This window comes from Aedes albopictus, chromosome 1 (assembly GCF_035046485.1).
Source record: "Aedes albopictus strain Foshan chromosome 1, AalbF5, whole genome shotgun sequence".
Classification (NCBI taxonomy): domain Eukaryota; kingdom Metazoa; phylum Arthropoda; class Insecta; order Diptera; family Culicidae; genus Aedes; species Aedes albopictus.
Genome location: NC_085136.1, coordinates 124,270,263 through 124,342,351, shown reverse-complemented (window position 1 = coordinate 124,342,351; position 72,089 = coordinate 124,270,263). Strand labels below are relative to the sequence as shown.

The following is a 72,089-nucleotide window of genomic DNA, read 5'->3' as shown; positions in this document are numbered from 1 at the left end:
TATTGAAGTGTACCTTACTTGGGCACAGTGAACCCTAGCCGGCCCCCGGCCGCGGATGTTGGTTGAAATTATACCCCCACATTCTTTTCTTTCAGTTTACTCGAAGTCAAAACAAATTGAGTGCAAAACAAGTCCGGCGCCGTATGCCGCCAATACGGTGTCTCAATTTCAGAACATTCCAGCTAAGGTTCACCTGAGTTCAGAACCTTACCCGGCCAATTCGGCGCCTTGATTTCGAAACTAAAATAAACAATCTTTGTTCCAGCGCGATCAATATGATGTCGCGGTTCTATATCATTCTTTCGGGTTTATTACCCATCGTTGTCCCAAGCGTAATTGAAATTGCATCACACCGACCGGACCTAACGCGGTGCAACACGATCGCACCCGGCCACCACCGGACGATGATGGGTTATAAAAACTAGATCAGTAACGAATGGTGCGATTTTCGTTGCTTCCAATATGCCGCACGTGAGGTAGGTAGACCCTACGATGAAAATTGAATCTAAAATCCCCCGGGCAGCTGTTGGAAATGTGGGGTGAAAATGCATTTTTGTTTCAGTTGAGTTGACTTTGAATATCGGAAGGCGTGGGAATATTTAGGTCTTTGCATGCCCTCCCACTTAGCGGAGTTTGAACGTGTATAAAATCACGTTCAAATGTAAGTATGTGGGTAAAATGTATCCCCCGAAAAAAAAACTCAGCATTTAAATGATGATGCTAACGATGATTGTTAATATATAAACTGAAACTGCTATACTATTCTCCATTTTTCCTGTAAAGTGTCTCAAAATGTTTTCCAATACAGTTAGCTGATCTAAATCTCCCAAATAAACATTAAATTTTGTATTAACCCTCTTACATTCTTCCTCAAGAGATTGACTTCATTGGTACTCGCTGCTGCTCCTCTTGATTCGTCGTAGGTGTTGTCTGCCTTTGATATGTGGCTCTTCTTGTTCAATGCCCAGATCAATTGGTTAGTATCAGGTCTCAGATGAGTGGTATCGTTGCTTCTCTGTTGTACTGGTTTGTCTTGAAGATGATGTAGTTGATTCAGTTGATGTCGTCTCCTGTGGGAACGTGACCATGAAGCTTTGGTATCCGGATATTACCTCGGTTGAATCGTATTTCCCTGCTGGTAATTCCCGCGCTGTCGTTTGCATACAGAAGAACTAGTTTTACTGTTGCTTTCTGTTGTTTCTCGAAAAAGTGTCATAAGTTGCCTTCCGAACTGGATTGTTTATCATTGTCGTTTACGGTGTTGTGGTTGATTACTTATCGCCCGCCTTCTGAATTTTGTTGGTATTGGATCAATCTCAATAGTGATGCGAATATTGTTGTCTTTGACCTGGTGCAAATTGTGGAACTGTTGCACACTCTTTAAAGAGTTTGTAATTAGTTGACTTAAATTCTAAAGCTTTCGATGATGTCGAAATGTTGCATTCCTGATTATGGTTACTGTTAATTGTTCTTGTATGAAGCACAGAGTAAGTGCTTTTTCAATGGTTAATGTAATGCGGTTGGTGAACATTACATTATGTCGGTTAATTTGGGAAACTTTGAAGACGTCCTTCTCTCATCATATGTCTGTATGAATTGTTGTTGTTGTTGTTGTTTTTGTTGTTGTTGTTTTGTTGTTGTTGTCGTTGTTGTTGTAGTTTTTCCCGAAGCTCTGCATTGTGTTGGTTCATATTAGCAGATTCGCAGATGTACAATAATATTTGTCTCGATGTGCCACCCGAGTTGACCTTGAATCGTCTCCGGTGAAAAATTATGTGCGCTGAATTCTCTCCTCCGCCATACCAGCACCTTTGACCTTCAACTTTCCATCCGATCTGTTATTCCTCGTCATCGTACCAATTGGCTGTGGTACGTTTTCATAGAGGTACCGTTGAACTGCTCCTCTGATTGCTCTCGCCAGGTGTTGCCTTCTCGTCTTGTCCTCCCGCGTCATCTCTCGAGGAAGTTGTATTTAAATTCTATCGAAACCATCGATTTATAAAATATTGATCTACCATGGCAAACTGAACTTTTAGTCTTCATGTTATTATTATTTGTGTTTCTTGTATGTGCAAAATATAACCTTTACAATAGTATTTATAAAAAACTGCACCATTACATTAATCATGCTCTGTTACCGTTACTTTCCTTAATAGTCATAAACTGTTATTTTTTTTTTTTACTCAAAAACCCGTAAAATATTAAAATGTGAGTTGTAGCAATGGAAAGCTTCTGTAGGGTCACTATAAACATCTGTATTACCAATTCCAAAAAATCTCACTACAGAATTCTCTCCAGTGTGTTTTTTTTTTTTTTTTCATTTCCTGTTTGCTCCGTTTCCTTTCGCAGGCTCGGCTTGATCGCCTCATTGCTACGACTTCTCCCCCTTACCGAATAAGGTTTTTGGATGGATACCTGTAACGAGACTTAGATCTTGTGTTTAATTCATGATTTGATAAAATATAAATATATTTATGTTTATTTCTAGTTTTTGCTTCTTGACGCAACCTAATGATTCCGAATCTATAAATATTACTTCATTTTTCATTCACATATTATTATTTTTCTTTTTTTTCAAATTAGTTATTCATTCACCATTCACACTCAACATTCACAAGCATCCTGGGGGGCCCTCCCTTGTCCTCATCATTCAATTTTCATCCGATCTCGTATATACTTTCAAAATTGTTATGTGACATGACCATATTATATAGGAGCGTCCTCCGTAGTTTCATTAGGGTCTAAATTGTTTCTAAATTGTTTTTTTTTTGTTTAATCCGTTTTGCTTTATCGTTTCAGAGAATAATCGTTCGTTTGTTGTCATTGATTCTTTTTATTATTAATACTCTCAATCAACAATTTATGTCTTTTGTTTGTTTGCTCAAACCTCATTTATTATGTATTCCATATGTATTAACGTTAAATAGAGCTGCTTCTTTATTCAAGAATCTCTCAAGTTATTATTTTTCTTCTTATACATTCCCCGCTATTGTTACCCGATATACCCCAATGATATTTCCCCTTTCAAGATTACTTTTTATTTCCCATCATATTATTCCCAATATATCAATTCTTCATTCCCAATTTCTATATACCCTTTTCAATTAATCATTTTGCTTAGTTATGTTTACTCCTCCCAAATTACCCCTTTTCAGCTCTTCGGTACATTCAAATCGTTCTTGCATTCAAACTCATGCCGAATTGATGGACGCATTTTTGTTATAATTCAGCTGTACAAAATTTCCCGAAAACTTATTTTCATTATCCTGATTCATTCATCATTATCATTTCTTTATGTCTCTTCATATTCTCATAAAATTTATTTATTTATTTATTGCTATTATCATTATTTTTTTATTTCATTTTTTTATCAATTCCTTTTGAGTTGTTACGATATAATTTCAATTAAGGTAATTCGTATGCTCTCCAATCGTTAACCGTTTTGTTGTGAACCTTACTACAGTTATATGTGATAATTGTTTATTTAATATAATAATTCAATTAATATTCCTAGCTATCCTACGCAAGCCTCTATCCTAACATATTATTCCTATGGTATTTTTTTTAACAACATATTTAGTAACTAATATTTACAAAAAATCATTCGTAATAAGGAAATAATTGGTTTTTCAATATTTACATCAATTTATACATTGACGACTACGCATAGCTTATCAATCATTATACTTTTTTAACCTATTATTGTGGACTTTTTCAAATTTGTTCCCATTTTTAATGATTGTGGTTTGTTCGCTGGGTAGGTCAACTACTGCGTATGGGCCTCTCCATTTACTTTGAAGTTTTTGACCTGTTCCTGTTGGGATTGCTTGTACTAAAACCAACTCGCCCCACATAGGTTGCCATTCTTCGGTTTTCTTATCATAAATAATTTTACGTTTCTCTTTCGAAATAATCAAATTTCTTTTGGCGTTTTCATGCAAATTTTTAAGAATTTGTTTCATTTCGCAAAAATAGTCATTATATGTTAGATCTGAATCTGTTGGAGTGTATATAGAGGTAGGAATCCTTGCCTTTCTTCCATGTAAAAGTTCGAACGGACTGTAGCTTGTTGAGCTATTATTTGTAGTATTGTATTCAAAGGTAAAATAATCAAGATGTTGGTCCCATTGTTGCGGGTTTTCTCCGACAAATTGTCGCAAATATGTTTTCAATTCTCTGTTTGATCGTTCTACTAGATTTGCTTGTGGGTGATAAGCACTTGTATTGATTTTTTTGATTTTCAAAATTTTGCATGCGTGTTTAAAAAATTTGCTCATGAAATTTGCTCCTTGGTCTGTCACCAGTTCCAACGGAGTACCGAATTTACAAATGAATTTTTCGACAAAAGTTTTGGATACAGTCTCCGCTTCTTGATTGTCCATTGGAGCTACTACCAAAAATCTTGTAAGGTCGTCCTGCATGACCAGCGCGTATTTGTTGCCCCATTCGGATTCTGGGAGAACAACAATGTCCATATATAATTTTTCAAATGGCTCGGATGACGTTGTAGTTACTTTTAACGGAATTCTGTTGGATTTACAAATTTTATTTTTCTGGCATGAATCACATTTTTTTACGTAATTCTCGATGTCTCTTCTCATGTTTTTCCAATTAAAAATAAGACCAATGCGTTTCCGCATTCGCCTTGCTCCAACATGTCCGCCTAAAGGAGCATCATGGAACTCTCGAAGAATTGTTTCGATATCTTCATTACGTACTTCAGTGCGTTCCGAATCTGCGTTATAAAGGCTTAACGTAATTTGATTTTTCAAAGCTAAAAATTGAATCATCTCAAGTACTTCAAATTGTTTAATCTTTCTGAACGAAATCAAATGAATATTTTTGGACGCTGTTATCGGCGCTTTATTTTGATTGAAGCAGTTGCTAAGTTTGTAAAAGAATGTTTTGGTATTAATCATTGAATTACTTTTGCCTTCCACAATAATTCCGAATAAATTACTATCTGGAATAGAAACAACTCCATCTTCGCAAAAATCTTTCAGTCCATGGGGTAAATCAATAATTTTTGAAATTTCATTAAATGCTGATCTGCTATTCAAAATTACAATCTTACAATCAGCATCTGCACTTTTCAAATTCCTAGAAATTTTCAATCGATTTACATCAGTTGGATTATTCTTGGACATCTCTAAAAATTCATCATATGCGCTTGCCGCAAATGTGTCATTAGTATGTGTGTTATTGCATAAATCGAAAACGTCGGCCATAATGGATTCCTCAACTTCAGCCTCGTCCGATATCGCACTCGTACTTGCTGGAGGTATATTTGACACCTTGTTTATGCCTCGTAGGTCGGAACCCGTGCAATTATTATTTACGCTATCATTCATATAGGTCATCTTTTGCGTTTTTGTTTTGGTTCCCTCGCTTTCATGGTCCCGGTCAGCGATCGCGCCCCCGTTATTGTCGCCAGAAACGGTGTAGTTTTTCATCAGCTGTTTGTTCGCTTGATCGCGGTCGCGGTGTTTTTGGTTGGATACGTTTTCTTGTTCTGCTCTTTTCGTTTGCTGTCGGGTGACCACAGCAATTAATTTCGACCTTGCGGTTTTAATTTCATCGGCTGGATTACTCTGCTCTTCTGATTTATTGTCTGGATTTAGCCTAGAGAGAAAATCCGCTACAACGTTATCCTTTCCTTTTTTGTATCGAATATCGCATTCCAATCCTTGCAATTTCAAACGCAAACGTGTGAGGACTGATGAAGTTTCTTTTAGATGCCATATTGAGATCAATGGTCTATGATCTGTGTAAACAATAAACCTCTGATTGTAGATATAATGACGGAAATAATTCACTGCCCATACTATGGCCAGTAATTCTTTCTCAATTGTATGATATTTTCGTTCTGCTCCAATAAGTCCCCTACTAGCGTAAGCTATGGGTCTGTCAATTGATTTTTCATTCGATAAAACTGCTCCAATAGCGTATTCACTGGCATCTGTCGTTAAAACAAATGTGTCCTTGTAATTTGGTCTCACTAGCAAAGAGTCAGACGTTAAAAAGTTTTTCAATTCTTCAAATGCTTTCTGGCACTCTGGGGTCCAGTTAAATTTTACATTTTTCTTCAATAGATCATTCAGAGGTTTTCGTTTTTCTGCAATTCCTGGTATAAACTTACCATAAAAGTTTACTGTTCCTAGGAATGATCGCACTCCTTTTACAGTTTTTGGTATTGCCATTTCTCGTATAGCCTTAATATTACCATCAAGCGGACGAATACCATTTTTATCAACTGTATGTCCTAAAAATTTCAATTCGGTTTTCAAAATTTGGCATTTTGTTGGTTCAATTTTTAAATTATGTTTACGAAGAGCTTTCAAAACTTTAATCAGATTCTCGTTATGCTCTTGAATTGTTCTAGTCTAGTCTAGTCTAGTCTAGTCTACACATACACAGCCATTCATTGAAAGAATCCTGGAAAATGATAGAATCGACTACTTCTACCATTTTTCTTGTCATTATCAATACTTGCAAGGCATCAGAGATGTATTACAAGTATTGAAGCGGCCAGGCCTACTGTGCAGCGTTATTGAATACAATTGAACAGAACTATGGAACGGCGACATCTCGTCAGCCGCTCCGTATCGTATGTGTAATAAATGTGAAGCAAAAACGTTGGGAGTGACGTTGCTAAGAAAGTTAATGTCACTCCGTTGGGGCTCCTCTTCTTCCTGGGATGGGACAAAGGTATTTATGGTATTAACCCCTTATGTCCTGGCTCGAAAGCCTAGGTTTAAGCGCCATTGCTCGCTCTCTGAAACGAGAAGAAAATATAACGACCCCTTCCTCGACTGGATTAAATACCCTGTATTATTAATCGACAAACTACTAAGAACCATAACTGCGAGTCTATTATGGAATCAGTAAATGTTTCCACAATTCTATCTGAAATTTAGACCAAGGGGTAGTCACTCTACACACTTCATTTGTGCCAACGTTTTTCGATGTGTGCCTTGGTGTGCCCTAGTGTGCCGAGGTGCTGAAGCGCCGAGGCCCCAAAATGTATTATGGTGACTGCTATAACAAAGCGACGCCGCACTGGCATTATTTTCGTAGCAACCATAGAATTTATAGTACTTTATTGTTTTTGTTTTTCAACGAGAATGTCAACGAAAATATTTTCTGGATATAATTCCAAGTGGATTCTGGAATGATTCCGAGATGGGCTGTTAAGCGGTTTTGTGCTTGGTTTTGGGGAACATTTCAGTGAAATAAGGGGAAAAATCTGGAGGAAATTATATTATGTCTGATGGAGGAATATCGTTAAATTTGATGACGGAGGTATGCTGGAAAAACATTGTAGTTTTCTGGAGGATTCTCGGAAGAATCTTAGAGAAGCTTTAGAAGGGGCTTTTGATAAAACTTACAGAAAAAAACAAATTAGGGTATTTTGAATAAATTGTGAATGAAATTAGAAATGGGTACATATGAGTTCCCAGGGAAAAAAGAAAGAATTAAGAATGGACAGGTTCTTAAGAGTTCGCAGCAAAATTCTGATAATAATTATCGGTGTTGAAGATTCTAAGCTTGATTCTAAGGTCACCGGCAATTTTTGATAAATACTTATTGAGACATTCTTGGTTGGGCTCATGAAAAAAATGTATTTATTGCTTCTTGCAAAAAAAAAACATATCCACGTTATAACAGGTTCACATACTTTCCATTAAATATCACAGCAGCTATTTAGCACCATTCTGAAACAAAAAGGATTTGTTAAATTGGTATTTTGTTCGAGCAGTTTACAAAAGCTCTACTGAAGGTATTGTTTCGGTTTCAACATTCCGTTGAACTGACAGTGAGCAAAAAAATCCACGATTGCTACGAACGAAAAATCGTCATTTTATAGCATCCTTGTTATGTGAATCTGTGCCAACCGGTTCCACTGGTGTACCGAGTGTGCCCAAGGCACACTGTGTAGAGTGACTACCCCTTGAATTTAGACAGTATTTTGTTATAAATATTTGGTAGAAATTATCATATAGAGACTGCTCCACCTAAATGGTATGGTATGGTAGGTGCGTTGATCGATTAGAAAATTCATCTTTTACTGTACAATAATCTATTTTACGAATCGATTTTATGAATGAAAATTCTTCAGTAGGTGTCGTATCAACATGCAGGGTACAATATCAACATAACACCAAACCTTGCGCTGCCAATTTTTGTTTCGTTGACTAGCGTGTTGCGCATAAGTTCCGATTGATCGTGCGCAGGCGGCACCGCATTATATATACAGAAAAAAATGCAACATCTACACCATCTACTGTTATTATATTACCGATTAATTTGCGATTGCGATAAATTTAACGGATCAAATCAGAACGAACTCACCAAATTAGCTTGATTGATGTGATGTCTCCCTTGGCATACGAAGCAATCGAGAAGTCCAGCACATTCCGCTCGTTCGATTCCTCCAGCACAGCACGCTTACGTTTGGTGGCGGCATGCTGCGGTGTATTACGCAGTGCTTCCGATCGGGCCACACTGGTGCTACTCGAAGACATCTGGAAGATGGTAGTCGGGCTTCCGGGAGTGATGTTCTGACGGACTTCCTCGGACGACAGCAGCTTGTGCAGCAGAATCTTGATGACAATCAGATCCTACTTTTCCTGGAGCTGCTGGGAGATCTGGTTGCGGAGGCGCTCGATTTCGTCCAGGCTTGGTGCTGCCTTTCGGCATTCAAGGTTTTGTCACTGCCCATTTCCAATATTCCAGACAAACAGCGGAAAAGCAGCTCACTCCGATACGTTTTCTAAATAGCCGCTCCTTTTTCAATCAGTGATTTTCACTTCTCCTCAACACTCAAGAGGTAGCCTTATCTGCCTTGATGATGATGGCATCCAGATCAATTGCACTTCATTCAAATAATTGTTCGGCACATTCAATTCTCGTTATGCTCTTGAATTGTTCTTCCAAAAACAATGATATCATCCAAATAAACGATTGCTTTAACATCTTCAATTTCAAATAAAACTGTGTTCATCAGTCTTTGAAAAGTCGAGGGACTGTTTCTAAGCCCCATAGGCATTCTCGTGAATTCAAAATGACCTTTGGGTGTAGAAAATGCAGTTTTTGCAGCATCTCTTGGGTCTATAGGAACTTGATAAAATCCGGATTTCAGATCAATTGTTGAAAAGTATTTGCTATCGCCTAGGCTATCCAATATTTCATTTATTTGTGGAATCGGATATACAAATGGTTTAGTTATCAAATTCAATGCCCTAAAATCTACCACAATTCTATGCTTTTTGTTTCCTTCTTCGTCTAAATCTTTCTTTGGTATGCATAAAACAGGTGCATTCCAAGGACTTTTACTGGGCCTAATAATCCCTTGCCGACGCATTTCTTCAATTTCCTCATTAATTTGTTTCTTTGTTGATTCAGGGAACCTATACTGCCTTTTATTTATTGGCACATTAGTCGTTGTTTCAATTTCATGTACTGCTGCATCTGTTACTGTCAGGTGATCCCCTTTCAAATAAAATACATCACAATATCTTGCCATTATATTTTCCATTGCGTCGTAATTAGCGCTTTTCAAATGCTTCAAATCAATTGTATCTAGCAATTTTTCGATACGATTTTTACCTTGTATTTGTTTATAATTCAAATTATCTATCAAACTTAGATCTTGGTTTGAATCTAAATCCTCCGGCGTATATTGATTCCCGGCCTCTACATTCTTATTGTAACATCCATTATTATAATATTCTTCATCAAAATGTTGATTTATGTATTTCTCGTCTTCATAATACTTCTCATAAAGGCACATATTGCATGAATAATCTTTTTTCGGTACGATTGGCTGTGTAACTATTTCATCATGTATGACTTCATCAATATCAAAATTTACTTGACAGCTTTTGTCATTGTTATCATATTGTATACAATTACTATTATCTTGTAGATCAGTCTGACAAGATTTATCTGATACCATTACGTACTTTGTTGTTGTAATATTGTTAATATTATATTCTACACTATCTGGCTTGCGTAGGGCTATGTAATCAAAGTTCTGGCTAATATATAATGTATGCTGTTTCAAAAATTCTGCTCCTATGATACCATGTACATTTAAGTGGTGAACTAAATAAAATTTTATCTTATACTTAGACTTCCCAATTATTAAACTAACTTCAGTAGATCCGAGCGTTCTTGTTTGACTTCCATTGAATCCCGAAATCAAAAACTTTTCAGATTCAGAATAATCTATGTCTGTTGCTCCGATTCTAGGGGCTGCATCCCATCTTAATATGTTTAGTTGTGAGCCTGTGTCTATCATGTAATTGATTTTTGTGTATGGTCTTTCTACAGTGGGTATATTTAACATAAATTGATTATTGCCCGTCCAATGTATAAATACTTTTTCTTGTGCTGGAATGCATTTATCAAATTGAACCATTTGTTTTTGTGGTATGTTATAACTCTTATTTATGTTCATGGGCATCATTTTCTTATTACTTGCAGCATATAAGCGCCTTTCTAAACTATTTTCTGATTGACGGAGTGATCGGACGCAATTAACGAACCTCCGGTTATTTAGTTTTTTCGCTCATCATAGCAAATGTTATTGTTTTGAATTCCCATGTTGCGTTCATCAAAATTTCTGTTGGTCCAATAAGGCATTTGGTAATCACCACGATAAATTTCTTGTTGTCCTAGATATCTATAATTGTTAAAATCTTTTTCATAACCTATTTCGCTCTGGTTGAATCTACTTTTATCGTAATGGAAGTTGTGATCAATACATTGTGGATTACTGAATTTCTGTTTTTCATTTTGTTGCCTGTAAAATTCTGCAGTGTGGGAATCCCTCAATCTCTGCTCGATGCGTTCTTGTTGTTCCACATCGATGCATTCTTCTTGTAGGTAATCTAGCAAATCTTCCAATGAGTCTTCTTTTTTCGTTTTTGCAAAAATTTTCAAATTTATATCTTCCAATCCCGCTAGAAAATGTATTCTTAAATGTCTTTGAGCGTATGACTCAATTGTAGGATCTTTAATATAATCTTTTTCGAATTCATCAATATTCCTCTTAAGTTGAAGAACGCGATCTTTGTAGTTTTTAAAACTTTCACACTTGCCTTGTTCAAGGGTCTCTATTTTATTAAACAGTTCTTCCAAATGTAAACTAATTCCGAATTCTTTTTGGAGATTATCTTTCACTTTATCCCAAGTATTTGCAAGAATGTTTTTAAATTTTAACGCTGCTGGGCCTTTAAGTTTAGACAGTGCAATTTGAATGAGTACGGTTTCTGCATTTTTCCTTTCACTAGCATCAGTTATCCGTTTTATGGGTTTCAAAAAACAATTTATTTGATATATGAAAGCATCTAATTCACATGCACTACCATGAAATTCTGGAATACACTGTATAGCAAAATTTATTGGAAATTCAAATCTAGCGTTGTTCGCTTCACTATTGTTGCCTATTTCATCCATTGTATTCGTGGTCATTTTTATGTTGATATTTTTACTGATTTTTTTTTTCAAATTAACACGACCTATTTGTCGCCGGTCTGCTGCATAGTTACAAAATTATTATTTTTTTTTCAACTTTTAATTGATTCCATTCCATTGTAATGCTAGTTCACAGCTGAAAATCATGTTAAGTGTAAAATTATGCTCTAAGTTTGAAAGCATAAAGAAAGAAAAATACAGTAGAGCTGAAAATATTTTCGATATCCCGTACAAAGCTGGCGATTTTGAATCAACATTGCTACAACTGATAAAGATTTTTGTTTTTTTGAAAGAAAAATACAAATCTTGTTTTATTTATTGAATATTTTGCTACAATTTAAGGAGATTGTTCCCAACACTCATCAATATCTAATCGAGAAAAAAAAAATAATCAGATATTCAAAACATATTACATTCAGCTTCCTATTATTGCAAAAAAGATATTTAAATTTGGTGAATTGTAACTTGAGATTTTGAATCTAAGTAAATTAAAAAAAAACTTGGTTGCGACTGTCTCGTATAATAAAAAAAAACTGCACTTCTTAGTTTTCTTATTTTAAATACGGTCTCAAAATCAGCACGTAATTATGCATCATAATTTTAATCGTTAACAGAAGTCCGCGGCTTTCCTTTGATTTTCTTAACTAGTGTTATTTGTTCGTATTTTTCATCCACTTGTTCTTCTTGAAATCATTATTCTTGTTATATTTTTCCATTATTTATTGAAAATCACTATAATTTCCTTTTTTTTTAAATTTTTTTAATAACTTCTTTATTTTTCCCACAACAGTATTTCAATTAAAATGTTTTTGTTCATATCGTAAATTTTTTTTTATCATTTCAAACCAACTCACAAAAAATTTAAACCATCTCAAACCACTTAATCATTTAAAAGGTTAATACTCACGATACCATCAAATAATGCAGGCTGAATAATGTCCATTGGTCCAGACACTCGGTTCCATACACAGGTTGTTGCGTTGCTATTTCCAATTCGGTGCTACGTTGTATTCCACTATCACTTGCGCTGCCACGAATTTCATCTTTTCCATCCAGTCTGTAACATTGTTTTCTTGTCAATTGTTCAAAACTGTTCAATGTTTATGGTTTTCACTGATTCTGACACTGATTTCTTCTTCCAATCAGAAAATTGGCGTCCCGCTGTTCTAATTGCCGAACAGTTTTTCGCTGTCACCATATGAAGCGCCCTGTACCGTCCAGGGGCTGCATTAAACACTGCACGGAATGTGATATCTTTCATTTCATTACAGTCCGACACAGTTTTAATAAACTATATTGAAGTATCACAAACCATCACTTATCTTATATTACAACGGTTCACTTTTTCTTATATCATCTTAACATTATCTGTATTTCTTCACCGAACTACTAGAGACACTTCCAGCTTCTTCTTGACCCGACTACTACGTCCTACCTACAGCTTTTATTTGGACAGTATCTAGAGGTGTCCCACATGGGAGCTCAAGACTTATCCGATGTGCTGCCTGCGTTAACGTTGTCACCGAACTCTCGACAACTGACTGTTCTCTACGAACTGTCTTCACTGACTCCCCGACTGAAGCCAAAGCCTCCGTATTTATAGCCTAAATTTCCTAGCAATACCCGAACCAGCTTGGGCGTGTCTAAAATTCCTACGATCATTCTCGTCTTGCCGAAGATGGCATGATAATTCCTAACAATGCCCGAACCAACTTGGGCGTATCCAAAACCCTACCAAATGAAAATACTAATAAGTCCAAAACCTAGACCTCTACCTATCCTACTTGTCATCATCGTAATTAAAATCCTTCTCTTCTTGAAAACATCACGACTCTTCTATCTTGGGCGTATCCCAAGCCCTACCAAGAATATTAATACCAACGAAAAACTTAAATCTCCTAACCACGCCTGACTTGGGCGTGTTCGCACAAAACCTACTGAGAATCTTTACACCAAGGCCTACATCTTCTAGCCCCGCCTCACTTGAGCGTATACAAGGCTTGGGTGTGTGAAAGAATTGAACCAACCATCGACGTCATTATCATTCTCCCCATCATCATCATCGTCACCATCATCATCCTCATCGTCTTTGGAATTTGGCACCAAATTCTCCAAAACAAAGCACCCGCTTTGTTATTGAAGTGTACCTTACTTGGGCACAGTGAACCCTAGCCGGCCCCCGGCCGCGGATGTTGGTTGAAATTATACCCCCACATTCTTTTCTTTCAGTTTACTCGAAGTCAAAACAAATTGAGTGCAAAACAAGTCCGGCGCCGTATGCCGCCAATACGGTGTCTCAATTTCAGAACATTCCAGCTAAGGTTCACCTGAGTTCAGAACCTTACCCGGCCAATTCGGCGCCTTGATTTCGAAACTAAAATAAACAATCTTTGTTCCAGCGCGATCAATATGATGTCGCGGTTCTATATCATTCTTTCGGGTTTATTACCCATCGTTGTCCCAAGCGTAATTGAAATTGCATCACACCGACCGGACCTAACGCGGTGCAACACGATCGCACCCGGCCACCACCGGACGATGATGGGTTATAAAAACTAGATCAGTAACGAATGGTGCGATTTTCGTTGCTTCCAATATGCCGCACGTGAGGTAGGTAGACCCTACGATGAAAATTGAATCTAAAATCCCCCGGGCAGCTGTTGGAAATGTGGGGTGAAAATGCATTTTTGTTTCAGTTGAGTTGACTTTGAATATCGGAAGGCGTGGGAATATTTAGGTCTTTGCAGTAGTTCCGTTACAAGTCGGTCATTTGCAAGGCAGGTTCTGAACTGAATTTCGCTAAAACTTTCAGCTTCAATCTTGGCGAGCAGTAACTGAGCATCCAAGGAGCAACTCCGATGCTTCATGGAATAGTTTCGCTTGTCCAAAATGTTCCCAACCGAAGTCATAATCAGCAGCAGAAAATTGTTGTACATCGGACTTAGATCTTCGTCACTCAAAAATCCATGCCAGACCAAGTTTCTCAAGTTGACGCCATTTGGACTGCCCAGCAGAAGACGCAGAAGATATATCACAGTTTCACCTTGCTCTGCCGCTAGGGCGTCGGTCATTAGTAGATCTCGGAGCAGATGTGGTGGTGTAGAACCAGTTCTGGTGAGGAATAGGTTTCCCAGTGAATACTCGAGGACGGATGAAAGTATCAGTGTGGCGGTTGAATTTGATGCTTGCTGTGACAAGGCTATCATATCTGATCGATTTGTCCACGCTAGCTTCTCAGGTTGGTATTGAACGGTTGGGCATTGCTTCAGGAAGGTACGGAACTTGGGTGTCAGGCGGCTGCAGTGTTCGTAGGTCAAAGGCTTGTCGTGGGAAACTGAAAGATACATTGTTTGTTATTCATTAGTTTGAAATAATAGTTAGTAAAAGCAGAAGCAGTCACAACATATGCAACTCATGTATGTACATTAGCGGTAAACTCTCAAAATTATGAAAAACTCACATAAGTCAGTTACTCTTTCTCCGATAATTGTTAAATCAATTTTATTCTAGATCACCACATTTTTCTGCGAGAGTGTTACGTCTGTCTATGCTTCTTGATATAAACCATAAGATTTTTTTTTACAATTTCTACAGAAAATTTCCCTGGCAAACATTTATTGGATGCATAATTTTAATTTTTATATGATGATTCGAGTGAATTCGTGAAATTATAAAACAAAATCGTTTGTTGCATATTGAGAATGATGCATTTTTATGATGATATTCACAAGTATTTTGTGGTGCTATTTTGTTTCTTTTGAATAATTCAGGCTGCAACTCAGCAGAAAATTCTTGTAGAATTTCTGTGCAAAATCTCCTGAAAGCTTGCCGATAATTTGTTAACATTTGCACTACAACAAAGACATAAGGTCAGCCAAACGAAAACCATGGATTCAAATGTGTGAAAGTGTAGAGAATACACTCGTAGTGGCCGGAATCCATTTTTTTTTCAAAACACCACCTCAGTGGTCTGGATAATTTCCAAAAGACAGGCGGTTCGCTCACTGTAGAGCCTAGCGATACATTGAGCAAGATTCACTTTCCTGATTCAATTTCTGAGTCGAGCATCGATGACCAAGACTCTAGATTTGCTAAATCAGATCCACAAGAGATCTAATCATGGGTTTCAGGATCTCAAAAAAAAGCAATAAAGGTTGCAAATGAAGCTTTCACTTGGGACAGGGTAGAGAGGGCTTTGAGATCTTTCGAGCCATTGAAGTCCCCTGGCATGGATAGAGTATTCCCAGACTTGATTCAAAAAGAGAAGAAAATATTGGTTCGACCCTTGGTTGAGATTTTCGGGGCGAGTTTGATTTTGGGGCACATAGGGTCTAGAACCATTTGAACAAGTGTACCTATTTTGGGCACTTTCCGCTATCCAGCTTTTTACGCTGTATTGAGGGGTGATTCATTTTTGACGGTTCTTTCCAACAGCCCTTGCAGCACCAAAGCTGCCGATAATTTCAGTTCACTCCTTCAGATTTAAAAAAAATAAACCTGATTTTACCATTGTTACCATTTTTTTTTTGTTTTTATTTTTGTGTATTTTAACTAGTTGCTAATTCTACACTAGACCATTGTTACCAGCACAACACATAGAATGCATCTTTCGTAAAAAATGGTTGCAAGATGGAAGTAATTCCTTGGAGATTCCCCCACAGACAAACAGACGTAACACCTTGAACGATTTTCATGGAAATCCATCGCCCAGTTCACACTACCATCATCTAGTGGAAAAGTTGCACGAATCACTGTGTTGTGCAATGTCGTCAACAGAAGGCGCTAGTGTGATACGTCAAACGCATAGAAAAACTCAGGGTGGCCACCGAACCGGGAAAAACGGGAAAACCGGGAAAAAGACGGGGATTCGCGACGACCGGGAAAAAAGCGGGAAAAAGCCGGGAATTTGAGATGATTACCGGGAAAACTGTTGTTAAAAGTAACTTAATGAGCCTATTCGAATGTCTACACCTCATCTGCAAAATCAAAGCCAAACCCAAATACTCCTGGGATAATTCTACGAAATTCCAAGGAATTCGCCTGTGCAATCACTGGAATTTCCTTAAAACAGAACTTGGTAATCTCCAAAAAGTTTCTTCTAGAATTCCTCTAGCCTCTAGGTTTTTGTACCGCTAGATTACCTCTTGGAATTCGATGTTTTTTTTTCCGAGGAAAGAGTTTCTTACATCTGAGATTTTTTCAAAAGTTTCTTTTTGGATTCTTTCCGAAATTCCATCAGGAATCTTAATAGATTAGAAAATCATAACCAAGATTCATCAAGCTCCAATCTTAAAAATTTCCTACGGGAATTCTTCTCAGATTATTTTTTTAAATCCCTCCCAAAAATCTTTCCTTTTCTTTCTGGAGCTCCCTCTGGGGTTTCCCTAGAATTTTTCTCTGGAATTCCTCCTAAAGCTTTTTTTTTTAATCAATCGGGAGTTATTTCTGGTTTTTTTACAGAGTTTTTTTCTGATATTTTTTCAGGAAATCATTCTGTGACTCATCCATCTCCACGAGTTCTTTGCAGGATTCCTGCAGGAGATCTTTTTTAGAACTTGTAGGCAGCAGGAGTTCCTTCTGAAACTTTGATTTTGAAAACTTCCTAGAGATTTTGCTGAATTTTATTTTTATTTTATATTTGCTTTTGGGATTTCTCCTGTGATTCTCATTGCGTTTCCTTCAAGAGTTTTTCTTGGGTACCCTCCAGAAGTTTGTTCTAGGAAATCTCCAGGAGTTGCGTATGAAAGTCCTCCAGGAGTTGCCTTTGGGCATCCTCCAGAAGTTCCTCCTGCAAATCATCCAGGAGTTCCTTCTGGGAGCCCTCCTGGGATTTCTTACAAAAACTTTACGGTAGCTATTTCTGGAAATACTCCAGAATCCTGAACATCAAACTACTGCAGGAGTTTTTTTTTTCGAGGAATCTTCCATTGGTCCAATGGGAAAGCTTCTAGACATATTGGAGCTTCTTTTGGGAATCCTTCAGGAGTTCTAGGAGAAATCCCTAGACCTAGATCGAATTCATGATCCCAGACCAAAATTCAATTCCCTAATTGCCAATAGACTAAAATTCTAAATTTCCTAAAGTAACCACTTCCAGAATAAATCCATTAACCCTCGAGCGGTTGCGCTGTTGTTTTTTGTACAACACGTTGAAAAAATCTCGCTTTTTGTGTTCAGTGTTAGCGTGGTGCTGTAACGTGAGCAGGGCACCAAGTCGGCCATTGTGGCAGCCATATTTGTATTCTCTGATGTTTCTCCTTAAGAAATCTGGAGAAATCCACTAAAGATATACAAGGTGGAATCCCTAACAGGAGTTACTGAAGAAATCCAAGATAATATTTTTAGTAATCTAAAGATAAAATCTTGGACAAAACTCTGTAAGAATCTCCAGATGAAAGTTCTTGGGGGAATACTCTGTTGGACATCCAGAAGGAATCCCCGGAAACAACACCAATGAAGGTGTGTTAGGGCACCTACGCTAATGAATTAAACAAAAGGTTCGGTTATCCTTCATGTCCTGGATAATCGAGTCCGACCTTTTTTTTTCCTTCTAAACCATAGGGGGATAATCTGCTCAACAGACACCCTAACAGAAGGTTGAGGTAGTGTAGGTCTGACAGGCCGTCTTCTACAACAAAAGTAAAATCCAGGACTACTCTCTCCTCGTACCCACTAAACCATTCCTATGGTCGCCAAACCCTACGTCTCTCCGGAACCACCAAGAAGGTATTGCTTGAGTCCGACCTTTGATGATTTTATATGCATATCTTACCCAAGATGTTTATAAGGAAGGTGTTAGCGTATAAGCAGTAAGTGGATGCGGGGAGTGCGGCACACTGCGGGGGGATGGAGGTGACAGCCGGCCAGTTTGTTTATGCTGCAGAACGCTACAGATACGTTGCTGCGCCGCATCGGCAACAACATTCTCAAAACGGATAACCAATGTTGACATATTTCCATGGCACTCATAAAATGAGTAATATTCCCCCAGGTTTAAAATTTTAGCAAATTTTATGAATACAATGTCGATTTATTAACCAAAAGAGATTGCTTTGCCGAAAATATTGCAAAATATTAGCTTGAGTGGGTGCACGAGCTAATTTGCAATCCGTGTAAGTAGGAAACACTCGATGAGTGTCATGGAGTTTGTCCGATTTTAGTGCTGAGATAGTTAAGCGCGAATGGTTTCTGTGAGGTTGCTACGTTGCTAGGGCTGAAAGTTTTTGTTTGTCTTCTCTTTTCTGAAAAAAAAAAAATAAATACAAACTTGCCAGCTGTCGTTAGGTTTTCCAATATGGCGGCTGGTGTAATCTGACATATTGGATTACCTTCCTTTTACTTACCTTGATCTTACCTATTCTCGGATACTTTTTCAAAACGACGTATAATACACGCAAATCCTATGTTGATACGTCGTTTTGAATAAGTATCCGAGTATTATAGATTTATCATAGTAAGCTACCTCTTTTACACTTGTTTATTTTTTTCTAAAGTACAAGAAAATAAGTAAAATGATGTGTGAGGGAAAGCCTGAATTATGGACTTTTTGGAGCTGAACGAAAATATTTAAGTAATTGTGTAGCATACGTCTTTTATGTCATCATTGGTGGTTACTTCTGTTTTTCCATAGATGCATTGCGTCAAGAATAATGTTTAACTTTAAATATCTAGTACATATAGTATTCATAGGATTGCAAGTGCATTTTTACATGTTAATTATTATCCATATGAAACGAAAATTGGGCGTTTCTTACTAAAAAAATGTGCACTTTAAAAACCTGGAAAAGTTTAGTAATGGTACCGGGAAAACCGGGAAAAAGACGGGAATTTCAAAACAGAAATTTAGTGGCCACCCTGAAAAACGATGCGAGCGCCTCTGGTTGTGAAAGCCACAACTATGAAAATTTAAAATGATCGTTAAAAGCGTGGTCGATGGAAATTTCGCAAGTGTTACGTCTGTTTGTCTATGATTCCCATAAGGGATTTGTTGGCGTAGGATTCTCTGATGGAAGTAGCGGAGAAATCCCTGAAAAAACTGCTGGAGGTTTCGACTTCTCTTCGTGGAGATTTCTTCGGCAGCTCTAGGAGTTATTTTTTAGAATTTCTCCAGATGCTGAAATGCAGGAGGATTTCTTAATTCATGGGAAGCGGGAAAAATTGACAGAGGATTCTCGGAAGGACAAATTTTAGAATCCCAGGAAACTGCTGGAGATTTCTATGAAGAAAATGTTGAATTTGCACAGTGAAAATTTTAGATTCCTTCAGGAGTTCGCTCTGGATATTCCTCCAGTAATTTCCACCGAAGATTTCCGAAGAATTCCAACCGTAGATTCCTCCAGTAATTTCCTCCGGGGACTCCTCTAGAAATTCTTACCGGAGATTTCTTCAAGAACTCCCACCAGTAATTGCCTCCGGAGATTCTTACTGAAATTCTCGCCGGGGATTCCTCCAGAAAGTCCCACCGGAATCTCCCGGTAGGATTTCCTGGTGCAATCATCGGTGGGAATTCATGGAGGCATCTCTCCTAAAGTAATCCTATACGGAAACCTACACGACTCAGAACCCGGTGATGAAGTGAAGCGTATCCGTAGCTTAAGACGGAAACTGAAAAAAGTCCAGGTTTCGGCAAAGAACCTGGTCAAATGGGAATCGAAGGTGGTCCTGATTCGCAGAGTGACCCTGGCGGACATAATCCCCTTAAAAATCGAAAAACTACATAGGGCGATGGAGGGTACTATCAGCAGGCTTGTTCTCTTCGTCATGAGGTTTCTTCTCGTTATTTTTGCTCCAAATTTGGCTTTACATGTAACCTTCCAAATTCCGCTTAGAAAACTTTTTATCGTACCAACTCCATGAGATATAAGCATTTCAAGACATTGTTTTTAAGTCAAAATTGCCCATAACATTTGAATGACAAGACCTAGCAACATGCAATATTCAGAACAAATATGCGCTATTACTTGCTCTTCAAATGCTCCAAAACTCACATCTTCGTAAAAAATCAAATGAAAAAGTTATTGTTATAAAAAACGTTTTTGGAGGGATCACTCTAAGTGAGTTTCAACTTAGAGATCTTTCGTTCAAATTAAGAGCTAGATAAAAGGTGAAGAACTCGATAGCATATGACTTAATATCAAAAAGTTCCATTCCAGATTTGAGTTAAGACGAGGACCACGCTAATCAAACTTTATTTGGAAAAGATGCAGCAATCCAATGCAAACAACTTCTCTGAGGACACCAAACGCCTGAAATTAACGATAACCAGAATTTTTGTTTTCCTGGTAAAACGTGAATTCGAACTATTGTGCATTCTACATCAAAAAGAAGTTCTAAAAATAAACTTCCATTTCAAAAATCACAAAAAGAATGTCTACAAAAAACTAGTTTTTCACCAATACTTATTTTGTGTATTGATTAATATTTATTTACAGTACTTATTTTTAGTGTGTATGCAACACTTCCCAAGCTGTTAGTACACAGCGTCAAATATTTGTCCAAAAAGAAATCAATACTGAAACATCTTGTTTGAGTCGATCGAATTTTCATTAGTGCCAAACAGATGTTGTCTCTTGAGTGCTTTCCTTGTCCAATGTTTTACCATGTGTACTTCAGGCCTTACGAATGCTTATATTGTCACAAAACAAATGTATTAAATATCATCAAGATTTCATCATATATTGCACTTACCCAAATCATTTGCAAAGAACTTCTCTACGATATCCCAATCGACAGTACCGTCCGGCCGGGTAAAATTGTTACCACCATGGGTTTCGTTACAGCTTCCCACTATTAGCATGCACGCGATTTCATCACTATAAAACCTTTCCTCCGATTTGCCGGTATGCATCATAATAACACTATGCAACAAACACTTCGATCGAACGCTTTGAAACTTTGAAATAAAAAAAAAGTCACCTCGCCGTCCATTGAGTTGCATCCTGGGCAATGATGATGACACGATGAAAGAAATAAGGTCACGGATCCATTAGTAAAATCCTACGCTCTCAAAATCATCATATTCGAAAACAAGCAATTATGGCTCGTTTGATTGTGTTCTTTTTGTTATCATACATGCTGCTCAATTCTAACATAATTACTAAATGAAGAAATAAACTAAACAGCGCTTCAATCCTTCGCTTTCAGTAAGAAGAATCTACTGAACAGATGGAACAGTCTCTCTAAATAACTAATTTTAGTATGGCGCTAGATTTTGTGTTATGCAATACAATACAGATTTTGAAGTACTTAGTGCTCACATTTAATTAGTCATATAAGCGCAGTTTCGAGTTCGAAAGGAATCGCTCAAGAAACTTCTTGAGTGATTCCTGACAGAAACTTTCTTCGGTGACTGCCATTTGAACTGTCATTTCTTCGCAACTGCGTACTGCGATCAAAGAAAAACCGGTTTCTTGAGCGATTCAGGCAAGGAATTTCCCATGCATCAAGATAGGCTGAGAAATTCCTTCTGATCTGCAAACAGCGCTATACTGAGCTACTCCCAATTAGTATGCCTTGACTTAGATAAGACTTTGACATTGGACTAAACACAGATCACTCCTGAATAAACGCCTCAACTGAAACAACGTATTTCACTACAAAAATCAGGAGTGGGATAAGCCTACGACATGTTCATTCGAAGCCATTTGCGTTTGGAAGAAGTCCAAGATAATCTCGGAAGTCGGAAGGTCTTCCTTCTCAAGACGTCAGAGCTTAGGATCGAACCAAATGAACAATCAATCAAGAAATGTCAGTGTGAATGGTTTCTCCATTCAGTATCACGAATTTTGAACGACTTTGCACGGTTTTCTGTTGACATACATTCGAAATTCTTGAATATTCTAAATTTATAGGGGATATTGGACGAAATGAGACATCATATCTGAATGTGTTGGACAAGACATGATCAATTTGAGGTTTCTCCATACAGTAGCACTACTTTTGAACGACTGTGCATAGTTTTTTTTTTTGTTCAAATTCATCCGAAATTCCCAAATATTCTCATTTTATAGGGGATATTGGGCAAAATGAGACACTTATTATGATCAAAAGTGGAAAACATTTACTAAACTAAGTTGCCTGACATTGCTACATATTTTTTTTGAAATTTTCAGGGTTTCCCCTTACCTTTTTTGGATTTTGGTTTGATATGTTCAAGTATTTTTGACATATTTAGAGGGAAATGACCAAAATGAGACACTTGCCGATGTTTTTCAGGAAAGGAGTTGGCACCATTCGATTCCTCGGAGTTTTTTGCTTAGGAATGGGAACTTGTCGTTTACTTAGCGGCCGGAACTGAATTGCGTCCGTTTTTTCGCTCGGATTTGTACACTGTGCACTGGTGGAAACGGAGATACTGTAATCGCTGATCAGAGATGCGATAATGAAGTAGAAGTTGGTTTCCACCTTTCTGTCGTTATTTTTGGGATTACTACACGGTAAAAAATCTGCACTCTGATATGAACTGATTGGCACTTGAATTCGCACTACTGTCTAATCAGTTTGTTATCAATTCAATAACATTCGAAAAAGAACATTCCATGCCTCTTCAATTTAAATGGAAATTCACTTCAATTCGTTGTTGACAATGTTTTGATTTCAAAACTAGAATTTAAAAAAACTCAGATTCGATACCAGGACCTTGAGATTCATGATCATCAGTTTTCCCACTACACTACATCTCATCTGTTAGAGAGGTGCGTTTCGAAGCGAAACACTTTCTACCACCTTATCATCTATATTTACTTTCATGTCCAAAACAGTCATTACCAAACCAATAGCTTTTCACTTTGAATCGTACTGCTTTATACAGTAGTGAAAATCGAAGTGATTTTCAGTTAATTTCTCCGGTGGGTTTGTTTTGGTTCTAAAATCAACACTGACAGCATTGTGATTTCAAAGGAAAAACATTGCTGATCATGTTGATTGGGATGTTAAAGAGTTAATGGATTTTTCCCTTACATCGAGCGTGCAGAATTTTTACCGTGCAGAAGAAAAGTATGAAGTACTTAGGGTCTGTTCCAATTGGAGAATTAAAAATAATTTTCACTTAAACTTGACAGTTCGATACTTATTTCCTTAGGAGAATTGTCAAGTTTAAGTGGCGAACTATCAAATTTAAGTAAAAATTCATTTTAATTCGTCAATTGGAACAGACCCTTAGTGTTTACACTTAAGTCATATACTAAGCTACTCCCTACTGACGTTGGACTAAACACAGATTATCCCTGAATAAACGCTTAAGCGCTGTTTGCAGATCAGAAGGAATTTCTCAGCCTATCTTGATGCATGGGAAATTCCTTGCCTGAATTGCTCAAGAAACCAGTTTTTCATCGATCTCAGTACGCAGTAGCGAAGAAATGGCAGTTCAAATGGCAGTCACCGAAGAAAGTTTCTGCCAGGAGTCACTCAAGAAGTTTCTTGAGCGATTCCTTTAGAACTCAAAACTGCGCTTTAAACTAAAATATTTCACTAAAGCATCTCGCAACGGATTCGTGCTGCGAGCCGAAATGCCATAAGGATAAGGGCTGGAGCCTCTTGACGGACGGATGTGAGGTGATTGACAGGTGGAAGCAACAATTTGATGTACCTATGTACATCTATGGCATCTATGGCGAGTAGATAGAAAGCACGAGAGATCAGGGTGATGAAAGAAAGGACTACACGGAAAATCCAAACTACCTAATATTTGGGACGATTTTTCTCAAAATTTAGCATATCGAATAAACTCGTTACCCAAAATTAGGTTGTTTTCCCTCTCTGGCTCACCGATGTTGTCAAAAACAAACAAAGATGCATCTAATCAAAGGAGGTCCTTGACCCCAATAAGCCAATTTTGGGTAAATGTCGGTTTACTCAAAATTGAGTTGAATGAGGGGGGTCTTAGGTTGAATTTACTTACTCTTGAGTATATTTTTTAGCTGGGGGTAAAGGCAATCTACCTAGCGTGAGTTTAATCGATTTACTCAAATTTTGGCTTATTGGGCCGAACTATGGAATTGCGTCGAAACGAACATTGATCAATGTTGGGTAGTTTGGCGGTTCCGTGTATGTTAGTGCAGCAGAGGGTGGAACTGATCCAACTCCCATGGGTTCATTCAAATATTACGTAACGCTAAGGGGGGAGGGAGGGGGTCTAGCGCTGTGTTACGCCTCATACAAAATTCCAAAATTTCCCATACAAAAGTTGTTACGTGGGGGAGGGAGGGGGTCTAAAATTGATAAATGTTGCGTTACGTAATATTTGAATGAACCCCATGATGAGGGAACTTCAGGATGCAATTCGCAAGCTAAAAATCAACAAAGCAGTTGGTAAGAATGGTATCGCAGCTGAAGGTCCAGAAAAATTGGTCATCTGACTGCATTGGTTGATAGTCAGGATTTGGGTAATCGAACCGGAAGAGTGAGCTGTCTCATCTCAATCACGAAAACATGTGGGAAGCCCTCAGGCGCAAGGGTGTCCCTGGGAACATCATCGGCCTCATTGAAGCACAGTACATGGCATTTTCGTGCAGAGTACTGCACAACGGTGTGTTGTCCGATCCCATATTATCACCACTGCTGTTCCTCATCGTAATCGACGAGATCCTGGTAGGTGTGATTGATTGTGAACCAAATCGTGGGTTGCTGTGGTAGCCCATTACCATGGAGCACCTAAATGACTTCGAATTGGCTGATGACGTTGCTCTCCTAACTCAACGGCGCTCTGATATGCAGAGCAAGCTCGATGATCTTGCCAATCGCTCCTCAGCGACAGGTCTTACCATCAACGTCAACAAGACCAAATCGTTGGATGTAAACACGGTCAACCCTTCCAGCTTTACGGTAGCTGGGCAATCAGTGGAAAATGTTTAAAGTTTCCAATATCTTGGTAGCCAAATGGCGGCCCCAAGATCGACATAGGTGCACGGATCATGAAGGCGAGAGCTGCTTTTGCGAGTTTAAGAAATGTATGGAGAAACAACCAGATTAGTCGACGCAGCAAAATTCGAATTTTCAACTCAAACGTGAAATCTGTGCTTGTGTCCGCCAGTGAAACTTGGTGTGTGTCAGTGGATTATTTTTAACGGCTTTAGGTCTTCATCAATAGATGCCTGCGGTAGGTATATAATTCGTGCATGGTGGCCTCACAATTGGATCTCCAACGTGGAGCTCCATCGTCGATGTCATCAAAACCCTATAGCGACAGAAATTTTGGAGCGAAAGTGGCGGTGGGTCGGCCACACTCTACAAGGGGGCGGAAACGAAATCTGCAAGCAAGCGTTAGATTGGAACCCAGCAGGACATCGCAGCAGAGGCAGACCCAGAGGCTCATGGCGGCGCAGCCTCAACAACGAAATCGAGCAAGTCGACAGAATTTTGACCTGTCCACAGGTCAAGGCGCTGGCGGGCAATCGCCCACGATGGAGATCTTTCAGTTCGGCCCTCTGCACCACCATGGGTGCCCAGGAGTGAAACTAAGCAAGTGAGCTGTCTCATAACAAGAAAAGCGACCTTTTTGAATGTGAGAACTTCAAAGCGATGGCTATTTCGAATGCTACCTACAAGCTATCCCAGATCATCTTCTGTCATCTGTCACTTATTACGAATGAGTTCGTGGGAAATAATCAAGCCGGCTTCATTGACGGCCGGTCGACAACGAACCAGATCTTCACCGTACGTCAAATGCTACAGAAATGACGCGAATGCCCCAACGCATCACATAGACGAAAACGGTTTTCCTGGGAAGCTGACCAATCTGATTATAGCAACGATGGACGATGCGCAGAACTACGTAAGGAATTCGGGTTAACTATCCCGTGCATTCGAATCTCGACGGAGACTACGACAAGGTGACGGACTCTCATGCCTACTTCTCAACATCGCTCTGAAAGGTGTAATGCGACGAGACCGGCTCAACAGTCGGGTAATGATTTTCACGAAACCCGGTCAATTTGTTTGGTTTGCGGACCGCTTGAACATTATCGATTCAACATTTTGACTCATGGAAGAGCTATACGCCCGCCTGAAACGCGAAATAGCAATTGGCGGACTGGTTGTGAATGTGTCACTACGCACCAAAACGCTAATAAGATCCGTGGTACAGTTAACAGTTATTTTTCGGCATAAATAATCAAAAACCCCGTTTGTATCGCAGTTGTATATTGTTTCTAAGACGATTGTAACATTTTCCTTTCTTTGTCATTGTCACTGTTAAGATAAAGATAAATATGATTTGTATAAATCTACGTTGGTAGTCAACTATCTATAGATACTATACCTAGGTAATGTATTTCATTCGATGATCCCCTTCTTTGTAGCGTGAGATTGTTTCCGTTTTTTTTTTTTGGCTAACAATAGGTACACAGGTTACCGCTTGCAACTCACACTGCACTGGTGCGTACTTCTTTTCTTTGCCGCTTATTGAAAAATTTGGAAAACTAAAAGTGTGGGAACGCATACATTTTAGTGTATCTTTGAACTACTCAAACTTTGCGGGAGATTCGCACGGCTTAACAACGCTAACAAGGTCACCTAATAAATAATGCTATTATCAGAATCTTAGAATCTCCGTCAACACTAAATCCTGGCAACATTCGTCGTAACTAACAATGCAAACTTTCTAACGGAGGCTCATCAACTCGTAACGGTACATATATGTAATTCTATATGATCTCGAGCTAGGCAATATATTCTAGAACTAAAGATATTCAAATTTTGTTGACAACGTGGAATGACTTATCTGTTGGGGAGGAAAGCTCGTTGCACTCAGGCAACCGAAATAATGGACTTCTTCTGGGTCCGTAACCTATCTAGCAGATATAACGGTTTGGATTAGCATTAAATATAAATACTGATAATGAGGAGAATTCGGACTGTCGGTATGCTTTGCATATTGATCTCTTTGTGAAAGCTCAATCGATATGAAATGGGTTGGAGCGTTGGGATTGTTCAAGAGAGATTTTTTTAGCATCCTTTTTAGTGGAGTTGGGATTTTTTAACAAAATCATCACTTATGAAACATTTCAAAGGTTAAAATTAGGAACAACTTGGAAGACTGCTAGGATAAATTTCTATAGAAAAGAGAAAAGCGGTAGTTCATTTGCTCTATTAGATCCATTTATGTAAAATAGCAATGTTAGCAAAACAACCCATCAATGTAAGAGCTAAATGCAACTTGGAACGATTCCTAAAACGCATGAAACATCAAGTTCATGAAAATAATTGTATGAATGGAAGTCATAACACTAAAATATGTTTGTATACTCCGTATATCGGCATGGTATATCGTTGTCAATATTCGTGATCCGTAACATATGTTACTGTATCTTTGTCGTAACTGGGATGGGACCGGGGGCCTTTTCTAAGAATACATATGAATCCAATAATTAAGTGTGAAAACATTTAAACACAAATATTAGCATAAATTTACAGTGTCGCAGAAAATGTATGATGTTTGTTTTGTCCTCTTCTGATTCTAGAAGTAATTCAGAACTTTTGAAGTCTCAAAGTCTCAAAACTGCTTCTAAGACTCCAATAAAAGCATTGAAATCACAGCATAAAACAGAACTGATTTTATTAAAAAAAAAAAACCAACTGCTTCAACAAGTTAATCATATAAAACTGTTTAAACAACTAATCGAATACATGAATTGTTCAAAAGTTTTCTTAATGAATGGCAAGATTCTGATGTATTTCTCAAAAGATCTACCTTGTCCCAAGGATGTTGTAATTTCTTTTGCACATAATTTGATTCATTCGCTTTTATCACGGGGTAATATTCCAACTCCTCATATTTAAGACGTGAAGCTATCAGCGCCTAATGCTGTAGATATAATTAAAGCAGGAACAGGTGACTTCTAACGACATTATGCTGAGTAGCTTTATGTCAAATGATTTTATACCAAACTGTATTGAAGGCTACCAATACAGTGGGAATGATAATTTCAACACTCTTTAACCGATAATTTTTTAACCAATTTGCATAGTTTTGGAACAAATTTTCACAGTCTAATGATAAGAGGCTTATTTTCCAGTACAATTGTGAGGAGCACTATTTTCAGAACTACTACATCTTTAAAAAAAAATGTATGGTTTGGAAGATTTCTGCTGTAATTGTAGTCACTATCAATCCAATTTGCAAGTGAAGTGTACCTTTTTATTGAGGTGGAAAAAGTTCTCTTTGCACTTTTGGTTATCGAGTTATTCAAAGGTGAACGCAATTTAACGGTTAACGGATAGTTCTCGTTAACCGTTTACCGTTAAATTGTGTTTGCTCAACCTCTGCATGGCGCCCGAAATCATATCGTTTATTTGGCTTTTAATGTTCGAGCCTTAAACTCTTTCTTACCCATACCAAATACAATACCCGCCATTAATATGGAATCGCATATTGCAACTCGATTAAACAGCCGCCATTTTGGATGTTAGACCACCATTTTGCATATTCTGGTTGCCACTTTTTGACTCCGGACATCTTCCGCATACCAAATATACTCATATTGCTTGGTTTTAGAGCCTAAAACTTCATTAAACAGCCACCATCTTAGATTTTAGACCGCCATATTGGATATTCTGTTCGTTATTTTTAGATTACGAACATTTTCCCCATACCAAATATATCCATATTGCATGGTTTTAGAGCTTAATACCATAGACTAATTTCAAGACCTCGATGTACCGAAGAAAACCATTAAATTTTCTGTGTCCAGTCCGGTACCCAATAAATATTCATTACCGTGTATTTTTTTCCGTGTAAATTGCCTTTTGTGTAAATTATATTTAGCGTGTTACCCCGATCTGACAGCTCTGACAGTAAGGGACTAAGCATAAATTACGTAAAGTGGGTATTGTTCACAAACCTGCGAACTTGACTGCGGAAAAAATCGCGACCATGACGCCGCTGCTAATACTCCATTAAACAGCCGCCATTTTGAATTTGGAGACGCCATCTTAGATTTTATTCAGCCATATTCGATATTCTGGTCACCATTTTTGGACTCCGGACATCTTTCCCATACCAAATATACCCATATGGGATGGTTTTAGAGTCCAATATAAAGTTCTAAAGAAATTGTCAAAAGAATTCCTAAAGCAATCCCAATGAATCTGCCGAAAAAAATGCTGAATGGAACTCTCAAAAGAATTTCCAAAGGAATTTCCAAAGAAGCTGCTAACACAATTTCCTAATTATTTTAAAGTACGTTTGAAGGAAATCGCAAATAAATGACTGAATGAATTTTCAAAGAAATTTCCGAAGGAATTTCCAAGGAAATTTCTATAAGAATTTCTAAAGATATTGTCAAAAGATTTGCCAGCACTTGCATACAAATTATCGGCGGGATCCAAAAGAAGTTTCAGAAGAAATTACCGAAACCATTCCCAAAGGGGAAGAGGGGTAACTTTCAATTCTAACGTTACGTACAGATATAATACGTAAGGTGCACAATTACTTTGATATGCTGCATGTGAAAGGAGATGACGGAAAATGAATCAATTTCTGTGTAAATAAACCGAAACATCCTTGCATCATCCATCGTCCCCCTGGTCTTCCTATTTCAATTCACGGCTGTATAGCCGCGTCCAATATTGTTTATGTAAATGCCATAAGTACATATCATGATATCATGTAACTGCAGATCATTTTACGGTTCTAGAATTTCTGTAACCCAATAACAATATTCATCTAAGGGAACATATCTAAAACTATCTAGAATAGTTCATGAAACCTGCTCGAAACGAACAACATTACCCAGCAACGCTTTATTTTCCCTCTGTCGGTTCATCCAAGTCGGTCACGGGAGGAGCAACCATATCCGCCGGAACCATTGTGGAAGCACTAGAAACGGAGCCAGATGCCAGTGAGCCCAAGCTCAAATCACCGGGCGTCGATCCTCCGGGGTTTCGATTCTTCTGCAACCGATACGGTTGGTTGCTGGTGAGGTGGGAAAAGTCATTCATCACATCGGTGTAGGTCGAGTCTCCGCCCAGATAGCTACCGCCGTCCTCGCCGGGGCCGATTTCATCGTTTAGCTGAGCTAGCCTCAACAGGGTCACGATGTCGGCATCGGTTCGCTCCACCGCAATGTCGATGGGAAGCTTCTGATTCACAGCCCTGATGTCGTATTTGGCTTTGTGTTTGAGGAGCAGGTATGCCTGCGCTGTGGAACCATTTTCCGCAGCCAGGTGAAGTGCCGTGTAGCCGTTCCGATCAGTGGTGTTGATGTTGCACCCGTTGATCAGCAGGAACTCACAGGACATAACCGATCCGGATAGGATGGCGGCATGCAACGCCGTGCGGTCCAACTCTTCCGGATTGGTCCAATTTTTATCCGCCCCAAGGGCCATCGCTTGGCACATCACCGGCAGATTGTGTCCGCTGGCCGCTTTGTACAACAGAAAGTTTGGATTCAGCTTTTCGAAGTCCTCACACTCCATGATTCCGTTATCCTCTTCTCCGCTAGTGGATTCTTGGTCCGAATTGAGAAGCAGGAGATGTTCATCGGTCAGATTATGATCATTCTCGATTATGCTATCACCAATCAACAATATGTCGTTAAACTTCTTTGGAATGTTAAGATTTACATCTTTTTCGTCGGCATCCGGATCCGTATCGGTATTTCCACCGCTTGACGTCCCCTCGCCAGCTTCCTCCTTGTTCTTCTTCCTGAGTAGCTTCCGATAACTTCTACGCCGCAACTTCTTGATGCTCCACTTCTCCGGATACTTCGAACTATCGTTGTCCAAACTTTTGAACGACAGAGTCGAAGACGACGTACTGGTAGGAGTAGGATCCAACCCCAACCCTCCCGTACTGTCCAGCGGAAGCACAAACTTCCTTTCGATATACTTAGCCTTAATCCACGCCTCGCGAACCGATATCTCACAGTTGTCCGTAGCGCGGTCGAACCGGTTCACCTTCGCCGTGTTGGCCTCGTAGATCCGATTGATTACGTCGTTGCCCAGCTCGATCATGACTCGCAGGATTTCCGGTTCCCAAACGTCCAGCGTTAGCGAACGGACCTTGCTGTAGTGGACGCCCAAGCTGCGGTGAACTCCCGAGCACGCAATGCACAGCGTGATCCCGAGGTTGATCGATGCCCACTTGGGGTCGGTGTTGCCGCAGTCGCAACAGCGCGCGTTTCCTGGGATGCGCAAAATTTGAGTCCAGTTGCTGGAATGGGTGGAAGAAAAATATTTTTATCAATGAGTTTGTTAACAGATGTGTAATAGACCGACCAAAGAACACTTAAGTCAAAAAGTTCCATGGGCACCTTCTAAGGTGTTGCCTATGTGTGAGAAGAACAATCTGAAAAATTCAGCAACATCGGTGGAAAACTGTGCTAGCGCAAATGAGTTAAAGTTTACATGAGATTTTCTGAGAATAATGATCTCCAGTATACCACTCAGGGCACCAATTTGTCTTGTCCAATTTGACTTAGAATGAAGAAAGTGTACCTGACGATACCAGAGTGGAGACACTTGATCCCAGATAGACCCGTAAGGAGCGCAAGGGCGCCGCTTACAATAGTTTAGCAGAAGATGTCCTTGGCGAAGGGGTAGAGGTGAGGGTTCTCACACAAGAGGCGACTCTTAAGGAGAAAAACCTAGACGAGGTCACCGAAGTGGAAGAACTTGTCACGGCACTGCGGCAACAGTGCGAGGTGCAGGTGGCTGCCGCAGCCGTTAGGCTACGGAAGGGGCCGACAGGGACACAGGTAGCTTTGGTTCAGTAGAGGATTAAGGGAGATGCGTATGTCATCTGATGTTCCACGAGCCACCGGAGGTTTGTTTTAGGTGTCTGGAACGATTGTACGTCTTTTCCCGGAAAACCATTTCCCGGAAACCCGTTTCCCGGAAAGCCATTTCCCGGAATGTACCATTTCCCGGAAAACCATTTCCCGGAATGTACCATTTCCCGGAAAACCATTTCCCGGAATGACCATTTCCCGGAAAACATATTCAATATAAAAAAAAACAACATTTTTATTATTTTCATTATTTTGTTAACATTTCTTTGCATAAAAATAATTAAATTATGTACTACTCTCAATTTGTATTAGTTTTTTTATAACGAGTATTATGAATAATTGAAAGCTCTAAATTACGGTATGCCTCCACAGCTAATCGGAGGGACAAGAACATTGCCATTGTCTCTTTTCCAGTTTTTTGATCTTACGAATATCAAAAACTCCTTGTTGGTAGCCTAAGTATTTGTCAAAAGTATTGCGTTCCTCTTCTTTGGTTCAAATAACTATTTTAGCAGTATAACTTTAAAGAACAGCCTATGTTTAAAAGAAGGGAAAATATTCGATGAAATAGTTAGCAGTTTTATCTCGATAAACACGAAAGAACGGCATATGCGTAAAAGAAAGGAATATATCATATGGAAATATTTCTAGCTTAATGCCAACAACTATTCTAACTGTGTAACAAGAAAGAACAGCCTATGTTTAAAAGAAGGGACAATATTGAATGAAAACATGGACAGGTTAATACCGACAACTATTTTGAAAGATATCTCGGAAGAACAGCCTAGGTGTAGAGGAAGGGAAAATATCGATTGTGTAACATTTCGCCGAAAACCATTAGGCGGAATTCTTATTCGCGGTGGAACATTTCGGAAAATCGTTTTGCGGAAAATCGTTAATATGATACAAAAATTTAACTGATCGAGAGACTACATCATGATAAGATCTAAGATTCAAAACTCAAAACAGCGAATGAATTATGGAATGTTTCATATCACCAATTTAATTTTTGTAAGGGTTTTCTTCGAAAGAACGGCTTAAGTATGAAACAAGGAAAATTCTTCGATAATATTAATTCAGCAGTTGTTATTCTAAAATCAGCATAACGCATAATATTTATCAAAGAACAGCCTTTGTTGAGAAGAAGGGCTGATATCTGATATCTGATTAAAAGCATATCTGTAAAAAACAGCGTATGTTTGATAGGATAGGAAATTCTCTGATACAAAAATGAGATTTGTTTTGATTTATGTTATAACAGTACAAGCTAGTTGGAACATCAAAAAAAATTAAAACCGATTAAGTTATCCCTAAGAAGTGTTCCCAAGAGTGTTCCTTGACTTAAGAGTTACGCGGTCACGTGGTTTACAAAAAGCAACATTTAACATATAATGCTTTCAGTCAATAAGGACGGACGTGTAGAAGCTGAGAAGTAGGCTCAGTGCGAAAATGATGATGCTGGGAGATTAGACTCAATTGACATGAGGCGATTAATCACTGGGCTGAATAGATGTTAGACCAATTGGATTAAAAGATCTGCCTATTATTAAAAGAAAGAAAAATCTCATAAGAATGAGTTAGTTGCTGGTTTACTAAATAATACTGTAGCACTGCAACATATAAGTTAACAACTTATTCTTTAAAGAAGGCAAATTTTTAAATTTAAATATCAGTTTGGTCACCAGCTAGTGTTATTCGAAAGAAGACCACATTCAAAAAGAAGGACAAACCTTCTACGGAGTTAGCAGTGGACCACCAATAAACACCATCACTTTGCTACTCGAAAAAAAAACCTCGATTTAGAGAAGGATACATTTCTGAAGGTAAAGTCAGCAGCCTGGGCACCAAAAAACACATTAATAGTGTTACTCTAAAGAACATCCTATTCTTAATAGAAGGAAACATGTTCGTTTTATTAGCAGTTTGGTCGCTGGCCAAAATTTTCAACAGTGTAACTTAAAAGAACAGCCTATTATCAAAAGAAGGTGAAATCTTCTATAGAGTGCCGGATTTCATCGCCGCAAACTTAACATCACATATACAGTCTTTGACGAAGAAGACAAATGATGGAACATTTAGCAATTCGGTATTTTGCTGGAAAGAACAGCCTTATTTGAAAGAAGGAAGAATCTCTGATGGAGTTACCAATATAAGTGCTTAAAAGTACAATCTATGTGACAACGATTGCTTATTGATTACACAGGTTTATAAAATAAAACGAAAGTCGTGAACTTCTGTCAACGACCAAAATTTTTGAAGCACAATTTAGTGATGATTTCGAAACCGACCTTCAAAAAATTTTAAGTAGAACAGTTTTTGAGTTTTAGCTCAATATCGAGTTTTGCAACTTTTCAAAATATGGAATTTGCTAAAATTTAAATATATTGCGTTTTGTTCAACCAATTTTAAATCTTTTTCCATAAATTAAAAGCTGAATACAATACCATTCGATCATCTGAATACAGGTTTTGCGTAAATAATGGATAAAATTCAAGATATTGGCGAGTTTTTCTTCTTAAATTTTAGCAAAATTTCCAAATTTTTTTGAAGAAATGTAATTTTTTCAATAAGAAAAAACCAACTTAAAAATTCTTTCTCGACGTTTATTTGACATATCATATGTAGGCGAGGTACAGTAAAAATTTCAGCTCAATCGGAGCATTGATTACGGAGAATGAGATGTTTGAAGTGAGTGACTTTGCTTAAAAATAGAACAAAAATCGATTTCAAATCATCAACCTTGTATGGAAAGTCGAAAAAATTTCCGCTCTACTGGAATTTTTTGCTTTCGCGTTTTCGAACTCAGGGCATGATTCTACACCAAAAATGATCATCAGCTTACCGAGTTCAAAAATGCTGTAAACTAGTGTTATTGCGCCTAATGCCCATTCGTCCTGATGACGTTTGGCCTAGTGGCCCTTGGCCTTACGTTCGAAATTATTGAGAACAGATTACAAATCAAACAAGGCAAATTTTTATTCAGGAACGTATTAGATTAACAATCAATTAGTATAATCGGAGAGCTAAGGTTAAGCAGAGTTAAAGTTAAGCAGAGAAAATAATTTGTCATTCTTTTATTGTCAAATGGTAATTTCTTGATTTAGCTTTGGCTGACCAAGCCATGCGGAAATTACACTGTTGATTCTTCTATCGTTTGTAAAATATTAAATTCCGCGAAAAAGTATTCCGCGAAAGAGTACATTCCGCGAAAATTCATTCTACGATATGATATTCGGCGAAATTGTTCATTCCGGTAAATGTTACACTGCGAATGTAATTCCGCGAAATGGTGTACATCCAAAACATCCTATGAAATTATTTGCAGCTGGCTTCCGAGCTTAATGTCAACAACTATTTTAGTAATTTAACTAGAAGGAACAGCCTATGCTTGGAAGAAGGGAAAATATGTGACGAAAACTTGGCAGTTTGATTTCGTCGGTGGTTTGATGCCGACAACTATTTTATCAAAAAACTCAAATGAATAGCCTTTGAAATAAGGAGAAATTTACTATTTGTAAGAATTACAATAATTATAAAAATTATGGACCCTTATGTATTCTGCAGTCATGCGCGTAAATGGAGCCCATTTAGCCCCCCAGCTACGATGTCGTGCTCGCTTGTCATACACTACAGGCGACGCGGTCGACATTACGGCTGGGGGGCTAAATGCGCTCTATTTACGTGCATGTTTGCAGTAAATGATTTTGTGTCCTTCTTATCGATTACTGTTCTTTGAATATCAATACTGTCAAACATTTTACAATTATAATTCACTGCAATTATTTACAGAACACAAACGGAAAATTATACTTATTTTTTTCCGGGAAATGGTGCATTCCGGGAAATGGTACATTCCGGGAAATGGATTTCCGGGAAATGGTCCATTCCGGGAAATGTATTTCCGGGAAACGTCTTTCCGGGAAACGATTTTCCGGGAAATGGTTTTCCGGGAAATGGGGGACAACCGTCTGGAACCCATATAGCCGAGGCGGTAAACGCACGGGTATTCAGCATGACCATGCTGAGGGTGACGGGTTTTATTCCCGGTCGGTCCAGGATCTTTTCGTAAAGGAAATTTCCTTGACTTCCTTGGGCATAGAGTATCTTCGTGCCTGCCACAAGATATACGCATGCAAAATGGTCATTGGCAGAGGAAGCTCTCAGTTAATAACTGTGGAAAAGCTGAGAAGCAGGCTTTGTCCCAATGAGGACGTAACGTCAAGAAGAGAGAGAGAGAGAACCACGACACAAGGAGCAAACTGTGTAGGAGATGCGGCGCCGAGGCAACGGCAATTGGGACGCGGATGGGTCCAGAAAAATTGCGGCGATATGGACGACGGGTAAATACCAGGAGTTGGTGTCTACTACCTATGAGGGCTACCCAAGTAACAATTTTAATTTTATCAAAGTTTTTTAGCGGTTCAAAAATCCTAAACATAAAACCATTGATGCCGACTTGAAAATGCCTCGAGTTCTTGTATGCCTCAATAAGCCCACGCTCTGGATAGTTGGCCCAGTCTTATTAGGGTCTACAGGACTTCGTATGCAAACCAGCTTAGGATTTCGGGTTGTATCATAGTTTTATCAATCATCTAAATAAAACCATCTTCTGACTTGTCAAATATTTGTTTTGATTATTTTTCACTCTCAATATTCGATCGTCAGAATAAATTATGCTTGGTTGTTTATCCAGCCATCAATTGGAAAGATGCAGATATGGAATTCAGATTTGTTTTCCTATTTAATACGTGTCAGGAGACATGCCACGGAAAATTTGTGGTGAATGTGACTGTGATCATGACAACAACTAAGTGCACCACACAAACTATGCATAATTTGGAAGTTAAATGTATTTAATTTATTCGGCGGAATTGGGTGCAAAAAAGGTTTTTTCAACACAGCGGAGTTTAAAAGACATTATGTAATTTTTCTGACAAAATAAAATGATGGAAACGTGTTGTATGGTTTAATTTGATCTTAAGCTGTACGTGAAATCATAAAATTGAGTAATAATTTTTCTGTATTTACATGAATTTTCCCGGCTAGGCGACATATTTTTCTGATAAAACTCTGTGTTCCTGATGATTCCTACAATAGGGCTAACCCTCCTGAGGTAGTCATAACTGAGCTCATGATAGAACTAGCGGTTTTATCACTGCATGTTTTTGGTTTATGTTACGGCCACGAAATCTTTTGTTGGTTTCATGCATTGCCTCACAGTTTTGTGTATTTGTTTACAAAACACAGTTTTGTGTTCTCTCCGACAACAACCGCAAATGCAAGTTTTATTGAAATGGTATATAATAAGTGATAAAACCATTTCATGTCTACTTGAAGACATGCATTGAAGATTGAAGATGTTTATAGCAGAAGTTATATGATAGTTTTTTTGGGACGCCAAAGGTGCAAAGTAAAAAACTACCACATAAAACTAATTTAGAACTAGCTTTTTGACATGCTCGTATAAAACCAGGATAAAACATGAATAAACCTTCAAGGCATGCTGATTGTTACTTGGGTGGTCGCCAAAGTAAACGGGGTCTTCTTCTGCAGCTGTTATGTCACGTAGATGCTGGACTGACTTTAATGCCTGTGCCGTAGAATGGGGAAGCCGTTTCAAGAAACAGGGAGGTCAGATCCTGCTAGAGACACTGGCCATACTAGATGTCGACCTGGCTAATGACGGTACCAAGAGTACCTTTAGTCGGAACGATGCGGAGTCGATAATTGACGTTACTTTTTGTAGTCCTCGCCTAACAAATAGTTCGAACTGGAGAGTAGACGATAGCTACACTCACAGCGATCACCTGGCGGTTCGCTACAGCATCGACTACAACAACAGCAGGCAGCGGGTAGAGGAAGAGGCGACTAGGCCAAGGCCAAGCCCTTGCAGGTGGAACACATCATACTTCGACGAAGGGGTATTTAGGGAGGCGCTCCGCCATCAGTGAAACCTAAACGGCGACGAGCTGGTAGCGGTGGTACTGGTGGACACAAGCGATTGCGGACCTGCGCTGCCTATGGGCGGCGGATGCAGCGAGCACCATCTGAGGAAGAGTGGAACAAACGGCGGGTGATGTTCGCCGCTGCAAAAGCTAATGGCTCCTACGGAGCAATCTCCAGAGATGTTGAAGGGGATCATCGAGGGGCTTTTTCCGCATCATAATCCTAGTCTTTGGCCTCCTCGTAGGGCAGCCGGGGACTGGGGCTGGCGATGAAGAGAGGGTGGAACTTGCGGGGATAGCAAAGTCCCTTAGCGTAGATAAGATCCCAGGTCCGGACGGAGTTCCGAACCTAGCTTTAAAAGTAGCTATTGTAAGGCTCCCGAGATGTTCAGGTCTGCTATGCAAATATGCCTGGACGAGGGAGTTTTCCCAGAAGTATGGAAGAGACAGATTGGTTCTGTTGCTAAAGGCGGGGAAACCACCCGGAGACCCTTGATCGACACGGCGGGGAAGGTACTCAAAAAGATCATACTCAATAAAATGTTGAGCCACACTGAGGGTGTAAATGGTCTCTCGAGTAGCCAGTACGGTTTCCGGAAGGTGATGTCGACCGTAGACGCTATCCTGTTGGTTACAAAAACCGCCGGGAAAGCACTCAAGCGTAAGAGAAGGGGGATTCGATACTGTGCAGTAGTGACTCTGGATGTAAGGAACGCGTTTAATAGCGCCAGTTGGCCAGCTATTGCCGATGCGCTCCTGCCTCTGGGGGTACCCGGGTACCTGTACAAGATTCTCGGAAGTTACTTCCAGAATCGCATACTAATTTACGGCACAGAGGTGAGTCGGAAATGCTTTCACATAACTTCAGGAGTCCCACAAGGTTCCATCTTGGGCCCGGTGTTATGGAATGTCATGTACGACGAGGTGTTGAGGTTAAAGATCCCGGTGGGAGCGGAGATTATCGGCTTTGCTGACGACATTACGCTCAAAGTCTACGGTTAGTCGATCGAAGAAGTGGAGTTCACTACCACCCACTCGATCAAGGTTGTGAAGGCGTGGATGAGGTCCAGGAAACTGGAGTTGGCTCAGCACAAAACTGAGGAAATGGTTCTGAACAACCGGAAGTCAAAGCAGCAAACGGTGATCAGTGTAGGTGATTGCACTAGGTGGACCCATAGGTTGAATCCGAGGGTAGATAGTTAGATTGATAGGCGCCATGGGGAAGTAACATTCCACCTGATACAGGCCCTTTCAGGTCATGGTTGCTTCCGACAGTATCTATATCGTGTCGGGCATGCGGGTTCTCCCGAATGCCCTGTTTGTGTTGGTTTGAAGGAAACGGCGGAACACGTTTTGTTTGTATTCCCGCGTTTTCGCACAATGCGTGACCGCATGCTTGCCACATGCGGAGAGGACACAACTCCGGACAATCTTGTCCAGAAGATGTGTAACGATGAGTTTGTCTGGAATGCCGTTTCAACGGCTATCACCCACATCGTCTTGAAGCTACAAAGGAGGTGGCGCGTGGACTCGGAGAATGGCTAGTTCAGATGCGGTACAAGAGGTGGTCCAGGGGTTCGGAGTCAGCTTCGTAGGTCATGCCGGTGCCAAGCGGTCGAAATCGATCATGACAGCGATTAAGTGGCCGCGGAGAGAACGTCCTGGTAGCGTTGCTGTTGTGGCGTCGGTATACTGGATTGGATTAGAGCCCGCGGTTGGAAAAAGGCCCCGGTAAGGGCCAGAGCAGGTGGAGAGTCTACTGTCAGCAACCCTCTGGTGCAGCTGAAGGAGCCTGAAGGGTAGTCATACCTTTGCCTTCAGCAGGTCAGATCTAGTTGCACGTAGGCATCAGTTCTTGATGTCTTCAAAACAGTTGGGCACGGGCGTGGGGTTGACCATGCCCGCCTTCCGAGGACGAAGGGAGTGGTGAAGACCACTCGGGAAACTGGCTAGTACAGTCGGAACCCGCTCGTTGAGCCACAACCTCCACCCAACCAACGAATTTGATTCGTTAGTTGGGTGAAGTGACAGCAGCACAAGGGGCGTGCGCATTGTTTTTTTTTCAATTCGTGTTTAGGTTGGAAGTAAAAATTAAAAATTTTCAATTTGTTTCACATTTAGAGCAAAACTGATACGTTTCGCAAGATAAATATATGGCCAATGCGAGAATTAAATCTGGAGCTCGATTTGAATAGGTCGTATGTGCTTTTGTCGATATAAAAGTCGATCAGTTTATTTTAGTCATTGTAGCAATATGGCAGATATTTTGCAAACTTTCAATGATGGAACAGAAAGCCTGTGTTATGAGGATTCTGCTGTATGTATCAACTTTGTTCAATTTCAACGGTTTCCGCTATAATAAGCGAATCCAACTGATCGAATTTTTAATCGACAAAAGCACATACGACCTATTCAAATCGAGCTCCAGAAATATTTTCACCCATTTTTAGTCGGTGAAGTGAAAATACAGATGGTTATGAAACCACCCGGACCAAAGTGAAAGCACAAAACGCTTTCAATGATCGACAAAATAAAGATTACCGATATCATACATTTGTTTCGCAGTAATTGTACATATTGTTTTTTTTTTTTTTTTTAAGAAATATGAAATTGAAATTCTTTTCTATTATCAGTAAAGCTTAAGAAACCAAAAACTTATTAGCTCGCCCCTCGGAATTACATATTGGTTGTCATTTTCAGTTTGACATCCAATTATGACATCCAGGTGCTTTTTAGTTGGTTGACAGCTCAACTAACGGGGGCCCAACTAAAAAGCCACCCAACTATTAAACCCCCAACCAGCGGGTCCCGACTGTAGTAGTACGTTCCCGAACTGTATCTCGCTTATGGCCCGTTTACATATGTGATAATAATGCGTGACAATATTCTGTCGGACAATTTATTCCACGCTAGTATCGTTTACATTGCCGCTAAAAATTTAGCTGCTAAATCTGGGACAATAAATTGTTCGACTGTATTGGTACCAAACTATCGTAATGTAAACACTTCCCTATCTGCTAATCAAATTGGCGTGATGGCATAATTAGCTGACAATTCTTCTAGCAGACCGTTTACATGATGCTAATTGTGACGGACAATCTAATATCCTCATTATTGTCCACTAGTTTTAGCACCGAATTCAGAAGTTTCTGATTTTGTCATGCTTATTTTATTGTCTGCTAAAAAGTGTTTACATTGCGCTAAATTGACGCCGATACTGCTCGAAAATGAACTGTCGCGTAGAATTAGCAAATATGTAAACGGGCCATTAGGCAGTTAACTTGGTCCAAGTAGGTTCGGATAAACACTCCTGATTAGCGCTGATCCGGCTCTGAGCCCAGTCCCATAAGGGGCTGTACCAACCCTCGGGTGGCCTCCCTGCTTGCAAAGATAACCACCAGGATCATTAGCAACTACCTACCTCTTTGGCGGAGACCTATAGTGGCGTTAAGGGGACCCCAACAGGCATGACTTCTTGCAAATCTAACAAAAAAGAGAGCGCGAGTGACTAGGAAGCAGGAGCGACGGTTTAACCAGTTCGCAAGAGAGGGCCTGAAGAGATCGTCACCGCGAGAAGTGAAGGCGGAAGCTGGAGCACCCCCTAGTAAACAGTGATGTACGGCACGTGGCGGTACAGCGCCAGTAGAGACAACGCATACAAGTGGCGCAAACCTCACGTGGGCGCTGAACCGCAACACAAGTAAGTTACCAAAGATATCGGTAGTTGCTGATCAGCTCTATGAACTGATCGGGTACACCAGCGAGCGAAACAACATCAGCAAGAACTTTAAGCAAGGTCTGCTGAATCTGTTAAAGTCGGTGGCTCTGGGCAAGAAGGAATACGACATTTGTTTTCAAAGAGCGGCGTAATGTCCACTCATACTGCGCACAAAACCGTGTAGCACACGGGCACCGTAGAGAACAGAGGATCAACTAAGACGAAAGAGGTGAACAGCGTTAGTAACCAGGTACCCAAGCCGTTTACAAAGCGAGCAAAGGACAAGGTGATGACAAGTGGTCAATCGTCCCTATTAGATCAGGTATAAATCATACCGAAGAAAGAACACTTGTATCATGGTAGAAAAAAAAAGTAGTTGAGAAAGAAGGTAAGCTCGGGGCGAGGCGATGATCTTCAATACCGAGGCAGATACGTAAGCCGAGGTACAATGCGCCTGCGGAAAGGGCAAACCGTCACGGTTAAGCTCCCAGTATTGGAGGTTAACAAGGCGACTGCAGTCGGGAAAATCGGAGTTAGTTGGACAGTGTGCTCGCTCAGTATTTATGAGCCGCTATTATAGCTATAATAGGCGTGATTCAAGTGTTATGAGCAAGGCCACAATCATGGGCGTGTAAAGGCTCCGACAGGAATAAACTATACGACAGGAGGGCCTAAATGGCCAGGCACACGTGGAGGATAGAATAGCCGACACGTGCAGGTTATACGAAGAAATCTAAACCACGATGAGGCCGCAAGAAATAATTTCCACGTCCACCAGTTCTCGTCTATGGATGCTCCCCTTCAGTCTACAGACAAATTTGACTATTGTGTATACCGCCGGAAACTTTTGGAGCGGATTATTCAGTCAAGGCTGACGCGGTCTATACTGAGAGGCCAGATGACAAGGAATGACTTGCGAGATGAATACCGCCAGGTTTCGAATGCTAGTGACCGGTACCCTACATACATACATAGAAAATGATTGCTGAAGCACAGAAAAGCATGGGTCGGAAAAATATGCGAAGGTTTTATGAATAAAGTGTCAATGATGAGCAACACAAGACTGCGCCGGTGCTATAATAAATCAGTAATTGTCGTATATATAAGTAATACTTACATCTTCTTAACGCCTTTCCTTGGATCGCCACTTTTTCCACTGGCGCTTCCATCGCCACCCAAACTACCGGGAGCGCTTTCGTTAGTCGGCGATTGACTGGCGATGCCCCGCATATCACTGCTGTACGGGCTGTGATACTGGATCGCCGAATCAATTCCCTTCTGCAGTGCCTTGAACCAAGCATTCAACATCGCTTCCGAATCCGCCTGCAAAATGTGTGACCTAGAAAGCACGCGTAAAATTTCAGTCATCTCCGAAGTTCAGTTTGTTATTCACACGCCATGGATACTCACTTGGTCGGTGAAATTACTTCGAAGCAAAAGCGGCGGTCCGAGTCCGATAGCAATCGCACCGTGCACAGCCGCAGATCTTCCTCCATCACAGTGGGCAGCTCTTCGCCCATACGCTTCCGGTAGAACAGCTGGTTGTCTCGCATGCAGAACCAACGTCTGTTCCAGGTTTTGAACGCGTTGGACGTCCGTTTGAACAGGTAGCCTTCCATGTGATTCAGTGGTCGATTGGTGTAGGGTTGAGAGGCTCGCTGATCCACGGAACCTTCCCCAGCTGAGGAAGATGCATTGGAGATGATCGAAGGGGTTCCGGAAAGGGACCTTTCCCCATCATCCAGCAGCTCGTTGACGCAGGTGTGACGATTCTGCATCTGTTTGTCCAGTACGTTATAGTCCGAACGCATGTTGCTAATCTCTTCGTCGAGAGTTTTGAAGAATGCACCGTAATCTTCGCAGAGATCCGACCCTTGATGGAAGTAGGTACTACAAGCTTGGATGTAACTGAGGATCGTTGCAAGAATTTCGTGGCGTTTGCGGTTCTGCAGCATGGTAATGTAGTTGACGTAATCCAAAGCGGCATGGTTGTAGCACGACTTGGTGGCAGAGAGCAAATTTTCCGCTTCTACAATATCAACTGGACGATTTTTGTTGACCTGTGCGTTCTTATAGACCGCCGCGTCCAAGTTTTCCGACACCTTCGTGAATATCTGCTTATAATCCTTAACCTCTTTGACGTCCTTCTTCAAGAAGCTGGTCAAATTCTTCAGTACGGTTCGGCTGGCTTGGTCCAGGAGGGTTGTGTGGAATTTGTTCATTTCCTGGAGGCAGTGGATTAGCGTGGTCAAAGCACTGGTGGAAGATTTGTCCTCTTGGAAGTGCTTCTGGAGATCCCATAGCGATGTGGCAAATGCACTCTGATTGCGGATGTACTCTTTGCCGCTGTCAACCGCCATGCTGCACATTTTTATTACTTTCTCCAGTTTTTGCTCCAGGTGATCGATTTCGGTTTCTTCCTGTTCGAGACGTAGCCTGTGGAATGAAATAATGGATAAACTGTGTAAGTTTGAGCGTGATAGGCAGCGGTACGGTATCTTATACTAGAATAGAATAGAAGAGAAACGTTTATGAAAACGATTAATTTGCAAAGAAAAGTCCCCGTCGCAGTTGGGACGTTATTCCAAGACAAGAAATTACATATCACATGCGAGTTTTGAAATTAATAAAACTGTTATGCTGGATTCGCACGTTGCTCGTGTGAATCAACCCTACACTGCTCTATTATTAGCTTAACCATATCAGTTCTCGCGAATAACCCTCATCTAGGCTGACCAGATTTGTCCCGTTTAAATACGGGACACATTCCGGAAACATAACAAAAATAAGATCAATGTCCAAAAACAGAACTGCATGATGTAAATAATGCTATTTCAGCTAGAAAGAACGAATAATTAAGTTAAAAACGTTAACTATGCTCCAGAGACGAGCGTTTGAAAATTTTGTTGTCCCGTTAAATACGGGACGGATGGTCAGCCTACCCTCATCACATCTGCGGGATATGTATATGTATGTTTCTCGTTGCTGTAATGGATTTCGATCTTAATGAGTTTTATCGGAAGCCATTATAGAAAACAAATCAGAAGTTTCTACTAGATTCTTTGTTGTTATCTTATAAAATTTATACGGGTTTATATCAGAGCTCTTCAATAACTTATGAAAAGTTTTATCAAGGATTTTCAAATTGTTTTTTGATTCGGATCCAAGGAAATTTGTACGGGATTGCATCCTTCTTATAATAAATGGATATAATAGTTTTAATAGGACGCAATAAGTGAAGTACTAGATTGAAATTAGTGAGCTGGATTTTGTATGGTGAGATGATCAATTCTCCATTTCTGCAATGGAATAGTGCAGATAGCGTGGGTATAATGATTCCTTGCCAAATTTGATGCTGTTTGAGCAAAACTTTGGATAACTATGTTGTTTATGTTGCAAGAAATGGAGAAAATAACAACACTGTTGCCCAAAGTTTTGCTCAAACAGCATCAAATTAGGCCAGGAATCATAATACCCACGCTTTTTGCACCATTTTTTTTGCAGAAACGGAGAATTGACCTTCTCACCATACTAAAATTCAGCTCATTACTACAAATCTAGTACTTCACCGATCTGTCCTATTTTGTGTGGACAAAAGTCTACGAGGTGTGGGGTGGTCTGATATGACCTAAAGTAAGTCTACGCAGTTTATGGACGTGGAGCCCCGTAAGGCTCAAGGATCTATCCACACGCAAACTTAGGTTATTGACGGTATCTGAAAAGCGACTGAAAAGCGGTTGTTGCCGTTTTGGTCGTTTTAACGATTAAAACAAAAAAAAAAATGAGAGCAGAAAAATGTTCCTGTGACAGTAAATTGAAAACAATTCCTGCTATCAATGATAGCAAATTGATAACTGTTTTTGTTATCAGCGCAAAAATGAAAAATTGTAATAAAAAGATCTTTTTGGTTGATATCAAATAATAAATGCAATAATATAATTATTGCACAAATGATCCCTAGAATTGCTGTACATAGTTTGCTGAAAGAGTTAAAACTATTCTAACATTTAATATTCACATTAATTTAAAACGACAGCAAACTGAATACAATATTTGAAATCGAATTAAGTAAAGATAAACTGACATCAAAATGTGATTTCAATTTATAGGACAGATCGGTGAAGTACTAGATTTGTAGTAATGAGCTGAATTTTAGTATGGTGAGAAGGTCAATTCTCCGTTTCTGCAATGAAATGGTGCAAAAAGAGTGGGTATTATGATTGCTTGCCTAATTTTATGCTGTTTGAGCAAAACTTTGTGCAACAGTGTTGTTGTTTTCTCAATTTCTTGCAACATAAACAACATAGTTATCCAAAGTTTTGCTCAAACAGCCTCAAATTAGGTAAAGAATCATAATACCCACGCTTTTTGTACCATTTCATTGCAGAAACAGAGAATAGGAAGCAATCAGTGAAGTACTAGATTGAAACAACAAAATTACAGCAAATAGGACGCAATCAGTGAAGTACTAGATTGAAAGTAGTGAGCTGGATTTTTGTATGGTGAGATGATCAGTTCTCCATTTCTGCAATGAAATGGTGCAAACAGCGTGGGTTATATGATTTCTTGCCTAATTTGATGCTGTTTGAGCAAAACTTTGGGTAACTGTGTTGTTGAAGTTGCAAGAAATAAATAATACAACAACACAGTTACCCAAACTTTTGCTCAACCAGCATCAAATTAGTCAAGAAATCATATAACCCACGCTGTTTGCACCATTTCATTGCAGAAATGGAGAATCGATCATCTCACCATACAAAAATCCAGCTCACTACTTTCAATCTAGTACTTCACTGATTGCTTCCTATTGGTGCAAACAGCGTGGGTTGACTAATTTGATGCTGTTTGAGCAAAAGTTTGGGTAACTTTGTTGTTGTATTATTTATTTCATGCAACTTCAACAACACTGTTACCCAAACTTTTGCTCAAACAGCATCAAATTAGTCAAGAAATCATATAACCCACGCTGTTTGCACCAATTCATTGCAGAAATGGAGAATTGAACATCTCACCATACAAAAATCCAGCTCCTTACTTTCAATCTAGTACTTCACTGATTGCCTCCTATAGAAAGCAATCAGTGAAGTACGAGATTGAAAGTAGTGAGTTGGATTTTTGTATGGTGAGATGATCAATTCTCCGTTTCTGCAATGAAATGGCGCAAACAGCTTGGGTTATATGATTTCTTGCCTAATTTGATGCTGTTTGAGCAAAAGTTTGGGTAACTGTGTTGTTGTATTATTTATTTCTTGCAACTTCAACAACACAGTTACCCAAAGTTTTGCTCAAACAGCATCAAATTAGGCAAGAAATCATATAACCCACGCTGTTCGCAGCATTTCTTTGCAGAAATGGAGAATTGATCATCTCACCATACAAAAATCTAGCTCACTACTTTCAATCTAGTACTTCACTGATTGCTTCATATTGATCTTCTCACCATACTAAAATTCAGCTCATTACTACAAATCTAGTACTACACCGAACGTGCCCATTGCTGAATACAAAATCATGTTTTCGATTTGCTGTAATTTTGTTGTTTGAGACTTTGCGCGGGTAGTGGAGTTAGATGAACTGATGACCGGACTTAAGTTCATGGAGTAGCCAGACTTTTGTCATGAGATAGCAACTTTTTGTTGTTTACAGCAGGAAGAATGTCATTATTGTGAAGAAATAATGAATTGTAAATCGTGTGTTTTTAAGGGCTCGCAGAAAAGGTACGGGGCGAAATGGACACCCATCGGGGCATAATGGACACCCTTGCATATTTTATGCTGTATCTTTTATAACATCGACCAATTAAGTAATATGCCTACGGTGATCAATACCACAGATATAATATTCCATCTTAGACGAGTTTACATAACATCAAAGTTAATTAAATAAACTTTAGACTTAAATAATCGGATTTAATTTTTCCAAACTATCTAAAACGCCTAACAGTATGCACCTCGCGTACATCCATTCATAATTGCCAGTGTTCATTTCGCCCCGAATCGACTACAACATTGAAATTGCTATTTTGAGTAAATTTTGATCAAAAATATAATACTTTATCTATTGCTAAATCTGCGTATACATGAAGATAAGCTAACAATTCACTAGTTTTTATGGTGGACACACCCAAACACTTGTAATACCTTATTTGTTGCTGCTTCGAAATTATAAGAAATCCTCCATATGAAAAACATATTTCAATTTCAATGATATTTTGGTCATTTTGAAGGAATATAAATGGTACTTTTGAAAAATAGAACAATGACTTGTTCCTTTACACTTATGCATTTAAAGTTTTACATAAAAGTCAACGGTTTCGGCAAAAACAGGGGTGTCCATTTCGCCCCGGGTGTCCATTATGCCCCTAATCCCCCTAACCCAAGAATAACCTCTAGTCTAGGGTCCCCACGAGAAAATATGAGTGAGATAAATTCCGGAAGTGACTTCAAAATCCTAGAAGAGAATTTCCGGGAGAAATTACGGGAAAAATGAACCCGCGAGGATCTCCAAGAGAAATCCCGCAGAAATCTCTGGAAGAACTTCCGCATAAATCTCGCGAAAACTCCGGTCGAAACTGTTGGAAAGCCATACCGAAAAACCACCAAGAGAAATCCCGAAAGAAGTTTTGGATACATTTTGGAAGTATCTCCGAAAGGAATTTCGCAAGAAACTCTGGGAGCATACCGAGCAACTTATAAAAGGCAAAAGCAAGTTTGTCGAACTTCGAACTTCCCAGCGTTGTCTGTCTGTCTGTCCGTAACGCTTTGAAATGTTTCAGCATAGCTGTATAAAACTTCTAAAAATTTCGAGAACTTTCTGGAAGTTATTGAACTTTTAATAAGAGGAAAAACTCTTAATAAGAAGAATGTTCTAGAATATCAAAAAGTTTAAATCTTCCGAGAATTATCTTAAAGTTTCTAAATATTCCAGAAAAAAGAATAACGTTCTGGAATGTTCTGGAGCATTGAATATCTTAAATTTTCGAGGTGTGTATTTGGAAGTATACTTTCTTTTTTCGTTGCTAGAACAATAGAAAAAAACCTACAACAGTCGTCTACAATCAAAAAGTGGATACATGATAGTATAAATTCTGGCGCTTCAGACGAGTCCAATGCTGAGTGAAATGTTTCACATACTTATTGATAAACTGGATTCTAAGGAGAAGCTTCCTAAATCGTTATTCTAGAAGTTTCGAGAATCTCCTTGATGGATGAAAATTTTCTTAATTTATGTTAAGAAAAATAGGACTTCATAAAAAAAGCCCGGATGAAGTTTTTGAAACTGTTCTAAAACTTTCCAGAAAGCCGTTCGAGATTTTTCTGTTTCGAAATCGAAGTACCGTGATTTCGGGTGAAATTGATCACTTTTCACAGTTTTTGGCTTCTAATTTTTAAATAGTTATCGATATGGTCAAACTTTATGCTTTAAAACAAATACGACCACGGGTTTCATCAGTCAACGAGGTTGAAACTTTTACTGCAAATCATTTTATTGCAATAAATATCATTTAAAATAAGAATTCTGAAATTTTAGTTTCGGGGTGAAATTGATCAGTCAGTGAGATGTCTTTGCAAGTGCTAAAAATAAATTTTCCACCTGAATTAACCACACCAGAATGCAAAAAGCTTTGTAAAACTTATACAAGTCTAGTAAATTCTTAATTATTTAGTTGGCTATCTCGGCGTGACGCTGGACCCCAAGCTAAAATTTGGCTGCCACGTGGCCAATTGTCTCCAGAAATGTGACAAACTCACTAAAATGCTGTATCCGCTCGTCAAAAGGCGATCTCGACTGGATCGCAACCTGAAGATCCTTCTGTACAAAACCGTTTTTCGGCCTACGGTTGCGTATGGATTTCCTGTCTGGTACGATTGTGCACAATCGCACCGGAATAAAATCGAAGTCAAACAAAATCGTTTGCTGAAAATGATGCTGGACCTGAGTCCTTTCCATCCGACTGAAGAAGTACATCGGCTTGCTGGAGTGGAGAAAATCGACAACTGGTTCCGGAGACTTATTCCTAAATTCCTGCAGAGCTGCGCCTCATCTGTTAATCCTCTTCTACAAGAGCTGGCCGTTTAGACATGTGATATTAGATTTAAGCTTTTCTTTCTATCAATTTTTCCCAAGCTAATTTAAAGGTTTTTTTTTCAAATTTTTCCTTTTTCGTCGAATTTTTGTTTAGTTGTTGATTAGTTGTCTTTGACACAAGTAACATTTTTCACCTCTTCTTCAGGACCCCAATTACGAGCTAATTTACACACGTTTGTATTTAGAGTACTATATATCAACTGACAAGAGGAATCGCAGTAGGCTTTGCCGTGGTCGGTTGTGTTTTGTTTTGCTCGTCAAGTTTTTTTCGAGCTCCTGTACTTTGGTTTCGCGTAGTGGATAATGATTTGGCGGGTGCTATGCCACCCGGGTTGTTCACAACATAGAAACGAAATTCCGTCGGGCGTTTGTTCCGAAACCAATTGTTGCAACGTTCGGTACCGTGTACCCTTCCTGTGTGTACGTAACCGCTCGACCTTGCTGTACAGGGGATACTCAAAATAACTGGGACAGGTGAAATTTTCACTTTTCAAAAAATGTTCAACTCGCTGTAACTTTTCAAAAAAGGCATCAAATATTCTCAAATTTTTACTGTAAGCTCATCAACTTGTTGTGTATCAGTGGTTCAAATTTGAAAAAGATCGGACCATTCTACACGAAGTTATAAAGATTCTAGAAAAGGGTATAATTATTCGATAGCCAACTTTGAGCTGTTATATCTCCGGATTCAATGAACCGAATGCAATGAAATTTTGATCATTTATGACTTATATAATGAACTTTGAAAAACAGTTGACTTGATTTGAAATTATTAATAAAAAAAAAAGTTATGGCAATTTCATTTATTCCTTGTTTTTTCAGTAAATTTATCTATTTTTCATATACATACCATTACTTTTTTAATTTAATACCTTCTATTTGGTTGCTTTCCTTTGAAACATAAATATATTCAATTCAATTAGAGGCAATTTAAATGAACTATAATTACTATCTCGAATTTTGAAACGATGATGAAGTTTTGGATAAATTGGTGTTATATAAGAAAAATAATCTAATCGAAATCATTTTCTTTCGTGTGAAGAATTTTAAGTTTAGTCAAATGTTTTTAAGAGCTCATTATATAAGTCATAAATGATCAAAATTTCATTGCATTCGGATCATTGAATCCGGAGATATAACAGCTCAAAATTGGCAATCGGATAATTATACCTTTTTCTAGAACCTTTATAACTTTGTGTAGAATGTCCCGATCTTTTCCAAATTTTGACCACTGATACACAACTATTTGATGAACTTGCAGTAAAAATTTGAGAATATTTGATGCCCTTTTCGAAAAGTTACAGCGATTTGAACATTTTTTGAAAAGTGAAAATTTTACCTGTCCCAGTTATTTTGAGTATCCCCTGTATAATTCGCGTTAAAAAGTGAAGAATAAAATTGCCCAATAAACACGCTGCGTTTTCAAAACGTCCTAGCTGGGTAGTGAAAATTAAATAAACAGCGAATGCTTTTGGGTGTTAGGTACAACAGCCAGATAGTCCACATGTCACAAAGGCTATTCTGCAGTTTTTGATTTTCGCGATGAGGAGTGGCAATAAAGTGGAAAGTGTTTTCGTAGTCTGTGTTAGTGTTCTTGAGTTCCGGCGCTCTTCAGGGCAGTTTGTGGCAATGCGGCAATTGTTTGGTAATATGTTGGAGTTCGTGTCCGTGGAATGACCGGTTCCGATCATAAAATTTGGTGTAGTTAGTGGCACTATCACGTTAAATTATTGCCAAGTGCTTCGCAAGCACTACTTGCCTGTAACATTAACAAAAACATTTGACATTAATGTCAAAATTTGAAATCAAATAAGTGCCTACTGTGACGCAGAGAAGAAAATGGCAACAGGCAACTTGGAAAGTGGAATGTGCGTGTGGGAAGTGTTAAAAATTAAGCATTTTCAAATGAAATGAAATTAAAAGCCCACCACAAAACAAAAAAAAACAACAAGGTGCGAGAAGGTGGTGCTGCGATAAGGATGATTTTTCGTGAATATTGGGATTGCAGTTTCTTATTTTTTTCTTGCGATAACGTTTATGAACCATTCCAATTTACAACAACCTCCCATACTCCCAGAGAACCATATTTTGTTTCATTTCAGAGAGCGAGTAAAGGCGCTTAAGCCTACACTGAAAAACAAGAGGACCCAAATTTGAGTATTTTTAAACTCACTTTTGAGTTCTTTTTTGCATCCTGTTTCATTCGCTCTCTTTATTGTTGTCAGAGAGTGAATAGCAAAACAACCCAACTTTGAGAGTTCGATGCGGGAAGCCAAAATTGAGTAAGTGGCACAGTACCGATAGTTGAGTAATTTTAACTGACGGTTGAGTAAAAAGAACCTTGACTTTAGGTACTTTAGCCGTATACGCCTAAATGCAAACTACCTACCTAAACATCGACTCCAGCAACTCAAAATTGGCTTCCCGCACGCAACCTCGAAGTTGGGTGGAATAAACTGACTTTTGGGTACTTTCGTTTTTCCGTGTAGGCATAAGGGCCAGGATACAGACCAAATACCTGTGTTCCATCCCAGGAATCCAAGGACCAAGGGGCGACATTAACCATCTTAGCTACGTCGCCCCCACCGATTTTTCACTTTATGCTATATAAAACTGAGAGGTTGGTACGAGATGTCCCCACTCAATAGTTTCATTACAAAATTCAAAACGCTGCACAGTAGGCCTGGCCGCTTTAATGCTTGTAATACATTACCGATGTGCTGCAAACATTAATAATGACAAGAAAAATGATAGAAATAGTCGATTCTATCATTTTCCAGGATTCTTTCGATGAATGGCTGTGTATGTGTAGACTAGACTAGACTAGACTAGTTGTTGATTAGTTGTCTTTGAATAAGTTTTTGTTCTTTGTCATTGCTGTAAGGAGTTCCATATATCAATTGTTGAATGTAAATCACTAATTGTATTTGTTAAGAAAAGAAATAAATGTTGAATTGAATTTAATTAATTATTTAAATTTCAAGTTTGATAAATCTAAAGAAAACGCCTAAAAGTATGCAATTTTCATACTAAACAAGTCATTACGTTAGAAAAAGTACAATTTTATGCAAAAATATCAGTATTTATAGAACTTTTGATGACGAAATCGGGTTGACCGAACACTTGGCTTGGACCCTTACTGACGGCTGACAACAATGTGAGTCGTGAAATACGAACGCGCATCATCGATGGAAGCAGTGGCGTCGCGTAACCTCACTTTTTACCTGTGCACCGACCCTAAAACTTGCAATTGCAGGGGATTTATGATCAAAATCGAAAAAAGAAATGAGTGAAAGCAGCTATTCTCACCATTTTCTAATTATTACAAGCAAATTTGTTCAATAAATTCAAGAATTTATACTTGGTGCACAGGTAAAAAGTGAGGTTACGCGACGCCACTGGATGGAAGTAGGGCCTACTATGGGTTCCAGAAGAAATTGCGGTAAAAAAGAGTCACTTCCGCACTACCATGTACAAAACGCTTATAACCCCAGTTCAAGGATGTTTTGAATCATCTGGCAATCAGCGTTACACGCATTTGTCCGTAACCGAACATCTTTGGTCCAAGGTAGACGAATTCCTCCAGTACCTCGGAGATATTCCCGTCTATTGTAACGTTACTCCTAGACGAATCCTGTCGTGTTCGGTTCCGCCTACGAGCATGTACTTTACTTTTGACGCATTCATCACCAGTCCGACCTTTGCTGCTTCGCGTTTCACGCGGGTGTACAGCTGTGCCATCGTTCCAAAATAGGTTCTGACGATAATGTTTACGGCGTCCGCGAAGCAAAAAAAATGATTGATTTTTGTAAAAATCGTGCCCTGGTTGTTAAACCCTTCCACCTTCCAGAGCGATGTTGAAGAATAGGGATGAGAAACCGTCATGTCGAGATCCCCGGCGAGATTCTAATGAGCTGGATAGTTCATCCGAAACCTTTACGAAGTTTTGTACACCGTCCATCGTTGCTTTGATCAGTTTGATCAGCTTCTCAAGAAAGCCATTTCCGTTTATGATTTTCTATAGCTCTGTGCGGTCGTTGCTGTCGTATGCCGCCATGAAGTCAATGAACAAGTAATGCGTTGGGATCTGGTATTCACGGAATTTCGGAAGAAGCTTTCGTACAGTGAAAATCTGGTCCGTTGTCGACCGGTCGTCGATGAAGCCGGCTTGATAACTTCCCACGAACTCATTCTTTTTGGGTGACAAACTACGGTAGATGATCTGGGATGGGACTTTGCAGGAAGTATTTAAAATGGTGATCGCTCTGAAGTCCTAACATTCCAAAGGTTTCTTTTCTTCTAAATAGAGCAGTTTACCCCTTCCTTCCGCTCCTCCGGTGGCTGTTCGGTCTCCCAGATCCGGTGCAGGCAGGTGGCCAATTTTGCTGGGCCCATTTTGATGAGTTCAGCTGCGAAGCCATCCTTACATGCTTCTTTGTTGATTGTTTTAAGCTGGCGAATGGCATCCTCAAGGATGTTTTCGATCACTTGCAAATCGTTTAACTCATTTGTTCATAACTCAGTTCAGAAACCTAGTGTTTTTCCTACAATTATCACCAAGGGCGCCATATTCTAGCTCTAATATTTACGTCGTAAAAGTGTTACCAGCTACTCATACTAAACGATCGGATTTTTCGATCGTTTAGTATGAGTAGGTGGTACTAGCGCTCTAGCATCGTATGTATAAAAATTAGAATATGGCGTCCTTGGTGATAATTGTAGGAAAAACACTAATCTACAACTTTTCCGAACAACACAATTCAATATTGGGTTTCTGAACTGAGTTATGAACAAACGAGTCAAACGATTGCCAGGTGATCGAAAACATCCCTGGGCATCCTTAACTCACCTCAGCGTGAGAGTTTGATTATACTGCACTGACTTAGTCGTACCGTGTATGTACCAAACTTTGCGCAGTTAAGAAAAATCAAATTTCTAGTCGTTATAAAAAATACAAGCAAACAAAATATATCATGAACAACATGCTCATACGATAGACTAATGATCCTTCTTTGAGTCTGCAATATAAAAAAAATCATAATATTAACCAAAAAATACTTAAAATAGAAAAACTATTTCATTGCCTTGTTCCTAACTTTGCGCACAAAATCTTCGATTGTTCCTAACTTTGCGCATAGTGTGCCTAACTTTGCGCATGCTCTGAATTGTTCAAAAAAGTAATCAAAAATGCTATTATTTAATATTTGCCCATGAAACTAAAGTAATTCAGATCAGGTAGTGTGCCCTTAATTGATCTTTGTTGAAAAACTTTGTCCTACGAGGGAGGGGGAACGGAGGCCTCTGGAGTTCTTAATTTCGTCTGCGGTTCGTACTAGGCACCTACCGTGTGAACAATCCAAACTTCATGAGGGGTTGTTTCCTGTGGCTTAAAATCAAAGGTAAAAGCTTCCTGATAAATGAAGTGACCGTTACGGATAGGAACAATAAGGGGTTATTTAAATATGACGTCCATCTTTGGGGGAGGGGGCTGGACTTGTCTGAAAAAGTGTGATATGCCATGTATTAGGTATACTATGAAGCGTGACGGGGTGGCCTAGGGGAAGAGGGGGTTCTAAAAATCTAAAAAAATGGTGGACGTCATATTTGAACCGTCCCTAACATTGACCGCCGGAAAATTCAAATGAAGGACTGTTCACAAATCACGTCTCATTGTAGACAGATGGAGAGTGCCTCTACTAATTTCTATACAAAATCTGCTACATGGTGGGGAGGCAGGCCTGAAATTATCAGTACTGGTGTTACATAATATTTGAATGGTTCATATGTCATGTTAGTATGGGACACGCTTGTATGGAAAAAATAAATTCTCGCTCCAGTCGACTTTTTAGATGCCATTTAGGTCCCATATGATCTATACAAAATTTCAGCGCAATCGGTGAAACTATAATTTAGCGCAAACGGTTCAAAGTTTGCATAGGATTTACTATGGGAAAAGTTACACTTTCAAACAAAAAATCCCAGAGGTCACCCTTTGTCTCCTTAATTCAAATCGATCAACGTTTCTTGTAGAAAAATCATTTATGAAACTTTCCTTCGAAGACCGCTAAACGATTGGAAGCTTGTGGAAAAAGTTATTGATTTATTACCGATTAGTGATCGAACGAACGGCTTTTGTTCGGTTTTATCAGCAGCACTGCTGCTGCCGTTGTTGCATGGGGTGGCGGGAGGCATCACCACCCCCAGAAACAGCAGCTGCCAAGGCAGCAGCTACAGTGCTGCTAATGAAACAAAACAAAAAGCCGTTCGTTTGATCACTAATCGGTAATAAATCAATAACTTTTTCCACAAGCTTCCAATCGATTTGCGGTCTTCAAAGGAAAGTTTCATAAATGATTTTTGTACAATAAACGTTGATCGATTTGAATTAAGGAGACAAGGGGTGAACTCTGGGATTTTTTATCTGAAAGTGTAACTTTTCCCATAGTAAATCCTATGCAAACTTTGAACAGCTTGCGCTAAATTATAGTTTCACCGATTGCGCTGAAATTTTGTACAGATCATATGGGACCTAAATGGAATCAAAAAAGTCGACTGGAGCGAGAATTTGATGTTTGTCCCATACTAATGTCATGTATTAACGTTCAACATGCATTTGCTGAAAGTGCGCAAAAATTAGGAACACAGGGCAAATAATGGTTCCAAACATTGCGCACTACTATTTACTAATTAAATTGAAAATATTATTACGAACTCTGATTAATATTACTAGAATATCACCTTTTTTGTCAATTAACTGCAAAATTAATCATCGTTGCACAGTTTTATCGAGGAAAATGTTGATTTTTAGTAGAGTTACTTCTTGGCAACCGTGTTAAGGCGAGGCAAATTTTGACATTTTTGTGTATTTTTTGTTTATTATTCAACATAAACAATGATTTTATGGCAATTAAATATTTGTCAAATAATGTTTATGTTTACACAATGCTAGTGCAATGATTAAACTGGTAAATATGTTGACATTTAGTTATTTGTTACGTTATTTTACAAGAATGCGCAAAGTTTGGACCTGCGCAAAGTTAGGTGCGCACACGGTATCATCCATATTCTTGGTCCGCTGTATCTACATATTTTCTCCGCGTCATTCAAGTGCTCATCGAAGTACTGCTCCCACCTTTCAAGCACTTCACGCCCGTCTGTCAGAAGGCTCCCGTTTTTATCCTTGCACATTTCGGCTTGCGGCACGAAGCCGTTGCAGGCTGCGATCAGCTTCTGTTAGAACTTCCGTTTTGGAACGGCACAGCAGTTTCATTTCCTCGCACTCCGCTTCTTCTAGGTGACGTTTTTTTCTTCCGCTCAGTTGAGCTTAACATCTTTCGCTGCCACCCGGACGTCGATCAGCCGCCTCTAACATGGGGAAGACTGTTTTGTATTGGCATTTCCTCTTAATACAGTGCTAAGTAGTTAGATTCGAAGACCAGTCTTCGCCGGGAGTGGCGTTTTTCAATAGGCACTCAGCAGATAATATTAACTGACCTTCCAACCCCAGTTTGCACTGTTTCTCAAGAACTTCGATGTAATTGAACCAATAAATTGTTCCAACGAATTCCTTAAAAGTGTGATTGCAGCGCAGGATCACGTCTAACTAAAATTCGGTGCACAAATTCCTTGTACATCAAGGAATAAGTGCACCGAAGACATCGAGACAATCCGAGTTAAATGTGCACTTTTATCAGATTTTTTAGGCGTAGGCTGTCGCCAGATTTTCTTTTAGTTATTCCTCCTGATGTTTATATTGGAACTGTGCAAGTCAGATATTTACTAAAGGAAGGCAAAATGTTCCGCCAGAATGTTATTATTTGACGAGTATGTGCCTATGTAAATCTTTTAATCCAGAGATCATATTGGAATTTTTATGCATCAGGATTTATTATGGATTCTCTGACATATGGAAGGATCGGCAGATAAAATGTATATTATGTATACGAAACAGTTCTCAAATGACTTGTATAATAGCATAGACAAAACTAATTCACAGTCCTTGTTACCGCATCGCATAAAGGAAAGAACAATGAACCGAAAGGAGCAACGCACTCACCTGAACTTGGGAGAATCCTTCAAGCACTCGCTGAAATCAATTTTACACGTCATGATGGAACTGGGGGAGGTTTCTCGCTGCGATATCATCGATATTGTTATCTGGAGTTACCTATGAACATACTAACTCTCCCCGAACCAGACGACACAAAACAGGAAAATCCACTGCTGAACAGTTATTGGTTTTTCATACCATTCACTGACTGTTTTGGCAAATATGTATGTAGCTATCCCTCTACTAGGTAGCACGAAGGTATAGCAGCTGCAGCTTTGGAACTAATGATAATTGCGATGACGAACGCAAATGGGCACGGCTCAGTCACGAACGTAAAAGTGCTTCCAACATCGGATCTATTACACTGCACTGCACTGCTCGCACATCCACCAGAGATCCAATCCGGGCGATACCCCACACAATATCTCGGATGTGTGTGACACTGGCGGGTTCGATTTCACTGCAACTGCACTTTTGGAGCGACCGATAACGTAACGTCCCCGTGAAACAAACCAATAAACATTAGGAAGCAAAATGCATAAAACTTTCACTGCTTGCGCGCATCAATCGCAATCGCGGACCCTCAAAGCAAAAATGCTACTGCGCCTGGTGATGTGTGTATCGAAATTTTACTCGCGAGCAATGTAACTGTCAGAAAATATGTTTTATGAATGAGTCACCGTCGACAAAATGAATCCCACCCCGTTTGTGTGCGTGTGGCGCAATGAGGTACAGATACAGGTGGCGCAGATAAACATTGCAAACCACTGGTTGTCTCTTTTGTTCTCCCGCTGATCAAATGCAACTCAATTAGTGACGTCACTAATTGAGTTGCATTTGATCAGCGGGAGAACAAAAGAGACAACCAGTGGTTTGCAATGTTTATCTGCGCCACCTGTATCTGTACCTCATTGCGTGTGGCGTGCTTACACTGCGCATGAATTTCTGTTTTGTGTTCATTCGACTTCTTTCGTCGTGCCTCATCGGCTAAAAAGTTGTTTTACACTGAAGCAATGCATCTGATGAAATTTATTTAGTTCACCACTGGACTATCGCACTATAGTTTTCAAGAACGCGAAAACGTAAATAAAAGTGCGCGATTGCATCCAATCTACTCGGTGTCTTCAGAGCACTTTATTCAGCATACATCGAAGAATTAGTGCGCCGAAGACATCAATTTGATTTGATGCAATCGCGCAGTTTTATTTGCGTTTTCGCACTTATGAAGACTTAGTGCACAGTCCAGTGGTGAACTTGATATAGATTAAGAATGTAAATTGAATCTATCAATCTATCTATCTATCTATACAGTGACGATTCGTTCGTTGAGAGCGCGTTAGATGGGCTGTATCGATGGTTGAGAGAGTATCTTGTACACTCAGAAAAAAACAACATATTAAATTTAAAAGTTCTGCACTTGGAATGTGACCAGTTGCTTTTGCACTTGATAAACATATGTGCAGCGCTATCGAATCTTTGTCGATTCAGACATGATAAAATCTTGGATAAAATTTATATGCTTCGCTTTTGAATTTTAATCGTTCAGCGCATGGTTTTCATTACGACGAATAATAAAACCATTTCCACGTGGGATCCGCTTCAAAATAGAAATAAAAGCAAAATTTTAATTATTCGACTGAGCTGGTTTTATTTGTTGAACTATTGTTGACGAAGAGGATGAATTGCCCCGTCGTGGGCTCCAAAGTGGGCTCCGGTCGTTCCTTCAATGTTTAGGAAAGTCTCTAATTGGCCGGATGGTTGTGTTGGCATGACGGAACTATGGGACTGTGTCCACTGTCTCCTGATGATGACGGATAAGCTGAACGACTGTGATCCAGTCTCCGCAACAGTCGCATTTCATCCGGATGCTCCAACATCACCACTAGGTTCTACTTGCGTGGCGGTTCTGCATGCCAGCGATCGATTGCAATTCTGGAAAAGAAACTATCGATCTATGAGAACATAACATTATAATGATAATGAATAATGAATAAATTATGCATTTACCTCTGTGAACTTCCAATATTCCAGCCGAATTTTCAACAATTCGTTTTCGGGCAAAACATTCGCGCGCCATTATGGTTTCTTATGTTTTTTCTTACTTTTAAATTTTATGTGCGCAAGGTTAGATGTTATGCTGCTACACTTGGAATATGTTTTAGTTATAATAAATATCAAATGTCGTACTTATAGATTTTATTATTGTTCGTGCAGTTGAAAATCGGAATTTTTGACACGCGAAAATTGATGTTTCTCCTAAACCGTGTGTCGGACGTACGTCGGGCACAGTGCGCTGGACAAAGGGCCAGGTCCGCTGTCCAGCGCACTACGTCCGACGTTAGGTTTCACCTATAGATTTTGAGAAAATTCGATTGTCGGGTGTGAGGAAACTTCGGGTTTCAACCGCGACGACAATACTTGCACATAAACAGGCGATTCTCTCTCTCGCCAGCAATCCATGAGGTTAGTGCACATAAAATCTATCAGTCGATTAATTTGAGTGTATGTAATCCGAGAAACTGGTAAACTCTAGAGTGACTGGAAGGGAGAGTGGCGTCATGTTCCCATTTTGACAGGTCTCCTGCTCGTTTGGAACAGGAATTTGTATGGATTTGACAGATGACCGCTGTTCCAATTTTGACATTGACGCCACTCTAAGTTAAAGCCACTCTAGTAAACTCCTCCAGCATCGTACTAGGCAACATTCACATAAGCTCCACACAATGATTTATTTTCAATTACTAGTTTCTGATACTGTTTTTTGACGGATTATGTTCAGGGAAGTATATTTATCATTTCCTCCGGAAGTTTGGCTTTAATCCAGCGTCAGGTCGTTTGCCAGTCCGGGTGAGTGTAAATATCACACTTTATGAAATTTCACGCGTTTTCTCACGAAATCGTCACATTATTCCCGAATTCGGGCATTGCACAAGCAATTCCGTCATATTAAATATTAAAATTTTGAAACTTTTTGTCAAATTTGAACTTTTATTGTATTTTTTATGCACTGGAGCATTTTTGCATTTTATTCTGAATTTGTGCATTTTTTTCGAATATGGTGTATTTGTGTATTTTTATTTCATTTACGAATTAATCGTGTATTGATGTATTTTTGTGTACTTTTTTCGAATGTTGTGTATTTTTTGTTCAGTTTTAAATTTATCGTGTATTTATGTATTTTTGTGCATTATTTTCATTTGTGTATTTTCAACTCAGTAACGCAGTACAGTGAATCGCCCCTCGCTCGTGGCAACGAGGAATAGCTCATACAATAAAAATGTTTAAAAACATTTTTAAGTTACTCTTTTCATAAAACGGCTACTTTGGATGCCATACCCAACCAACAATCACTCATTTAACAGGCACCATTATGACGAATTAATTCAGCATCAGGATGAATAATATTTGAATTATTTTCACGTACAACCTATGTTCGGGTTTTGTTCACACAAATTTGGAGAAGTTATTAAGCATCATGTTGTGCACCACCCGAATAAAAAATACAGTAGAAAAACCGAACGTTGTATTGTAACAGTACTATTTAAAACCATATTTTTACAATAGACACCACTGTAAAAATAAAAAATACAAAAACAATAAAATGTATTGTAGACACCATACAGTAAATTGTAAATAAGATTTTTACAATATACTATACGGGTGGTTAAGTATCGTAACAATATAAAAAAATATTTTTCTCCATATATATTTTTTTGCAAAACCATACATTATATTGTAAATTAATTGTTATAAATACTGATACGTGGGTTTTAATAAACCGTACATTGTATGGTACACATATGGTTTCAAACAATAAAATGTACCAGTAGTTTCACTACTGGTTATACATACATTTAATGAAATGGTTTTGGAATGGTTTTCTTTTGTTATGTTGTATTGGTTTACATTACATAAACCATATAATGTTATATTATCTTGTAATTTTCCTCCTGTTAATGGCATCTTAGGCTTACTAACATTATGAGAATGCGCTTTGGGAATTCTCCAGAGCGTTTTGGATAACCCTTCATATATTGGATCGCCCACGTCTAAGTCTGAGTAGTCTCTGATTGCATTAACAGTTGAAGCACAGACAAACAGACATACTACTTAGAAGAAAATTGCTTCAAAAACATCGTTTGGCATCTCACTAGCACCCTCTATAATGCTCAATCCGAAGCATTCATTTGCAGGTGTTGTTTCCCTCGGCTCGATGTAATAATTTTGCAGATGACGACTCCCCCGTGCCGTCATCCATTCATAAAACATGAATGAAGGTTCATGATTGAGTCATTTTATGTAAACATTGATCGGCGTCGCGTTCATTTCTCAGCAAAATTGAGGCACAGCAGCGCCACCATGACAGATGCGAGCACAGTCCGAACCACAGTTTATTTTTAAAATGACCGTTAAATCGTGCGACGATTGTGATTTGAGTAGTATGTCTGTTTGTCTGTGGTTGAAGCTTAGGCTCCCATGCCCCACCAGCCAGATAACCGGGTTTCGCAAACTAAGCATTATATGTGGCAACACTTTGAGCGGCATGATGGAACTATGCCGAGCGCGCTAAGTATTATTAGACCACACTCAGCCAAATAACCTTAAGACACAGACAAACAGACATACTACTTAAATCGAAATCATCGCACGATTTAACGGTCATTTTGAAAATAAAGTGTGGTTCGGACTGTGCTCGTATGTGTCATGGTGGCGCTGCTATGCCTGCATCACCTCTCAGTTTTGAAGAGAAATGAACGCGACGCCGATCAATGTTTACATAAAATGACTCAATCATGAACCTTCATTCATGTATTATGAATGGATGACGCCACGAGGGAGTCGTCACCTGCAAAATTGTTACATCGAGCCGAGGGAAACAACACCTGCAAATGAATGCTTCGGATTCCGCATTATAGAGGGTGCTAGTGAGATGCCAAACGATGTTTTTGAAGCAATTTCCTTCTAAGTAATATGTCTGTTTGTCTGTGCTTAAGATTTCCATAAGGCCCAACTTATGAAACGGCCTTTTGTTCTTTTCATAAGTCTATCTTATGAAATTTGTCATAGCAAGCACGACCAATTTTCATAAGGTATTCTTATGCCATCCATAAGAATTAGTTATAGCAAATTTTCATAAGGTATTTCGATGAATTTCGCTAGTTTTTTTCGCTGAGAGCACTAATCTGCCCCTCTTCGCATGTCAGTCCCATGTTGTTTTTCAAAGTGCCTACGTTTTGCACTATAACTCCTATTGTTTTCAAGAAAAGGTATTCAACTGATGCATAAACTTTTCGTGGCACATTGAGCTGTGAAATGAGGCGAGAAAAATACAAAATTTATTTTAAATGAGCTCGTGAGGTACAAACATATGATTCGCATTAGAAACAACATGGGACTGACATGCCAAGAGGGGCAGTAATGTAGTTGCATGAAGTGGGTGACGAGGTACATAAGTATCATTACAGTGTGCTTAACCGTTATTGCAATATTGAGCTTCAGTTTGACTAAAGTTTGAAATACATAACAACTCATGAGATAACTATCAAGTTCGATTCAAATATAAGTTAGGTTAAAAAGCGAACCCACAGACGAACCTATATTAGAAGACATTTCAGTATTCAGTCCAGTCCATATGTTAAAGATGGCTCTCCGTCAAAGATAAAGCTCGTCAATCGTATTCCTCTCATCGCACTCTACATACCTAGCCCGCCATATCTCTTGGATCTGCAGTTCTTAAGACATCTGGTTTACTACCTATTTAAACATTTTATTGACTTTAAGTTGATGTTTCAACTTATTCACTTTCTTTCCTTTCCTTTGCATCTAAAAAGTCACAAACATCAACAAAACAAAGCACGAAAAAAATCTAAAATTGAATAAATAAATAAAAATGCACGGAAAAATAATGTTTCGGAAAAGAGAATGGTTCAAACGTAAGAAAAACAGTATAATATATTGTTACATAAAAATCGAATGTAAATGTATAGTAGCTATAATGTGCGAAGCTTTTAGTGAACCATTTCATTACAATATACATTATTGTAGCTGGTACACTGTATGGTGCAGGAATGGTTTTCACCAAACACCCTATGGTTAGTTTTTATCCGGGCAACTTAATTTTTTGTTGTTCAAAGCGTTTTACAAATGCACAGAAAAGTTGTTGTTCGGCTTTGGCAAAAATGACTGAAAATAAATAAAATGCAAAAATGTTGAACTCTCACGAGAGTAATTATTTGCTCTTGTATTGAGAACACCTATTATGAATTAAAAATTACATATAAAATTACCTAAATCCGGATTAGAACTCGAGATCTGTCGATTGCCAGCCGCATGCCTTCCCATCTGCGCCATTCTAGAGATGGTGAGATGCAGTATCCAAAGCAAAACATAATCTTCCCATGATTTAATAATGATCACTTCTAAACTTGTGTTCAGCAGTGGTGAATTAGCACAGCACGTGGTTATCAACTGAACAACGCCTCATACTTCAACAGCTGTTCAGCAAAAAACACGTGTTTTCCATTCTGATTTCGCTGTCAGTATTTTTATCGCACGGTGAGAAAACTTGTATCGAATGCGGCCAAAAAGTGTTGGTAGTTATTGAAGATATTATTTCCAGACGTACTAATTGCGATATGAATATGTTTTTATTTTTATCATTAAATATCGATCCTTAAAAATGTATGACAATATGTGGTGCGGTATGGTCTTGGACATGGTGCATCCACAGCATCTGTTGGGGTTATCTACTCATTCTCAGTCGAAGATCCGTTAAGCTTTTTTTTTTAATTATGCTTTTGTCATGGAATCTTGATAGTATGTTCAATAAATAGTGCATAAGGATGTTTAAGGATACTTGGAATGTGTCGATTTATGAATGCTGCTTGGTTATCTAGGTGACTGTGGGAACAATATTCAGTAAACACGACAATATGGAAATGTCTAATGCATTGATCCAAGCGTCTCGTACAATCGAACTGCTGCGGAAGATAAAAACTATAATATAGGTACAAGATATCTTGTTACAGATTTATAATAATAAATGAATGCCTCATTTTTACGTTGATTACGTCTCTTGGCACTCAATGTTAAACTACACAATTATATTCTGTTTTATTTTATGTGATTCGGTTAAAATATTAGTTATTTAATAACTTGGTTGTCTAAACAGTTTTAGCCATGATTTATCCCATAATCCGAACAAAGTTCCGAGTCAAACTATGACGGGCTGAAGGCGTTTATTTGACAAGTGAAAAGCACATTGTTCAGGAGCATATGCTTATCGATACATCAGCTTAATAAGATGCAGACAAATGTTTTGTTAAACTCTTTTGTTTAGGAATCAATGCTTTTTTTTTTTTTATTCTACATATCTCCTTCCTTACACTACAAGCTCTATTCGCCAACGTGGGCATCACGAGAGCGACATCAATTGCCAACTGTCCATTTGAACAGTGGCGGTGTAACCACAGACAAACAGACATACTACTTAAATCGAAATCATCGCACGATTTAACGGTCATTTTGAAAATAAAGTGTGGTTCGGACTGTGCTCGTATGTGTCATGGTGGCGCTGCTATGCCTGCATCACCTCTCAGTTTTGAAGAGAAATGAACGCGACGCCGATCAATGTTTACATAAAATGACTCAATCATGAACCTTCATTCATGTATTATGAATGGATGACGCCACGAGGGAGTCGTCACCTGCAAAATTGTTACATCGAGCCGAGGGAAACAACACCTGCAAATGAATGCTTCGGATTCCGCATTATAGAGGGTGCTAGTGAGATGCCAAACGATGTTTTTGAAGCAATTTCCTTCTAAGTAATATGTCTGTTTGTCTGTGGTGTAACTACTTTATCAACTTAATTCTATTTTTGGAACTGCTGCAACGTTGCCTCTTTTGCACTCTCTACTTTGACAGTAGATCGAAGAGCACGTGATACTGCTTCATCGGTCCAAAGTGGGGTCTCCATTGTTCATCGCCGTTGGTCGGTTGCCGTAATCCGGGTGTGTGGAGCATTAGAGCGAGATTGCTCAGAAGAGGGTCAGTTGTCAGTCCGCTTCCAGACGGCCATAATGTTGGACGGGTTGGCTCATGTGTCTCTTCAAGCGGCTGACGAGTTTTTTTTGTTGGGGGGTATGGAATCAATGCTTGTCGAATAAATTTCTTGTTAAACTTTTGAATAGTGTTTTAATTTATCATTGTTGATACCGATGAGGAAAGTCGAACATTGACTACTTTTTCAATGGACTACCCGCTTGACGCGCAGCCACAGTAGATCAACAGGAGTAAATCCATTTAATTTTGTATGGCGAAAAGCATCTAAACTTGAATTACTTGAAATGGAAAGCTCTTCCTACAAAAATATTTGGTAGGCATAATAGTGGTTGCCATTGTGCTCAACCACTACCAAATATTTTTTCGATTAATGTATTCCACTTCGATAAATTTGCCTTTAGATGCTATTCGCCATACAATATTTTTGCGATTTACTTTTAGCGGTTTTTCGCGCATAGAAGCTAGCGCCACATTGGTCGATGCGGAGAGTAGGAAAACAGCCGATGTAATTAATTCATTGTAAAATCATTTAAACAGTAATGTGTAGAGCATAATTTTAGTTCAGCTATCATTACCATTATTAAGCAACAATTCAGCAAGCTTGCTTGTTAGTAACTTGCAATTGTTAGTTGGGTAGTTGGGTAGCGACCGGTAGAATACAAGTAGCCGGTAAATCCACAATAATAAATCCACATTGGGCGGCGGCGATATGGCCGCTAGGAGATTCCCGCGATACAGACGCAATGTCAAAACCGAACAGATTGTTACAAAAATAAAAGAAATTAATTATTACAACGGATTGACACTTCACGATACACACAGAACCTTACAAATACACAATATACGGACATCACAAATTGACACAACACGACACAAAACATAAATGTGCCCTGTTATCCAGATGGATAACTCCTTCCGATCACAGGATGACGAGGTTTCATGTAAGGGTTTGTGTCCATCAGTCATCCTGGAATTGTATTTTAGTTGGCAGTTTGCCTTTTAGTTCACTGCATTTGTCGCTGTGTTCATAGCTTGGTTTTGTCTAGGAAAACTAATCCTAATCGGGCATCCCGTTTCAGGGTTCGATACTTGAGCTCAGCAACTTGAAGTCCGTGGCAGGGAAAGGTTTACATCTCTAGCACTTGACCGCTGCCCGAAATAGCCTGAAAGTTGGCAACCAATATTGGATTGCATTTCATGGGTCTCTATTTTTCCTGAACCCTATAAATGTATATTAAAACTCGGGGAATATTTACAAGTTAAAATAAAATATATAACACAAAGAACGCCCGAATATAGAATTTATAACACATTTAACAAATAATTTTGTCTTATAATTGTAACAAATATTTATACCCGTAACACAATCCAACGTTTGAGCAAGAATTTTTCGTGAATCGTTCACCGATTCATGAAAAATTCGGCTCCCATATGCTTCATATCCTCCATAACAATAGTGTTAAGGCCATATACTTAACACTACGATAAAGATAAATAACTTAACCTTAACTCAAAACGAAACCAAAACGAGTTGTGCTACCCGAAAGCCACAATGCTTTCCAGAAACGTAGCGGTGAACAGGACTAACAAGTCCCCAGAACACACGTCAACTCAAAACAACTAAAATGTTACCCGAAAGCCAAACTGCCTTCCAAATCACGTAACGAATAAATCTAAACTAAAAGTCAACTTTACTTTTATGAAGGTTAACTGTCCATAAAAATAAAATGGCCTCAAGACTGAAGTTATAATCCTTTCGGCTAGCTGTACGGGGTTTTTCAGTTGGGCGCCATGCAAGGATCGGTATATTCGCCTCACTCCATTCATATTCACTCCTCTTTGCTGAAGCAAATCGAGAAAGAAGCAGCAAACGGATCGTCGTGATCAAACACGCAACCCCATCACCAGTGGGAAGCGATGAGCCAGCTGCTTGACATGAATATTCGTTGCCATTCGTCGCAGTCTGGATCGCACGCGAATGAATGAATGGCGAATGGTGAAGAATGCTGGTGAGCGATCGAAGCGGCTATTATCATAAGTAGAAGAGAATTTTTGCATGTAATGCATACATTTTTACTGTATTGCTGAAATGCTAGATTAGCAAAGAAAATAATTCGAAAACATCAAAAATTCGTATGCACAATATCAATCGCATCACTCACGAATCGTATTCGCTTGCGATGCGAATGTGGACGAATGAGTAATTTCCAAGTGTGGCTTCCCACCGTTCGCCGGAGTTTGCTGTCGTCGCTGACAAGCATACACACGAACTAAAGCGACAACAATTCGCTGCTGACTGTCTTCAAATGTGGAAGAAGATAAAAAGTGGAAATCAGGAACCCTGGCGCCATGTTACAAAAATAAAAGAAAATAAATTATTTCCAAAGGATTAACACATCACGATACGTGGAACCTTATAAATGCACAAATAAGAGACATCACAAGTTGACGCAACACAACACAGAACATAAATGTGCCCTGTTATCCAAATGGATAACACCTTCCCATCACAGGATGACGAGGTTTCATTTATTGGTTTGGGTCCATCAGTCATCCTGGATTTGTATTTTAGTTGGCAGTTTGCCTTTTAGTTCACAGCATTTGTCGCTGTGTTCATAGCTTGGTTTCGTCTAGGAAAACTAATCCTAATCGGGCATCCCGTTTCAGGGTTCGATACTTGAGCTCAACAACTTGAAGTCCGTGGCAGGGAAAGGTTTACATCTCTAGCACTTGACCGCTGCCCGAAATAGCCTGAAAGTTGGCAATCAATATTGGATTGCATTTCATGGGCCTCTATTTTTCCAGAACCCTATAAATGTATATTAAAACTCGGGGAATATTTACAAGTTAAAATAAAACATATAACACAAAGAACGCACGAATATAGAATTTATAACACATTTAACAATTATTCTGTCTTATAATTGTAACAAATATTTATACCCGTAACAAGATACTATCACCCACCCAGCAGCATCGCAGCAGCCTTCAGGCCGTTCATATCAAAACAAAAGTTAGCACAATGGCATCTCAAGTGACCAGAAGTTGTAATAATATTTACCGCGACATTTTTTCACTATACGCATACGCATTACCTCGTCCTTTGTATTTAATAATCGAGATGTTATTTAGTGATGCTGCAGGAGGATGCGGCTGCATGTTTTCCATTTCCACATTGCTTCTGTATCGCGTGCATCCGCTCGCGGTCATATCGCCGCAGCCTCATGTGGATTTGATATGAGCGCCGCATGCAGAATTTCTGACCATCAGGTCGCTCATAGTGGGCGGTGATACTTTGGCAACTTTATGGAAAAGAAGAAGACACCCACATTATGCGGATTTATCTTGCAAGGCACAATAGTGATCCGAATCTATATTCGCACTGCGATATGTGCGGACATTGGTTATATCCGAGAAGAATTAACCGTCAATTAAAACGCGGTCGATTTGTTTTTCTGTTTTTTGGTCGGGTGATCTCCAGTTGGCTTTGTGGATATCTTTGCGGGGGAAGAAGGTGCTTCGGACTACCATACCACGGGAGGCTGCGAAGTTTACGCATCACTGGCCGTTATCATTCGGTACGGCGAGCAGGCTGTTTCGAGAACTGCTATGGAAGATTATGCACGAATACGGATTCCCGGATAAACTGATACGGCTGATCAAGGCGACGATGGATCGAGTGATGTGCGTAGTTCGAGTATCAGGGACACTCTCGAGTCCCTTCGAATCTCGCAGAGGGTTACGGCAAGGTGATGGTTTTTCGTGCTTGTTGTTCAACATAGACGAGTGCACCGATGAACTGAATTCATCGCGGTCCGAGAATTTTGACACTAGAGCGGGGTCGCTTCCAATCAGAAGTGGAAGATTTCCAATCAGAATTGAACAATTCTGATTGGGAACGACCCCGCTGTAGTGTCAAAATTCTCGGACTGCGATGAATTCAGTTCATCGGTGCAATCGTCTATTGCGTTAGAAGGTGTAATAGGCTAGAGGAACTGGTTCACTTAGCGTGAATGAGGATGAAGCATCTGTCACTTTTAGCATTTTTTTTATATGAAGATCTACTTTTTCTTTGACAGATGCTTCATCCTCATTCACGCTAAGTGAACCAGTTCCTCTAGCCTATGGACTTATCCACCGATGAACCGAATTCATCGCGGTCCGAGAATTTTGACACTAGAGCGGGGTCGTTCCAATCAGAATTGAATGATTCTGATTGGAAACGACCCCGCTCTAGTGTCAAAATTCTCGGACCGCGATGAATTCGGTTCATCGGTGGATTGACTTATCCACCGATGAACCAAATTCATCGCGGTCCGAGAATTTTGACACTAGAGCGGGGTCTGTTCCAATCAGAATCATCCAATTCTGATTGGAACGGCCCCGCTCTAGTGTCAAAATTCTCGGACCGCGATGAATTCGGTTCATCGGTGGATAAGTCCATAAGTCCATAGACGAGTGCACCGATGAACTGAATTCATCGCGGTCCGAGAATTTTGACACTAGAGCGGGGTCGCTTCCAATCAGAAGTGAAAGATTTCCAATCAGAATTGAACAATTCTGATTGGGAACGACCCCGCTGTAGTGTCAAAATTCTCGGACCGCGATGAATTTAGTTCATCGGTGCACTCGTCTATAAGGAGTGCGGGGATTAACACGAGTGGTACGATTTTCACGAAGTCCGTTCAGCTGCTTGGTTTCGCTGATGATATTGACATTATCCCTCGTAAATTTGAGACGATGGCGGAAACGTACATCCGACTAAAGAGTGAAGCCAGGCGAATCGGATTAGTCATTAATGTGTCGAAGACAAAGTACATGATGGCAAAGGGCTCCAGGGAGGAGTCACCGCGCCCGCCACCCCGAATTTATATCGACGGTGATGAAATCGATGCGGTTGAAGAATTCGTACTTGGGCTCACTGGTGACCACCGATAACGACACCAGCAGAGAAATTCAGAGGCGCATTGTGGCAGGAAATCGTGCTTACTTTGGACTCCGCAAAACTCTACGATCGAATAAAGTTCGCCGTAACACGAAGTTAACTATCTACAAAACGCTGATTAGACCGGTCGTCCTCTATGGGCATGACACATGGACCCTACTTGCAGAGGATCAACGCGCCCTTGGAGTTTTCGAACGGAAGGTGTTGCGTACCATCTACGGCGGAGTGCAGATGGAAGACGGGACTTGGAGAAGGCGAATGAACCACGAGCTGCATCAGCTGCTAAGAGAACCAACCATCGTCCATACCGCGAAAATCGGGAGGCTACGGTGGGCGGGTCACGTCATCAGGATGTCGGATAGCAACCCGACTAAAATGGTTCTCGAGAGTCTTCCGACCGGTACAAGAAGACGTGGAACGCAGTGAGCTAGGTGGGTCGACCAAGTGGAGGACGATCTGCGGACCTTACGCAGAGTGCGGAACTGGAGACAAACAGCCATGGACCGAGTGGAATGGAGGAGAGCAGAGGCCACCCCGGCCTTAGCCTGATTGGTAAGGTAAAGTAAGCAGGCTGTTTCGCCCGATTACCGGTCTGTACATTTCCTCCCTTCCTACCTGCGCGTTCATGTCGCCGACAACGATTTTCACTTCACGCGGCGAGCAACCATCGTACGTTTGCTCTAACTGCGCGTAGAACGCTTCTTTCTCGTCATCAGGTTTCCCTTCGTGTGGGCAGTGGACGTTAATGATGCTGCAGTTGAAGAAACGGCCCTTAACTCTCAACATGCACATCCTTGCGTTGATCGGCTGCCACCCGATCACACGTTGTCGCATCTTGCCCAACACTATAAATCCTGTTCCCAGTTCATTGGTGGTGCCACAGCTTTGGTAGAAGGTAAATAGCCGCTCGATGCCCGCTTTTCCACACTTTCTGTCCAGTCCAACAAAGTTCCTGCAACGCCACGATGTCGAAGTTGCGGGGATGCAGTTCGTCGTAGATAATCCTGTCACATCCTGCGAAACCTAGTGACTTGCAATTCCATGTTCCAAGTTTCCAATCGTAGTCCTATTG

The 72,089-nt window shown here is 39.5% G+C and overlaps 2 protein-coding genes across 2 annotated transcripts; both read right to left on the bottom strand.

The window, feature by feature from the left end:
* Positions 1 to 12,759: 12,759 nt before the first annotated feature.
* Positions 12,760 to 21,532, bottom strand: LOC134285152 (endoplasmic reticulum membrane-associated RNA degradation protein-like). The gene is made up of 2 exons (XM_062845340.1): positions 21,169 to 21,532; positions 12,760 to 14,815 (listed from the first exon to the last, which is right to left on the bottom strand). Exons 1-2 carry the CDS (start codon positions 21,416 to 21,418, stop codon positions 14,121 to 14,123), a joined length of 945 nt encoding a protein of 314 aa, XP_062701324.1. The 5' UTR covers positions 21,419 to 21,532; the 3' UTR covers positions 12,760 to 14,120.
* A 5,070-nt stretch (positions 21,533 to 26,602) lies between these two features.
* LOC134285150 (arf-GAP with coiled-coil, ANK repeat and PH domain-containing protein 1) lies at positions 26,603 to 58,666 on the bottom strand. The gene is made up of 4 exons (XM_062845332.1): positions 58,015 to 58,666; positions 43,281 to 44,306; positions 42,988 to 43,209; positions 26,603 to 31,630 (listed from the first exon to the last, which is right to left on the bottom strand). The coding sequence occupies exons 1-4, from the start codon at positions 58,101 to 58,103 to the stop codon at positions 30,220 to 30,222; spliced, it is 2,748 nt and encodes a 915-aa protein (XP_062701316.1). The 5' UTR covers positions 58,104 to 58,666; the 3' UTR covers positions 26,603 to 30,219.
* Positions 58,667 to 72,089: the final 13,423 nt, after the last annotated feature.

What these genes read in the sequence shown, in the direction of transcription:
- LOC134285152 (XM_062845340.1), bottom strand. Translation starts at nt 21,418, where the DNA reads ATGCAACTCAATGGACGGCGAGGTGACTTTTTTTTTATTTCAAAGTTT. An exon ending in GTTCTTTGCAAATGATTTGG is followed by an intron (nt 14,816 to 21,168) that starts GTAAGTGCAATA and finishes TGTATCTTTCAG; the next exon opens with TTTCCCACGACAAGCCTTTG.
- LOC134285150 (XM_062845332.1), bottom strand. Translation starts at nt 58,103, where the DNA reads ATGATATCGCAGCGAGAAACCTCCCCCAGTTCCATCATGACGTGTAAA. An exon ending in AAGGATTCTCCCAAGTTCAG is followed by an intron (nt 44,307 to 58,014) that starts GTGAGTGCGTTG and finishes TTCATTCCACAG; the next exon opens with GCTACGTCTCGAACAGGAAG. An exon ending in GAAGTAATTTCACCGACCAA is followed by an intron (nt 43,210 to 43,280) that starts GTGAGTATCCAT and finishes CGTGCTTTCTAG; the next exon opens with GTCACACATTTTGCAGGCGG.